We start from the raw sequence: 70751 nt of genomic DNA on the forward strand, positions 1-70751 counted from the left end.
GGCCCAATTTCCCCAAGATTAAGCTAATGGGATCACCTCCCATTTTCAACTTAATCATTAGTGCTAACTACGATAAATCCTAAGACAATTTATGCAGCTTGCTCCGGTGCGTCAATCGCTTCTTCCGACGAGTTTCCGGCGAACTTCCGTCGATCATCCGATGAACCCTCGGTGATGCTCCTGCAGACTTCTGGCAAACTCCTGGACTTGCGACGATCCACTTGGCAAGTTCCGACGAGCTTCTTTGGCAAGCTTCTGGACTTCTCGGATTTGTTCCCGCAGAACCTCCGACGACTGTCCGAACTTCCGTCGAGCTCTCGAACTCCCGACGTGATCATTGTCATGACTCCGACGCAACTCCTGCTGCATGTAAAGCTGTGAAGTAAGATTTTGATATCATTACATGATGCACACATTTCTTATATTTTAGCAAGTGTTGCATTTCTATATATGGCATCATTTCATATATCTCTTGATGATGCAGGCATGACATAATCATAGCATCAGTGTTTATAGCATCCAATCAATTCATATATTTCTCCCCCTTTGTCATCAACAAAAAGCATGGTAGATGTGATACCAGGAGAACAATATAAGCAAGTTATCAAGCATATAAAGGAAGGCATGATAAGTATAATGCTTTGAATACTTCTTCTCCTTATATGTTATAATTCTTTGTGCGTGAAGGAGGAAAGTCATTTTATCAAATCCATTTCGAAAAAAATATTTTTCATAAGAGTGTGTTTGATTTTTGTCATTCCAGCTGTTAAGCGAGTCTGAAAATGAGACGAATTCTTTCATGCATTCGGACAAGATTATGCTACAGTTTTTCAAAAATCAAAACATTTCAACACATGGCAATCAAGTGATTTAATCATTCAATAAAGTCCGAAAAGTAATTTTAACTAGTTTAAGTATTCGGACACATCAACATTCCTAATTCTCTTCTTATAAAATCAAATTGTTCTTCACTTAGAGGTTTTGTAAAAATATCAGCTAGTTGATATTTAGTATCAATGACAATGACTTATCAACTGCATTGGTATATCACTTTTTCAAACTATATTTATCATGGAAATCAAAGCACAAGGTTTTCAAAACTTTTAGTTTCAATATAAAATCTGAGATAACCATTTAGTTTATATTTACCACAAGGCATAGGGCATATATTTACCACGATAGATATTTATAACTCTACATATGCTCAAAATATATCAGGTAACTATATCAAGGATCAAGTCAAAGCACATCATGGTGAGTAACATAAGGAGTTTACTGTTGGGAAATCATAGGGGGGGCGACATCATATGCGCAGCGGAAGAACAAGAAAACAAAAATCCCCGATTCCCAAAAAGATGTTCATCGTCGTGCGAAGATTGTTGCGCAAAATCCGCAAAAACACAAAACTGCGTATAGAGATTGTGTTACCTAGGGAGATCGTATATCCCTGTTTCCTTGCAGATCCTTAGGAGAGGGTGAAGGAGGTCAAGCGACCTCCTCTCTAGCGGTGATCCACACAGCAGGGTTGCGACGACGCTCCTCAAAACTCCAGGCCTACTCTGAGGGGGAGAGGGAGAGGAGAATAGGAAGGGCAAGCAAAGACTCTAGCCTATGAGGCTGTGAATCCCTCCTATTTATAGAGATCCCGTGTCAAAACCCTAATGGGTCCTTTCCCTAGTGGGTATTGGATCTGCATCCAATAAGACAAGGGCTCCGTCGGATATCTCATATCCGAACCTCTACTCATCGCAATGCCTACCATATGTGTGTGACCCTCTAGGCCCAATATCGAGCTGGCCGTGAGTCATACCTGTCAGAACTCCTTCTAACTCAGTGAATTATTATCTCTGTAATAATTCACTCGACTCATCGACTACGGAAGTACTAGGCCACTACGCCGTAGTCCCCAGACGATACAGGGGAATCCAATCCATTGGACCTGTCTGTCCTCAGTTACCATGTACCTATAGTCCCTCATCCATCTAATATCCCAGAGACCGTATATCGAGCATGGTGTTGTCAGACCCATACGGTTTCTACTCGAGTCTCGCTCTAATCGGATTCTCCCGGAGAACTCTTTCTCTCTCAACCCGAATGACCCTGGCCAGGGATTTGTCTGAGCAAGAACACATGGGATATTCCTCTCATGATGCCGAGAGTGGATGATCCTCTGTCGACACTCAATAGCCCTCGTAAGGTCGACTACCACTCCCAATGACCAGCTGTACTAGATCTGGGAACAGCCAAACCTATAAGTCTGGTATCAAAGAGTGGAGCACTCATACAGGACATCCTTGGTGTCTCAAGTCTAAGGACCAGATACACCACTAGGACTACGGAATCGCTGTCTGACAATAAGGCATCATCAACCATCCAGCATTCCGTAAGCGGATCAATCAGTGAACTCATTCTCCAATGAGCACCTGTACTGTATCCCTAGTGTCCCTACACGAGCAGCTATGAGACCAGTTGCATCCATCATATGGACGGGTATACAGCACACCAGTCTATCCGGTTATCACGATGTCCCTCTCGAGTAACCTATGACCGGGATTATTTAGGATATGTGTTTAAAGGTGAATCGGTCTCATTATCGTGATCTCATCACGATCCGATTCCCATTGCACAAATCCAAGGACATCACAATATATATGCATTTATGCAATAGTTATAAAGTGATATACGCCAAAATATAATAAGCAAAAAAGATTCTGTATCAAGTCACACGTGCCATCACTCACGTGATTGGCTTGCTGGGCACTTATGACTAGCAATCTCCCACTTGACCTAAAGCCAATCACCTATGTGTCTGATCCCCATCAGACCCCTGTGACGCTCAAAGACAATCTGAGACAACGGCTTTGTCAGTGGATCTGCAATGTTATCTTCGGATGGAACTCTTTCCACTGCTACATCTCCTCGGGTTACGATCTCTCTTATAAGCTGGAACCTCCTCAGAACACTTCTGATGAGACCCGGGTTCCCTTATTTGAGTAATCACCCCATAGTTGTCGCAATATAAGGAAGTCGACTTGTCGCTATCTGTATCGACTCCCAAATCTGTGATGAACTTCTTCACCCAGACTCCCTCCTTTTGCTGCATCTGATGCGGCAATATACTTCGCCTTTGTGGTCGAGTCAGCAGTAGTATCTTGCTTGGAACTCTTCCAGCACACTGCTCCTCCATTCAAGGTGTACACATACCCTGAATTCGACTTGCTATCATCGACATCAGACTGAAAACATGAGTCAGTGAAGCCTTTAACCTTAAGGCTATTACCTCCATATACTAGTAAAAGATCCTTAGTCCTTCTCAAGTACTTAAGGATACACTTTACTGCTTTCCAGTGCTCCAAGCCTGGATCCGCCTGATACCTGCTCGTGACACTCAGAGCATGCGCTATATCAGGCCTAGTACATAGCATGACATACATGATAGACCCTATTGCTGAGGCATAAGGTATCATATTCATGTTTGCCCTTTGGAATTTTCCATGCCAAACCTTTTGACAATGGTTTCTATGTAACTGGACTGGGACAAGCCAAGCATCCTCTTGGATCTATCTCTATAGATTCTAATCCCCAAGATTTAGGAAGCTTCCCCTAAGTCCTTCATGGAGAAGTGTCTAGATAACCAAGCCTTTATTGTGGATAGCATTCCTATGTCATTCCCAATGATGAGGATGTCATCCACATATAACACCAAAAAGCTAATAGCACTCCCACTTACCTTTCTGTATACACAAGGCTCATCTTCGTTCTTAACGAAGTCATATGATCTGATTGCCTCATCAAATCTTATGTTCCAACTTCGGGAAGCTTGCTTTAGTCCATAAATGGATCTAAGCAACCTACACACCTTATCTGGGCAGTTCTTGGACATGAATCCCTCAGGTTGCATCATATACACCTCCTCCTCGAGGTTCCCGTTGAGGAATGCGGTTTTCACATCCATCTGCCAGATCTCATAATCATAGTGTGCTGCAATAACCAATAGAATTCTGATGGATTTTAGCATTGCTACGGGTGAGAAGGTTTCGTCGTAGTCAACACCTTGCCTTTGACGATACCCTTTAGCCACTAGCCTTGCTTTATAGGTCTCTACCTTTCCATCTACTCCGATCTTTTTCTTAAAGATCCACTTGCAACCGATGGGTACAATACCTTCGGGTGCATCAACTAGGTTCCAAACCTTATTGGAGTACATAGAATCCATCTCAGAATTCATGGCTTCTTTCCACTTCCCGGAGTCTATACTCATAATAGCCTCCTCGTAGGTCTGAGGATCAATATCCTCAGCATCCTCTCCTCTAATATGTCCCACATATCTCTCATGAGGATGAGATACTCTATCAGACCTGCGTAAAGTTGAAACTTGTGTATTAGATACCTGAACAGACTCGGGCTGTAGAGTGGTGCTTGAGCTTGGTTCTCCAACCTCGCTCAATTCTATCATTCTCCCACTGTCTCCGTCAAGAATGTGTTCCATCTCAAGGAACACTGCTCTCTTAGCTACAAAGACCTTTTGGTCCTCGAGATGATAGAAGTAATACCCACAAGTTTCCTTGGGGTATCCCACAAATTTACATCGCCCTGTCCTTGATTCTAACTTATCGGGGTTGTGTCTTTTAACATGGGCAGAGCAGCCCCAAATCTTAACAACCTTAAGATCAGGCTTCTTCCCTTTCCATATCTCATATGGTGTAGACACTACCGACTTAGTTGGAACTCTGTTCAGAAGGTAAGCTGCGGTTTCTAGGGCATATCCCCAGAATGAGATGGGTAGGTCAGCGAAACTCATCATGGACCGTACCATATCTAATAATGTACGATTTCTCCTTTCAGAGACACCATTGAGCTGAGGTGTATAAGGAGGTGTCCATTGGGATAATATCCCATGGTCCTTGAGGAAGTGAGTAAACTCTGTACTTAAGTACTTTTCTCCTCGATCTGATCGAAGAGTTTTGATACTCTTTCCAGTCTGGTTCTCCACCTCATTCTTATACTCTCTGAATTTCTCAAAGGCCTCGGACTTGTACTTCATTAAGTACACATATCCATACCTTGAGAAATCATCAGTAAATGTAATGAAGTAGGAGTAACCTCCAATGGCATGAGTTGACATGGGTCCACATACATCACTATGTATGAGTTCCAACAACTCAGTGGCTCTCTCTCCAGTTCCACTAAATGGAGAGTTGGTCAGTTTTCCACGAATGCAAGGCTCACAAGTTGCATATGACACATAGTCGAATGGATCTAGATATCCATCATTTAGCAACTTTTGAATCCTTCTTTCATGGATGTGACCTAGCCTACAATGCCACAGGTATGCACTGTTCACCTCATCTCGTTTCCTCTTAGACACTTACATTCATGATATGTGGAGTAGTGTCTTGCATAAACAAACCTTTATGCAATATTCCTCTCGTCAATCTCCCCTTAGCTTTGCTAGAATTTACAATAAATTGTAGATGTGATAAGCAATATTGGTATCCAATACCAATGCACTATCACAAAAATCTAACAATTGGAGATTGATCATGAATGTACTTGAAGCTTCACCAAGCTTCTTGTTTCGCCCTTTCTGCAAGGTACTCTTTGCAGTTCTTCTTCCAGTGCCCATCTTTACCACAGTGGAAGCACTGGCCTTTGTCCTTTGTTGGGTCTTTCTTAGCAACCTTTGCTTTACCTTGTTTGCCCATGCCCTTTCCCTTCTTAAGGGACCTTTCTGCTTTCCTTTTCTTTCTGGTCTCACCAGTGTAGAGAACTGGCTTCTCTTTCTTAATAGTACTCTCTGCCTCCCTCAACATATTGAGGAGCTTTGGGAGAGTCACCTCAAGCTTGTTCATATTAAAGTTCATTATGAACTGTGAAAAGGAATCTGGTAGGGACTGAAGCACAATGTCCACACACAAGTTATCCTCTAGGACCATTCCTAGACCTGTGAGTTTCTCTATCCACTCAATCATCTTTAGGACATGGTTCTGAACCGGTGTCCCCTCAGTCATCCTAGCGCGGAAAAGGCTCTTGGATATCTCATATCGTTGAGTCCTTCCCTGTTCCTCAAACAATTTACGGACATGTAGGAGAATGGATCTGGCATCCATCTTTTCATGTTGTCTCTGTAACTCTGGAGTCATAGAGCCCAACATATAGCACTGAGCAAGAGTGGAGTCATCAATGTACTTCACGTAGCGAGCGATCTCATCCTCGCTTGCCCCTTCTTCGGGCGTAGGCATCACTGTATCAAGGACGTACACGATTTTCTCCGCTGTGAGAACAATTCTCAAGTTACGGAGCCAATCCGTATAATTTGGACCAGTGAGGCGGTTGACATCAAGTATGCCACGTAAGGGATTTGAAAGCGACATTTTCTGAAAATAAAGATGTAGCAAAAAATGAATAACATGCAGATTTTGCAAGAAATAAACTATCAAGATATGGACTTCTATCTTAATATGCTCCCACTATTTTACTAACGAGTCACGCGACACCCTCAGCACGTGAAACGGAAGTCTCCGGCAGACTTCTAGTGGGGATCAGGATCCAATCAGCGTCTTAGTGTAACCTCGAGGGACTCGACCAATCACACTAAGCCTAAAAGGTAGACAACTCTTGCCGATCACAACTCCTTGTGATTCCCGTCCTGTTCGGCCTCCGAATCACCATGGCCTCGAGGGACTCGACCAACCATGATGCTCGGTTAAGTCAACACCTTCGTTATAAGATGAGTCTGATTTGATGATATACCCTCGAGGGACTCGACCAAGCATATCATGCCCTCAGGTCACCGGTGACATCTCTATGTCGTAAGCAAGATAGCGAATCGCGATATAGGTGAGTCTCGAGGGACTCGACCAACTCAACCTACACCGGGATTCGGTTCCTACTCATAACGATGGAAGGCCACGTGGGTCAATCTAATTGCCTCACGTTTACCGACTTAATTTTATCGAGAGATGTTTCTATGATTTGGTCTCCTAATATGACATGTCACACATATACATATTTAATATATATCTACATCGCATGCAAATATATATACATATCTACTCTTCTTCCTCTCCTCCCCTTCTTCCTTTCTCTTCTTCTTTCCCTGCCACAGCTGCAGCTGTCACAACCGCAGCCGCAGCTACTTTCTTCCCTTCTCCTCTTCCTTTTCCTTCCTTTCTTCTTCTTCTCTTCTTCTCCTTCCTCCCCTTCTTCTCCCCGACGTCACCCACACCCTCTCCTCTGTTTCCTTTGCAGGAAACAGAGGTATCACAACCTCTTCCCCTGCTTCCTCTTCCTCTTCTCTTCCTCTTCTTCTTCTTCTCCTCTTCGAACGCCCCACACCTCTCCTCTGTTTCCACCTGCAGGAAACAGAGGTGCTGCAGCCCTAGCTGCTGCCACCTCTCGCTCCTCTCCCTCTTCCCTCTCTTTTCCCTCTTCTTCTCCTCTTCCCTTTTCCTCCCCAACCCCACACACCTCCTCGCTGCAGCCTTGCCGCAGCTATCCTCTTCTCTTCTTCTTCTTCTTCTTCTTCTCTTCTCCCTCTTCTTCCTCTCTTCTTCTCCCCACGCCCCACAGCTTCTCGCTGCAGCCCTCGCTGCAGCCACCTCCTCTTCTTCTTCTTCTCCTTCTTCTTCTTCTCTACTCCCTCTTCTTCCTCCTCTCTTCTTTTCCCTCTTCTTCTTCTTCTTCTTCTTCTTCTTCTCTTCTCCCTCTTCTTCCTCTCTTCTTCTACCACTCTCCTTCTTCTCCTCATGCCCCACCGCTCTCTCTGTTTCTGGAAGAAACAGAGTGCGTGGGAGGCGGTGGGATAATACCGAATTTTCGGTTTTCCCTTTTTTTTTCTTTTTTTTTGCAACTTAGCAGTTTAGTCCTTGTAATTTCTATATTTACATATAGGTCCTCCAATTTACATATAAATCTTTATTAATAATTTTTAAAAGCGAGGGATATTACATCTAGAGTTAGAAAATGATTGAAGCATTTAATCTGATTGAAGAATGATTCATATTTAAAGTGTAGCATTTGTCAAATCTGAAATCATCAAGTATAACTTTAATATTTTCATTGCAACATTAAGCAAGGTTTCATTGAAGATAATTTTGAATGATTCTTATAAATGCCTAAAACTTCTTTAATTTATGATTGACTTTATAATAGCATGCTCAAATCTTTATTCTTATGTCAAAACCATACATTATATTTAATAAACAAAGACAATGAAAAATATCAAGCCTTCCAGACAAAAGCCATGTATCGTCATTGAAAAGCAATATGAAAATCATCAAAATATACATTCTTGCTTCTCAAGCACATAAGATTAATCTCACTAGGTGTAAAATCATTAGATTTCTATCTTGCATTAACATAAGACATGCAATTTTCATTATCATTTTCAAGATTACAAGCATGATCATATTTTTGCATTTTCATGGTTAAATTATTAAAAATATAATTTTCAACAAAATTTAAAGAAAAAGAAAAGTGCATCATGAAAAGCATCATGTAATTTCGAAGTAATTTAGGGGGATTTCGATTACCTCATCATTGTAGGCTGTTAAGGCGTAGTTTGCCGCCTTGCTTTTGTTGACTTTCTCTTCTTCGGAGGAGCTCGATTCATCCTAATTTTTGTTCTTCTTCTTGCGTTTAAAGCAAGTAGTTCCATTCTTTTTGCTTTTTAATTTTCGTTTCATTTTAAGTTCACCATCACTTGAGCTTATGCTCGAGTGGTCTTCAAATGTTCTATGTCCCAAATCCTTCCTGTTCTTTGGAAGGTTGGTTTGTTCATCATTGTCCTCATCACTTGAGTCATCGCTCAAGTGGCATTCATTTGTCCAGAGTTCCAAATCCTTCCTGTTCTTTGGAAGGTGGTTCTCAAGTTCTTCACGTGCATTGCACGTCATTTCATATGTGATCAATGAACCAATTAGTTCTTCAAGTGGAAAATGGTTCAAGTTTTTCGATTCTTGAATAGCAGTTACTTTTGAATCCCAAGTTTTAGAAAGTGAGCGCAAAACTTTGTTAACGAGTTCAAAATCCGAAAAGCTTTTACCAAGTGATTTTAAACCATTGACGACATCCGTAAAACGGGTGTACATGTCAACAACGGTTTCGCTTGGTTTCATATGAAAAAGCTCGAAATCAAGCAGTAGAATATTAACTTTCGAGTCTTTGACTCTACTAGTTCCCTCGTGCGTGATTTCAAGAGTGCGCCAAATATCGAAAGCCGTTTCACACGTAGAAATCCGATTGAACTCATTTTTGTCCAATGCGCAAAATAAGGCATTCATAGCCTTTGCGTTTAAAGAAAAATTCTTCTTCTCCAAAACCGACCATTCGTTCATCGGTTTGGAGGGAAGTTGAAAACCGTTTTCAATGATATTCCATAAATCCAGATTTAGAGAAATTAAGAAAACTCTCATTCGAGTTTTCCAATAAGTGTAGTCCAATCCGTTAAAGAACGGTGGACGAAAGACCGAACAGCCCTCTTGAAAAGTCATTTCTCTCGGGTGTAAATCCGAAATGAGAAATACCCCGCTCTGATACCAATTGTTAGGATCGAGAGCACTAAGAGGGGGGGGGGTGAATTAGTGCAGCGGAAATCTTACAGCGATTAAAAACCAAAGGCTGCGTTCGTTCAAAAACTGTTATGATGCAAAAGCAAATTCTCAGTTTGTATCTAAGTGCAGTTTGCGTCTAAGCGCAGATTGCGTCTAAGCGCAGTTTTGCATCTAAGCACAGTTTACGTCTAAACTCAGATTTACGTCTAAACGCTGTTTTACGTCTAAACGCAGATTTACGTCTAAACGCAGATTTACGTCTAAACGCAGTTTTACGTCTAAACGCAGATTTGCGTCTAAACTCAGATTTACGTCTTAAACTCAGATTTACGTCTAAACGCAGATTTACGTCTAAACGCAGTTTTACGTCTAGACGCAGATTTACGTCTAAACTTTGAAACTTGTTTGTATACTCGCAGAAGGCAGTATGCAGTTGAAATCAAGACGTAAACGTGAACTGAGATCTGATGATTGAGCGAGGAAAGCCGATTTACGTCTGAATGCAGTTTTACGTCTAAATGCTGAAACTCGTTCGTAAAATCGTAGAGGAAAGTTTGCAGTTATCAATAGGATCAAAATGTAAGTGTAAACTGCAAAGAAGCTCGTTCGTAAAAGCACGGAAGACAGTTCTGCAGAATCAAACGTAAACGTAAACAGTAATGTATGAAAATACGAATTTACGTCTGAATGCAGATTCGGAAGAACAGCACTTAGAACTTGTTCGTGGAAGCGCAGAGAGCAGTAGCAATGAAGGAGGTTTGCAGTAATGATAAAGTGCTCGAAAATAAACGCAAACCAGAGATTTAGAGTGGTTCGGTCAGCCTTGACCTACTCCACTTTTGGCTTCCTCCACCGACGAGGTTGCCGACGTCAACTAGGTGCCTTCCTTCAATGGGCGAAGGCTAACTGCCCTTTTACAGTTTCTCTCCTTTTGACAGGCTCAGGAGACAACCTTTACAGACCTTTCTCTCCTCACTTTACAACTGAAAACTTGAAGAACAGAAGGAGGAGACTTAAAGGATTTACAACACTTTTGAGCTCTTAGAATCACAGAAAAGATCAAGATTTCGGTGTAGGTCTGTATCTTTTCAGTGATGAATGGGTGGGGTATTTATAGGCCCCAACCCAATTCAAAATTCGAGCTCAAAACGATCAAATCGATCAAATCCCAGAATTCTGGGATCAGGCGGTTGCACTTCTCGACTGGAGAGGTGGCACCGCCTGGCAGAGCTCGAAGACTGAGCTCTGCCGATTGCTTCTCTCTGCCAGAGCTCGAAGACTGAGCTCGATGGTTGCATCACCTGGCAGAGCTCGAAGACTGAGCTTGGTGATTGCATCACCTGGCAGAGCTCGAAACTGAGCTCGGTGGTTGCATCACCTGGCAGAGCTCCAAGCTGAGCTCAGGCTGATCCACCTCTCTGCCAGAGCTCGAAGACTGAGCTCGGTGATTGCATCACCTGGCAGAGCTCGAGACTAAGCTCAGGCTGATGCACCTCTCTGCCAGAGCTCGAAGACTGAGCTCGGTGGTTGCATCGCCTGGCAGAGCTCGAAACTTGAGCTCTGGCGGTGCTACCTCTTGGCAGAGGAGGTTGCACCGCCCAGTCTAGCTCGAAGACTGAGCTCTGGGCGGTTGCACCTCTCGGCTGGGGCGGTTGCACCTCCCAGCCTCGCAGCCCTGGCGGTTGCACCTCCTGGCTGGGGCGGTTGCACCTCCCAACCCCACAGCCCAGGCGGTTGCACCTCCTGGCTGGGGCGGTTGCACCTCCTGGTGCAATCAGGGTCCGAATGGTTCACTCCATTCGGCCCACTTTGAATCTTTTCAGGGGCCAAATTGCCTCAAGATTAAGCTAATGGGATCACCTCCCATTTTCATGCTTAATCATCATGCTAACTACGATTAACTCTAAGACAACTTCTGCAGCTATGCTCCGATGCGTCAATCGCTTCTTCCGGCGAGTTTCCGGCCAACTTCCGTCGATCAACCGATAACCCTCGGTGATCCTTCTGCGGACATCCGGCATACTCCTGGACTTTGCGACGATCCACTTAGCGAGTTCCGACGAGCTTCGCTTGGCAAGCTTCTGGACTTCTCGGATCTGTTCTTTGCTGAACCTCCGACGACCGTCCGAACTTCCGTTGAACTCTCGAACTCCCAACGTGATCATGATCTTGACTCCGGCGCAACACCTGCTGCTTGTCTTACTCTCATCGTAGTTAATCCTGCACAACAAATCAAAACTTCGATCGAGACAAATAATCCTAAGCAATTAACCAAGTTGTCCGACATGTCATTGGTCCCTCGACGCTTCGTCCGATTCTTCGGCGCATCGTCCTCTCCTGCAGCCTATTGCCCAATCGGCCAGTTGACTCCGCAACTCCGATATCCTTGGCACAATACCCGCTCTTCTTGGCCCGATGCCCGAGTTCACGGCCCGAAGCCTTCTGTCGATACGTCGACCGATCCACCGGCCCGACGTCCAATCTTCTGACATGATCCTTCGGCACAACATGATTTTCCTGCTTTAATTGTCTCATCCTGATCGAAGCATCCTGCGTCACTCAAAACGCAGATTAAATCATAAACATATATCAAGTAGTTTCATCATCAAAATACGAGATTCAACAGATTTTTATTAATTATGCTAAATCTATCTACTTTTATTACTTCTTCTTCCGGTGGTATTAGAATATCGTAGGCTTTCATTATTCTAGTTATTATACCACCATATGGGAGCATCATGTCTTTCTTAGATAGTTCTAACATGTTTTGCTGGATAAGATAACCAAGACAGATGTCATGTCCTTTCATGATCAAATACATAGTTCCTAATTCTAATTGGCTTACTTCATCATGATGGTATTGTTTAGGGAGAATGATGCTAGTTAGGATATGATGAAGTACCTTAGTGTTTAGAGGCAGTAGATGTTCACAACTTTTAGGAACAAATGCTAAGTTGGGATTGGCAAAATTTGTTCCTAGGGCTTCAACGTATGTTGTTCCAACAGTTTCATCATCCCATGATCCTCTAAAGTAAAGTCCTCTACTTTTCATGGGAATGCCTATCATGTCGCAAATGAATCTATCCGTAATTGAGATGTGTTGTCCTAAAAGATAGGTGGACATTCTTTCTTCTTCATCTACTTGTATGTTGTTGTAAAACAATCTAACAAGTCTTGGATAGATGGGTTCATTAATTTGCAAAATTGGAAGTAGATCTAAGTTTGCAAACCATTGGATTGTCTCTAAGTCTTTTAGTTCATTTAAGTCTACGTATTTTCCCTTATTGACACTCCTAAGTTCGAAAAAGGAAAATTTTTCAGCATGGTATTTTGAATCGAAAAGGGTAAGATCAAAATCTTCTACTAATCTCCTCTTTCCTTTGTCCCTTGAGGATCTTCTAGATCTCATAACTACTGCTGTTTAGAACAATAGTGATGAGCAAGAGTAAATGAGTCAAAAAACAGAGTTTAAGGGCTTCTTAGAGAGTACCTTAGTGAGATCTTCAAGAAAGGGAAGGATTGTTGATGCTTTGCTTCGAAATGAGGGGTATTTGGGATGCTGAGATGGGAGAAATGGGGATGGAGGAGGCTTGGAAGAGCAGAGGAGGGAAGGGAGTGAGTTGGGGTCAGTTTCACCCCGGCCCTAGCTTAGGTTAAAAAGGGGCAGAGTTGCGGGCGGTTGCACCTCTGGCTGGAGCGGTGCAACCGCTTGCAACACGTGACAACTGGAGGTGCTACCTCCAACTGAGGCGGTGAGCACTTGTTCTGATCAGTGTGATCTGATTTGAGAGTTTTTCTGTCTTGAGGAGAATTTTCATTCAGAGCAATCAACTTTACTTACGTAATTACGAGTTCATGTTTGTGATAGTTTCTTCAAGTTGGTAAGTCTTGCAAGTTCATGACAGACTTAGTCACTTCATAATACAGAGTTAGATTCGAAGGTTATGAACGGATGAAATTGATGGGTACGAAAATCCAGGGGATATGTGAATTTCGAAATCATACGTTTCTAATTCTGAAAAGTCAAATAAGGTTGTATCTAAGTCGCATTTGTGATTTTAAATTTATAATCTCCGTCTGTAATTTAGGCTAGAGAGCATTGCGAGTTCCTTTTTGGGTTATGAATATTGAGAATCAAGGAGCAGAATATTATTTCTTGCTCTAGCCTAAAATTTTTATGTTTTTAATGTTTTTACAGGAAGGGATAATTTTTAGGTACCCATTTGCTTTTGGGTGTCTCACAAATAGATCTACATTGTCTATAATGTTGCATAGAATTTATCATTGTTCCTTTAGGGACCCAAATTAATTTATTCGGACTAATTTTCTTGAATGGACAATAATGCGTCTTGTGTCCAAGTTTGCAACAAAAGTTGTATTTGCTTTGGTGTCGAACATGTAAGATGGGGCCTTTTATGAAGGTGGTTGGATTTTGGTGAGAACTTCTCACAAATCAAATTCCACTCCTTTTTGGAACGTGACCCTTGTTTGCAAGGATCATGTTTAATGACTTGCTACCAACCTCGAATTTCGTCAAGGTGTCTTTAAGTAGCAAGTTTTCTTTTTGGAGAGTTTCTAGATCATGGCATTTGATGCATGGATCTAAACTATCATGATATTCAGTTTTTAACTTATCAAAATCACAAGTAAGACTATCATGCTCCATTTTTAGCAATTTATATTTTCCATTGATAATCTTGCATTCATCAAATAAGTCATGGAAGGCATTTAATAATTCATCGAAAGATAAATCTGCATCTAATAAATTTGTTACCTCCTCTCCGATGGCCATTAAGGCATAATGAGCAACTTGCTCGGTGTTGGACTCCTCTTCTTCGGACGCGCTCGAATCATCCCATGTTGCTTTGAGCGCCTTCTTCTTTGTTGTTCTCTTTTTGGCTTGGGGACAATCACTCTTGTAGTGTCCCGGCTTTTTGCACTCATAGCAAATAACTTGGTCCTTCTTGGGTTCAAGTTTATTTTTAGTGTCATTCTTAATCTTGTTTCTTTTAATGAATTTTTTAAATTTTCTTGTTAGAAGTGCCAAGTCATCGTCACAGTCCTCATCACTTGAGTTTTCTTTCAAGTGGTCTTCCAAAGTTCTAAGTGCCATATCCTTCCTGTTCTTTGGAAGGATGTCTTCTTGCTCTTCATGAGCTTTGCAAGTCATCTCGTAGGTCATTAATAACCCAATTAGTTCTTCAAGAGGGAAGTTGTTTAGATCTTTCGCCTCTTGAATAGCAGTGACTTTAGGATCCCAACTCTTAGGAAGGGATCGTAGAATCTTATTTATGAGCTCAAAATCCGAAAAACTTTTTTCGAGTCCTTTTAGACCGTTGACGACATCCGTGAAACGGGTAAACATGTCGCCAATAGTCTCACTCGGTTTCATCCGGAAAAGTTCGAAAGAGTGTAACAAACGATTGATTTTTGACTCTTTCACTCTACTTGTGCCTTCATGAGTCACTTCGAGTGTGTGCCAAATATCAAATGCGGTTTCAGAAATCGAAACACGATTAAACTCGTTTTTATCAAGTGCACAAAATAAGGCATTCATAGCCTTTGCATTAAGAGCGAAAGCCTTCTTCTCCAAATCATTCCAATCGATCATTGGAAGAGAAGACTTTGAAAAACTATTCTCGACAAGATTCCAAAGTTCAAAATCCATAGAAATAAGAAAGATCCTCATTCGGGTCTTCCAATAGGTGTAGTCCATCCCATTGAACATGGGTGGACGTGTAATAGAATGGCCCTCTTAGTTTCCGGCATAAGCCATCTCTCTTGGGTTTTAATCTGTTTGAGAGTTAACCGAGCTCTGATACCAATTGTTAGGATCAAGAGCACTAACAGGGGGGGTGAATTAGTGCAGCGGAAATTTTTCAGCGATTAAAACGAAAGCTGCGTTCGTTCGATAAAAATGATTTCGATGTGAAAGCCGATTCTAAGATTACTTTAACTTGAGATTAAGCGAGAAGACGTTAAAGTAGATCTACGAAGGCAGTTTGCAGTTTATGATGGAAAGCAGAATACAGGCACAAACTGAAATGCGATGTTCGTACGATAAAAGCTGATTTACGTCTAAATGCAGATTTGGAAAGTTCTGAACTTAGAAACTTGTTCGTAAGATCGCAGAAGGCAGTAAACAATTATGATTGAAATCAAAACGTAAACATAAACTGAAATATGATGATAGTACAGAAAAACAATTTACGTCTAAACGCAGATTCGGAAAGTTCTGAACTTAGAAACTTGTTCGTAAAATCGCAGAAGGCAGTAAGCTATTGAGAAGTTTGCACTGAAAGTAAAATGCTCAAAGGAAATGCAAACCGAGATTTAGAGTGGTTCGGTCAATCTTGACCTACTCCACTTTTGGCTTCCTCCACCGACGAGGTCACCGACGTCAACTAGAGGCCTTCCTTCAATAGGCGAAGGCCAACCACCCTTTTACAGATTCACTCCTTTTGATGGGCTCAGGAGACAACCCTTACAGAAGTTTTCTCTCCTCTCTTTACAACTCAAACTTTGAAGAACAGAAGGAGGAGAACTTTTGGTCTTTACAACAGTTTTGAGCTCTAAGAATCACAGAAAGATATCAAGATTTCGAGTGTAAGTTGCTACCTTTCAGTGCCGAATGGGTGGGGTATTTATAGGCCCCAACCCAGTTCAAATTTGGAGCTCAAAAGTATCAATTCCTGGAATTCCGGGATCAGGCGGTTGCACCTCCTGGCAGAGCTCGAAGACTGAGCCTCTGGGTGGTGCCACCTCTGTCAAGAGCGGTTGCACCTCTCTGCCAGAGCTCGAAGACCGAGCTCAGGCGGTTGCACCTCCTGACTAGGGCGGTTGCACCGCCCGGCAGAGCTCGAAACTTGAGCTCAGGCGGTGCCACCTCTTGTCAAGAGAGGTTGCACCGCCCAGTCTCGCTCAGAGACTGAGCCCAGGCGGTTGCACCTCCTGGCTGGGGCGGTTGCACCGCCTAGTCTCCTTGGGAGACTTAGCCCAGGCGGTGCTACCTCCTGGCTTGGGCGGTTGCACCTCCCACAGCAACTAGGGTCTGAATGGGTTGATCCATTCGGCCCAATTTGGGTTTTTCAGGGGCCCAATTGCCCCAAGATTAAGCTAATGGGATCACCTCCCATTTTCAACTTAATCATTAGTGCTAACTATGATAAATCCTAAGACAATTTCTACAGCTTACTCCGGTGCGTCAATCGCTTCTTCCGACGAGTTTCCGGCGAACTTCCGTCGATCATCCGATGAACCCTCGGTGATGCTCCTGCGGACTTCCGGCAAACTCCTGGACTTGCGACGATCCCTTGGCAAGTTCCGACGAGCTTCTTTGGCAAGCTTCTGGACTTCTCGGATTTGTTCCCGCAGAACCTCCGACGACTGTCCGAACTTCCGTCGAGCTCTCGAACTCCCAACGTGATCATTGTCATGACTCCGGCGCAACTCCTGCTGCATGTCTTACTTTCATCGTAGTTAATCCTGCACACTTATCTCAACACATAGATTAGACATCAAATGACAATTGACTTCATCATCAAAATCCGAGATTCAACAGCGGACTCATCTTGCATGGTGCCAAAGACGAAGGGAGCTTCTGGGCACATGCACCTTATCTCGGAGGAGCATTTGATGGAGGAACTAAGGTGACTCAATTTGCGGAGGCGAAGTTGAGTTCAGAAGGCCTTAGCACGAGACAAGAGGACGGAGAGGCAGGTACTCTTGAAGAATATGCCATAGTGTTGTCATTCAAGTTGCTATGAAGGAAGCGGTGCATAGCGAAGATTGTGCTGGTAGGGGCAGAGGCCCAGGATCCAGATAATGGTGCACTAATTGCAATGAAGTCGGGGGACTTCGGGAGCTACTAGGCGACGGACTGTCCTAGAGCGGTGCTTCATCTAGGTGTGACCCAAGAGTGGGTGGATGAAGGTCGATTGCCAAAAAGAGCAAACAAAATCGAAGGTGGAAGAGACCATGCGATGTATTGGCAGAGGCCACACATGAAGGGTTCACAATTCAAGTTCATCCCATAAGGATCAGAATGCAATAGAGATGTCACCATGAGGCGACATGGTGCAGCGGATCGTGGTAGAATAGTCCGCGGCAATGTGATACACACAACCTAGTCCCGTGAGGGACTAGATCATATAGAGGTATGATCGGGAGCTACTAGAAGCTCCACTTCGGTGAACAACACGACGACAAGAAGGGCTATGGATTCAAGGAGTGAAGGCCATGGTACCGTAGAGGTGGGTCTCCGTGCGTGCATCGAAGGTTGCATCGGATGAAAACCTTGGTCATCAGCATATGGGGGCTGGGTTCCACCAAGGGAAAAGTTCGAATGCAAGTACTAGTGAGTCCCATGGGAGGGACTTGATAATGCAAAGGTATGATCGAAGCAGCTGGAGAGTTGGACTGCTCTAGAGCTCATATTCGCTTAAGGGAGCCCGGCAAGTCAAAGGACAAGGTCGAGTAAGCGAACATTGCTACCAAGGAAGCTAAGGAGAATAGAATCGGTGCAAACCCTACAACGTGATGGCAGAGGCCATGCATGGGAGTTACAGTCTGTCTTTCCATCGACCAAAGGGAGCAGCTTGGAGAACATAGAGGTGTTGAAGCAGGGGTCAAAAGGGGCAAGGAAGCGACGACGAGTCCAGAGGGACTTAGCTACCCAAAATCAAGCATCAATTAGAATAGAGGTGGACTCGGAGGAGTGCCACAGAGGCATATCTACTGATTGTGAAGAAAAGGAATGCAGATGCGAGGTGACGGATAGTAGTGCCATGGGCATGGCAACGCCATGGTACCGCAGATGCGGGACTTCCATGAAAGTCATTGATCCCTTACTCTCATGGAGGGAGAGCGCTTGGTCGTGAAAGGGGCCGAGGAGGTGGAGCATGCAGAGGCAAACTCCAAGTACCATGACAAGGCTGAAGGGCAAAGGCCAAGGAACTTCGTAAGATCGGTGTCAATGAGTTTCTCATCAAGATAGCCGAAAGTGAAGGACTTCGGGTCATGCAAGAGTACACGACCAAGGAACAAAGCAGGCAGTACGTGGTGTTGTACCTTCGTAACTCAAGGGAGTAGGCGACAGGGTTGATGGAGAAGACGGTACAATCCCAGAGGCGACCAAACCTGTGAGAGAATCACTCTAAGTTGGGTGAAAACTTCCTACATTCCAGAAGTTCGATGGAATTGAGAAGGTGAATCACAGTAACTAACTCAACGCAAGGAGTGCAAATACTTCAAGTGCTTCAGAAGTGTGAGCAAAGAGCACGCGAAGGCTAGTAACCAGCTCGATGCATGGAGTACAACCTCGAGGAAGCGAGCGAAGTCAAGTAACCTTTGCCTTCTCAACTCTTAAGAGAATGGGCGAAACAGAGTACCCCAATTCTCTTATCTATCCAGCAAATGAGCTCTGCATATGTTCAAAGACCCTTCGAAGATAATGGAAGACAATAGTTGTCAAATCCTCACCAATGGTGATTAGTGTTACTGAGAGTAGATTGTCCGCTTCATTTCCCAATGAAATGCCAATCGAAAGCGAAAGTGAGGCGAACCTACTTGGATGTGACAACTAAGTGAAAGAAGAGTCATTGAGCAAATTTTGTGGAGGAATGACCCAAAACTTCAGAAGTTTGCGAGACGATGCTCGTTAAAGCTCCAACAAGCATCCACCCAGTTCAAGCAACATGAGGCATTTGAGAGACTGGCACAGTAAGAATGGTCTTTTCCTTCATCTGGAGAATCCATAGGAACCAACAGGGATCAACACAACTCAGCCAACCCCACACTAGAGTCAGAGTCATTGGCGAGTTGAAGCAGCATGGCGGATCAAAGGTTCGACTACTCAAAAATAGCAGCGGAGAGCAGCTGGGAGCCAAGAGGCACATTGCAGCTGGAGCAGAAGATTGAAGACTCAGCAAAGGCGAGAAGTTACAGTGTCGACAAAGACTTCAACGAGGACGTCGAAGGAATAAGTGGGGGAGAATGTCACGGACAAACTTCTAAATAGGATGTTTGATGTAATGCTTATGTATGTTTGTGTCTTTTGGTATGTTTATGCTTTGTACAGCATGTAGAGGGATGGTCGAAGGCTTAATAGTCCCATTTTAGTTAGGTTGGTGGCCGCTTTAGGCTTGTAAATAAAGGTTGTGTCATGTGGACACGTGTGAGAGATTTTTGGTCTATAGCGGATCATTTTACCCTTTGTTGTGCAACTGTTCAGAGCTTGTAAAGTCTATTTGTAATTTGCATTATCTATGAAGTGTTTTCGGAGATGTTTGCTTGTGGATCCTGAGTGAGGCATTTTCTCTATCCTGTTCTCTCTTTTGTGGGTCCTAAAGGACCATGAGAGGCTTCGGGGATGCTGACCTTTGCGAACGGACACGCAAGGGTGCCGCATGACTTAAGCAAAACCAGCTAAGTCTGTGACAATATTGAGGTGGAAGAGTGTTCAGAATATAGTGCACCAGGAAGGATTCTGACATATTAGCCTCGCATTTGCATTATATGCTCACGCACACCCTTTATGTTAGTGAGTCTAAGGGATGAGAATTTCATTATTAAGGTACTTGCTAGTGCCTTATCCGAAGTGACGAATTGCTCATTAATAGCTTGTAGCAAGTCTCGGACATTTTTATGTTAGTCAATAGAACCACATATGCCAACAATTATCTTAGTTTTGATAAACATCATGCTGAGTCGATTGGATCGCTCCCATCGCTCATATAATGCGATCTCAGTTGGAGTGCCGGTATTAGTGACTATAGGTGGTTCGTCTTTCCTAATAGCATAATCAATATCCATCCACCCTAAATGGAGGAGAACCCTCTCATTCCATATCTTATAGTTATCACCACTAAGTTCGGGAATATCACATCGAATATCAGAGAAATTAACAATTTGAGAAACTGCATAAAATCAAACATACTTGTGTCAAAATTTGAAGCTTAATAGACTAAATTATATATTTCAGCAATATGAAACATGTCAAAAAATATGAATCTCATGACATAAAAATTGCATGTGGGCTAAATTCTTAATTCAAATAGATTCAAATGGTCTTTATGATAAAACTATCAAATTATATTTAAATTCATAATCTCTGTGGGTAAATTACGAAAATAATCTGATATTTTATCTTGATTAATTATATTAAATATAATAAAAGATCCTGTGGGATAATAATTATTATATGAAATATAATCAGTCACAATATAATGTCTAATTACTTATGTGATCCTTATTTTAACTTTATATATAATTTTAATTAATTAAGGATGTTGTGACTAATTTTTAATTAATTAAGATTATATGGATCACTATACATTTTAAACATAAAAAATTGACTCATAAGCATAATTTTATATAACTAAATATGCATATGTAATATGAGCATTTTACCGACTAAAAATATTGAAAATGATATTTCCTAATGATTTTCAACAAAATATATCAAGAAGTTTTCCGAGATGAAACCAAAATCAAATCATTTTCATGGCATAAAAATGAAAACTCTTTCATATCAAGATAGAGGTCAATGGGTTCTGATACCAAATGTAAGAAATCATTGAAGCCAACTTGTATTTCTAAATCATTATAATGGAAACACAATAAAAACTGATGTAGAAACAAAATAGCGTACCTCCAACCATTGTTGTCAAGAATTTCTACAGAGGTTTCTTCTTGAACTTTGGCACTTCTCGGCTCAGAACTTTCACTTTAGATGGTGTAGGAAATCCTTTTTGCTTTAAAGAGATGATTGAGCCCAGGGACCAAAATCCTCATATATATATAGATGTTCTCCCATCAAGAATATTTATTTTCACCAACTCATAACGTTCAAGAATTAATTCAAATTTATAACATTTGGACCATAATAAATAACTTAATTATATTAAATATTTAATAATAATGATTACATTTAGAATGAAAAATCAAAATATTTAAAACATAATAAATGAAGAAATTGATTATAATGAATTATGAATCTTAATGAGAACGGTTACATTATTATTAAATATAATATTTAATAATAACGGTTACAAGATCGACTCAACGAGGTTTCTCACCGTATGCGTCCCTGAGATCCGCTTGATTACCGCACCAACACCTACCCCTCGAAGAAACCATGGAGCCATGATCGAGGCTCTAAGCGGAGACATCAGAGCTTACCAAACACTCTGGAGCTAGATCTCGGAGATCCTGAGGGCTTTGCTCGATAGGGATAGCAATAGCTCGAGGAAAGTGGAATAGGGGATAAGGAAGCCCTAGTCGAGGAGTAGTGCAAGAGAGAGAGAGGCACCGTTGAGGCGAAGCAGAGCGCCTGATGTTCGGTAGTTAAGTCGACGGGTGTAGTTCCATTATATTACAGTGTTGTCATTAACAGTCCTATACACGGAACATACGTCGTCGGATACGCTCGACGTATTGTAGCAACCGACAAGAATATACAATTCCTTAACGCACTTCAAATTGGCTTCGCGATTATGGAGTTCTCTCATATCAAATTTAATATTATATATACTCGAAATATTTAAATATTATTATTTGATAAACTCCAATCGCTAATAATAATAATATTTGATTATCATAAATTTTTAAATTTAGATAAATATTTTTATTAGATAATTTATAGAAAAAAACTTGTAGTATTGAACTTTTATCATATAGCACCCCTATAATTGATTTTTATGAAGGGGAATCACTTTTTAAAAATATCGATAATACCTTTAAATCGAGATTTTTTTAGCCACAAATCCATTGGTCTAATTTAAACATTATGATTTAGGTTAAATCAATTCAGATTATATATTATTTCAGATTGGGTCGGGTCTGATTGCAATAGGTGAAGTTGAACCTTCTTGAATATGCCAGGAAAGTGTAATCCAAGTGTAACATACAGTGTTTTCATCAAACCAATCCAATTTCTTTAAAACTACTCAACACATGATTATAAGATATTGATATTTTTTAATTTCCTATAATTTTAGGATGAATATATTTTTAAATAGAACATCTTTAGGTTAAATCATCGTGCAGCTCAGTTGAATTAAATTATCTAAACTTTTCTACAACTATCAAGGTGAGATAATAATATGTTTAATATTTGTTTATTTTTATATAAATTTATATTAATTAATTTTTATAATAAAATATTTTTTGATTGAATTTGTAATCGAGTGTAACTAACTCTTTGAATTTTCACCAAACTTATACAAATTTATGTAAAACTAATAAGGTAAGATGCTAATGTTTCATATCATTTTTTTCTATTTATATATGCATTTAGGGCGATTAATTTTTTGAAATATAATATTTTTATGTTAAATTTGTGATGAGTGTAACTTGAGTATAATTGGAGTTAATTTTTATCAAACCAATTTAAACTAACGTGAGACTAGAACCACATCACATCATTTTTTTTTCTAATTGCTTATGAGTTTAGTGTGATAAATTTTTAAATAAAATATTTTTAGGTTAAATATGTACTAAGTGTAACTTGAGTTTATTTTCAACAAACTAATTCAAACATTTTTAAAACTACTAATGTTATTATAAGATATCTAGTATCACCTTTCTATTTTTATGAATTTATAATTATTATTATTTTCAAATAGGGTATTCACCCTTGAGCGGTTTCACTATGAGTTTAGACGATACCATTGAATAGTACAATATTTGTATGGGTGATAGTACCATCCGTTTAAGGATTTAGTTTTGTTGAATATATGATCAAGTGTAACTCGAGTTAATTTTCATTAAATCAATTCAAATTTCTCTAGCACAATTAGAACATATTTCTAATTTATAATAAATTAATAATAATTTTATATAAAAATTAATATATTTTTAAGATTATTTTTTAAAAAAATAATAATAAATCTAGAATATTTTTTATATAAAAAAAATATATTCTTAATATATTTTATGAATGAGTGTAAATGAAGTGTAATAACTAATCCAAATAAATTGTAAAGAGAAGGGGCGGGAGAGAGAGAGGAAGGATAACGGAGAGAAAGAGGATGAGGAGGAGGATGTGAGGGAGATAGATGAGATTAGGGGGAAGAGGAAAAAGGGGGAGGGGAAGGAGATAATAAAAGTGGAAAAAAAAGAAAATGACGATGGAGGAGAGAGTGGAAGTGAAGGAGGTAAATGATAATTTAAGAGAATCAAGGGATAATCTAATGTTCAATTAAATCATAGTTGAACTAATTTGATCCCATTCATCTGAACAAAATTCATTTAATTCTAAAAACTCAAGTCAAATCTAGTCATTATATATATATATATATATATATATATATATATATTATAATATCTTTTTTTATAATTCTAAAAAGTCCCATTACTAGGGATTTTTTTTTTTGATAAGTTGCTCATATTCATTATCATCGAATTTCAAATTTTGATAAATGTTTTCTTTTTTATTATTATTTTAAAGAGAATATACGATTAAGATCGTATTATTCTTTTTATCTCAACTTATCTCTTCCAACTTCTCGTGCACAACATAAAGAGGCGGTGGAGGCGATTTCGACTCAACCATGGTCTCCCCTGCCCTCCCATCTCCGAAGACCTATGAGATGGAGAGAAGCGTGGCGGCGACGGACAACTCCTCTAGATATCTGCCGATGCTCGCTCCGGACAACGTGTTTTTCCCCTTCTTCTTCTTCCTCGGGACTTCTGCGTAGCCTTTTCTCCGCTGCTCTCTCTCTCTCTCTCTCTCATCTCCGGTGCTCTGTGGAGACGTGAGAGAAGGAGAGAAGTGGCATGGAAATGAGATAGACGGCTTCGGTGCACCATCTCCGGTGATGCTTTTTTCTTGCTCTCTGCTGCATTTAGTTATCGAAGAACCATCTTGTTGCTTGTTTTGAATTGAATGGCCGATGGATGTCAGATAGCAAGCTAATACACGTCGAAGAACTCCTGCACCCTGCAAAGATGCGGAGAGCTCTTTCTTTCGCCATTGTTGCTGCGATCGGTAACTTCCTTCAGGGATGGGATCAGGCCACCTTGTCAGGTAAATGCTTTCTCTGATCTCAAACGCAGCAAAACTTGAATCTATCGATCACACAAACGTTTGTCTCTCTTGGATTACTCGGCGTGCAGGTTCTCTTACTTACATAAGGCAGGAGTTTAGGCTGGAGGACGAGCCTATTATTGACAGTCTAATTAACACCATCCCTCTCATCGGCGCCGCCATCATCACGGTGTTCTCAGGAGCGCTCTCAGATCGGTTTGGCAGACGGCCGATGCTAATTATCTCCTCAGTTTTCTACATCGCTGGTGGCGTTTTGACGATATGGTGTCCCGACGTATACATACTGCTCTTGGCAAGGCTGGTATTCGGGTTTGGGATTGGTTTGGCCGTAGCTTTCGTCCCGGCTTACATAACTGAGGTATCTCCATCGGAGATGAGGGGCTTACTGAGCACCCTTCCACAGTTGACGGGCACGACGGGGACGACTGTGGCGTATGATGTGGATTTCGGGATGTCATTGCAGAGCCAACCTAGTTGGAGATTACTGTTTGGAGGCATCCTATTTCTTTCCATCGTGTACTTCGTGTTCACGGTGTTCTTTCTGCCGGAGGCACCAACATGGCTCGTCAGCAAAGGACGGATGGAGGAGGCCAAACACGCTTTGCAGAGACTACGCGGAAGAGAAGATGTGTCAGGTCTGTTCTGAGATACAACTTACGATTGCTTGACTAATAGCAGCAATCTATCATCGTCAGTGTGTGCTGATCTTTTTGTACCAGGAGAAATGGCTCTTTTGGCTGAAGGTGTGGGAGTTACTGCAACTGAGCTCCCCGTGGAGCAGGAGTCGACTGGTGTGAAGGACATGAACATGCCATATCGTCCAAAGAGAAGAATCGCTTGGGTTAGACGACCAGCAACGGAACGTAGTCTTCTTGGAAGTGTCCTTGATCCTGTTCGGATCAGATGGAAGCGGCGTGCAAGTAATGAGCAAGCCGATGTGGAGAAGAACCCTCCCAGGGAGGGCGAGTCCTATGCCTCTGATGATATGTACACTCCATTGCTCTCAGACCACGGAACAAATGGAGGAGGAGATCCCAAAAGGGTCATTTTGTGCATGGAAGCTGTGTCTGGATCACAGCAACATTGCGTGCTTGTCATTCCTGAAGGTGATGCCTCAGAAACAGATCAATGTGTCGAAGCCAAAGCATCGGTGAGCCAGCATCCAAGTCGGCCAGCTTTGGTTCCACCCTGCGGCGGACTCAAACATGTATTGTTTCTCTGTATTGGGATGCAAATTCTTCAGCAGGTAAAACAAAACGAGACACATAATCAGGTTTGATTCATCTTCAGTGATCTCTCAGTATATTTGATTCTTTGCTAGTTTTCTGGCATCAACGGCGTCCTCTATTACACTCCACAAATTCTTGAGCAAGCTGGAGTTGGGATTATTCTCTCAAAATTGGGACTCAGCTCTGTTTCAGCATCTCTGCTCATCAGCTCTGTTATATTTACGTTGCAGCTCCCATGCATACTTGTTGCCATGAGGCTCATGGATGTCAGCGGAAGAAGGTAAGAGGAAGAAGGCGATCTCTCCGTGTTGGTTCTTCATTTGGATTCCAGTTCTCATGTAGGTTTCTGCAGGAGTCTTCTGCTGGGTACGATCCCCCTGCTGATCGCGTCGCTTCTTCTTCTGGTTCTGGTGAACATGGTGGACTTGGGCGCAATCGCACATGCGGCGCTCTCCACCGTCAGCGTGGTGGTGTACATGTGCTGCTTCGTCATGGGGTTCGGACCCATCCCCAGCATCATCTGCTCGGAGATCTTCCCGACGCGCGTCCGCGGGAAGTGCATCGCCGCGTGCTCCGTCACCGCGTGGCTCTGCAGCATCGTCGTCGCCTTCACGCTGCCCCTCATGCAGCGCGCTGTGGGCCTCTCCGGCGTCTGTGGCGCGTACGCCTTCGACTGCCTCGTATCGTTGGGTTTCATCTTCTTCCTCGTTCCTGAAACGAAGGGCGCGGTGATGCCACCTTGAAGTCGTCGTCGTCGTCGTTTCGTAGTTGACTCTAGTTTTCGGTCATTATTGTTTCGGCTTTAATTTTTGCAACATTTTATGGGGTTTATTATTATTATTATTATTATTATTATTATTATTATTATTATTATTATATATAATATATATATATTATTTATTTATTTATTTGCAACCTACTTCATATGTTTTTGCAAGATTTCCTATTTTACACATGGATTATATTTCATGAGACAGCCTAACACCTGTTAAATACTTTTGCTAATAGAACACTTATCATTCAGTGAAACACTGAAAAAGAAACAGAAAATAATGAACAACAAAGAATGATTGTGGGAAAATTGCAAAATTCATGAAGCTTTTCTCGGAATTTATCATAGCAATTATTTACCGGGTAATCTGTTACAGTAGTTCATCTTTTCCCTGCTATCTACTTAGTAGAATACTATAGTAACCATTCTTGACGATTGCAGGTTCCCATTGGAAGTCACAACCCTCTGTTGAAACTTCGTTTCAGTATCGTAATAGCTACTGCTGAAGAAACAATTTCTGCTTGTGTGGTTGCAGGAATATGCAATTTTCTAATCCTCTTTCTACTTGTGCAAATGGGAAATCCACAAGAATATGGTTTGATGAACATATAAGAATTCATCATGGAAGCCTGAATATTAGGAGTAAACTGCAACAAATCAATAAGCACAAGATGACAGCAATCACCACCAACCCTCACTTTATTGTCATTTTGAGTAGTGTGGCAACAATCAAAGTTCCCATTTATGTTCTTGGAAGGGAGATGAAATGTTGCAGTTTGTTGGTTTGCAGATAAATAAGGATAGAGATCCAACATCCACAAGAAGCAGCACAAACGCCAATAAGCACAGCCAAATTATCTTGGATAAGCAGCAGCATAACTCACATAGCCTGAAAAGTAGGGGGAAAAAAAAGTCCGTTGTTAAAAGCAAACAAAATAGAAATTATTAATCAACAAATGGAAACAACAGGAGATCTCGGCCAAAAGGACCGGTCAGTAACTTTACGTTTCAAGAGTTTGCCTATGGCTGCATTGGGGCAGCCAAATGTATCAAGAATTTGCCTATAACAGCATCGGGCCACCAAGTCACTAGAAATAAAGATACTGTTCTAGTAATGGTCTTGATGGATGAATCATAAATGACAGCTGTTCAGAAACAGGATTCATGGATGAGAATTTAACTAGAAAATGTTGAAAGAGTTGTAGCAATCCTCAGGCATTTGCAACTGGGCTGAGAGGTCAACGAGTAACTAGTTCATAACTAGTATCCGATGACTTGTATAAAGGCTTTCATAAAAAAAGCAAGGACAGAGAAAAGAACACCATAACTTTGGAAAAAATATGAATGTTTTTGCCATTTTCTTTTGATCAAACATCCAAAAATCAGAGTTAAAAGTCACTGAAAATTGCATCTTTTTGCTATTTCACCAATATCTCATTAATTATAACTTGCAATAAAATGCTTTGCTAAATAATTGTTTTCCATCTATATATCCAGATGACATGCCATGAACTCATGTTAAAGTCTTTTGTTCCAACTGATGCTGCAAATACATGCAATTACTCCTGCTAATATAGATGACAGGTGGTGTTATGATAAATTATTTGACTATTACAGTGCTTTCCGGCAGAAAACGCACATGAGCTAGAAGACTCAAACAAAGAGTCAGAAATTTATTTAATGGTAGTATGTTGGAGAGTTTGATAAAAAAAAAAACCAAAAGGTGCCAAACTATTACTCTTAAAAGCATATACTTCCTTGCTTAACTAAACTAATCGTTTTTATTAGCTGGCCTGTTTGAACTCTTCAGCAATTTGCATGCCTAGCTGAAATCTTAAGATTTGAAAACTTCAAAACAGCATATTATCATTAAGTAAATGAACAATGCTGTACGGTGAAAAGGCCCATCACCTTCGGACTGATAAACCAAAGTCCAAAGGACTTATATTTGGTTGAGATAATGCTGCAGAGTCAATCTTAGGTTCAACTGTCAGAGTAGGCTTGAGCCAATAACTTAGGCTCAAAAACAAATGAACCTGGGTTTAGGTTTTTCTATCTTGTAAAACCTCTGTAGAATTTTGATCTACCCACTTATATTGACATGGCGAGTTCTATAATTTCTATATTCTGAATTATTATGAGCCTAATGGATGATCAATAACTATATGAATTTTAAGAGGATGAAGGAATGTAGAATTCCTAACCTAATTACAAACTAAGGGTTGGTCCATTGTATTTTTTAAGTGTACCCAGCTGAGGAAAATAGAAATTGTATATGAACTTCTATGACGAAGGTTATAATACCTGTCAAGGCAGGCTAGCCTTACCTGCCTCTTCTTGTCTACTACTTTCGTCTAAAATTCCCTCTTTTCTCCAAGTCTTCTTTAAAATCATTTCAGCATCATGCTCCAAATTCAAATCCTTATTGATATCAACGCTTGATTGTTCTGATGGACAAAAATGAGTGAAACCCTGCTATAGTAGCACAGCTAATCTTTGAGAACAAAAAAATCAGATGAACAGATCAAATTTTAGCATGGTTCTGATCTCTAACCCACTATTTATAATCCAGTTTAAGTATAGATTCATGATAACCATCTTGCACGATGCATACCATCCAGCAGTGAAAATGATACAATTTGTTTAACAGTTCCCTATCGATATTTTTTACTTAAACCACTTTGGTTGAGTTATGTGTACATGAGACTGTTATACTTAAATAACTATTGCTCAAAAACACATCAAACCTATTAAATGGAAAACAAAAACATGTTCCGCATGGTTTCATACTTGAACTAGTTGTATCCCGAATTTGCAGATTCAGAGAAAAACCAACACCCCTCAAAATTCAAATAAAAAACACAGGAAACAGTTAGATGATTTGAGAGTTAGTGATTTCATGGTTTAGTTAAATCAGGACGAATAAAGTCTGATTGGTTGCATCTGGATAATGTGACAGTAGCTTACAATAAACAGGCAACTAAATCATGAGAATGGACAGCAATCTGACAAGTGACAGAACCTCGTAACTAAAACAAAATCAATTGCTACAATTTGTTTGGAAGGAAGCCATAAAGACAAAGAAATAAAAAATGAATTTTACTTCAAGAGAAAACATTGAAGATGACAAAAGGTCACTCACGAAGCTCAGCAAACTTTAATTAGTATTATCTTTTCTCTCTTTTTAAGATGTCACTTCTGAGATATCTGGACACTAAAGAGGCCGCTACTCCTTAGAAACAAGATTCTGCATGTGAACCCTAACTTCAAGAAATAAAGCTAAGGTTGGCCAACAAGCATGAAGATCATAGATATTTACACGGTCAAAAGACCAAACAGTGGTATATATGTAGGTTATGTTATTGATAACAAGAAACAGCCTATATATTACTGATGACCAGGAGACATCCCTAGATCATATCACATCTGTAACATACTACATCAGCACATGCAGGAACAGCATAATCTAATTTCCTGCACGAGTTTGCCATGAGGCTTGATACTCGGCTGGATTTATGGTGGTATATGATTAGTTTGTAGCCTTTTTTACTAATGAAAATACCAAAACCACAATTAGAATATCTACTCTGTCCGATAATTAAACTACCATGAATCTAACCCTCATCTCTCCACTCAGTCTATCAGGTTCCAGCATAAGATGATCTGAAGCAGGGAGTGCAAACTTAAAGATGTGATCTTGAAACATGGGTTGAATATGATTTAAACATCAGTTAAATGCTGACTTAATGGAATGATGACAAATATGTGGATCACAGAAATAACGAAAAAAGAGTTACCTTTTGCACAGCACTGCTTCCAGTAACCCTTGCTCCAACTCTATCAAGCTTCGCCACCGTCACACTGGCCTTTAGATTGCCATCCCTCAAGAATGCCTCCACCATCCGAGACCCGATCTCTTTTCCTTTCTCCTCATCATCGGTGACTGCTACAGCAGTTGGGCCTGCACCGCTGATGGTGCACCCGAAGGCACCAGAATCAATGGCTGCCTTCTTCACACTCACCATCCCGGGGATCAGAGGCGCTCTCCTTGGCTCCACAATCCAATCGGCGGACATCGCCGACCCAAGAACCCTCACGTTCCCTTGCAGCACGGCCGCCACCAGTGCAGCGGCTTGGCTCGAGTTCCGCACATGGTCCTTCATCGGGATATCCGCCGGGAGAGCTTCCCTCATCTTCTTGGTCGGCGCCTCGAACTCGGGACCCACGAGAACGAAGTAGAGCTCCCGGTCGGCCGGGAACTCCAGGCGGATGATCTCGAAGGGATCGTAGCTTCGGATCAAGACGAAGCCTCCCAAGATGGAGGGCCCAACGTTGTCGGCGTGGTAGCCGCTGACCTTCTTCTCGGACTCGAGCCCGGCGAGGACGAGTTCGTCGGGGGAGAGACGACCGCCGAAGAGCTCGCTGACGGCGAGCGCCGCCGCCGCGGCAGAGGCGGCGCTGGACCCGAGACCGCTGCCCAGGGGGAGACCCTTGTGGAGGGAGAGGGAGAGGCCGACAGAGCGTACGCCGAGCATGCGCATGGCGGCGATGCCGGCGATGCCAGCACAGTTCCAGAGAGGGTTTCGGCTGAGCTTCGCGGCGGCGGCGCAGCCGGAAACGTCGGCGATAGAGAGGGTGCCTGGGGCGACGGCGGAGTCGACGGAGACGGTGACGGTGTCGCCGAGGCCGCCGCCAACGGCGCACCCGAGGAAGTCGAAGCCAGGGCCGAGGTTGGCTACAGTGGCGGGGGCGAAGGCAGCGACAGACCGAAACACCGGGGAGGGGTCAGCGGTGGCGGCAGCGGTGACGGCCGGGACTTTAGAAACAGAGGAGCATCGGATAGCCCGCAGGCGGGTAAGGGAGGGAAGGGGACGGTGGCGATGGGCGGGTCGCGATTGGGTTGGGGACGTGGCGCTGAAGGCGGCCGTCGCCATTACTGCTTACAGAGGGTGGTGAGGGTTGGGGCGAATGGGGCGTGGGTGCGCGTAGGGTTTAGGACCGATAAAGCTCCTTCTTTTCTCCTAGTGATGGCTTAGAAGGAACCCAACACAAACACAACAAAAACAATAAGACTATAATTTAGACTCAATTTGTAGTATTTTAATATAAATAATTTTGTCGATTCGATTACTTTTATTTTCTTAGCTTTTTTTTTTCTTTTAACTTTTCTTACGTTTTTAAGATTGTAAATTTCAAAATAAGGTATTTCAGTTTAGTTGATAAAGATTTTGATAGAATATTATAAAATTTTGACTCAAAAATATTATATATGTATATACTATTAATTATTTTGAATTAGAAAAGATCTCTCCTTCAAATTATATTTTTTGATAAATTAGACTTATTTAATATTAAATATATTAAATTTAAATAATATTAATTATATTAATAATTATTATTTCTAATTATTAGGTTGATATATTAATATAATGACTTATTATTATGACTTATTATTATGGTTGATATATTAATATAATTATTATATATTTTTTATATTATATATATTATACTAACTATCTAATAATATTTTAATATTTGTAAATCTAATAATATGTTGATAAAATTTATATCTATCTATATTCTCCTGTATTTGATGTAACAGTTATATTTATATTTACAATTTTTTTTATTGAGAGGAATTTGGATTTCCCAACAATTTATTCCAATAGGAATCAAATGAGGTGCAGACTTGTATATATATATATATTATTGTGGCAATGCATACATAACGGCAGGAGGACAGCTTCAGACTCTTAGAACAGCAATCAAGGCAGCATCAGATGGCAGCTTACCCACCCACTTATTACATCACATACCAACATAGCACTCAATGTGGCTCATTTTATGCACTCAGGAATTTTCATAGCCACCCTTTATTTTAGTTATTTATCAGTATCATATATGTATTATTTTCCTTTGTGATGATGGCCTTTAGGCCACTGCAGCTTCCTTCTTCTGCTTCATCAGCTCCTTCTTCTTCTTCTTCTTCTTCTGTTTCTCAGACTGCATAAAAAGCAGAAGAACACCTTTCAGTCTTGTGTGATACATGCAGCACCACACTGATGAATTCAATATCACGAAGCACAGGTGTGAAGGATTTTGTAGTGTGTGCGACATCACCTGGTGCCAGGGACGGGGTCCGCCGACGGAGGAGGAGGAGGAGGAGTCTGAGATCTTGTGCTTGCGATGCTTCTTCGCCACCTCCTTCTTGACCATGCCAATTTTCTTCTGCTTCAGATTCCTGTTCTTTTGCTTCTCTGCTTTCAGTTGAGGGACCTCACCTCCCTTGAAGGCAGAGCAAAAGAAGAAGGCATTGCTTGTCAGAGATCGCTCGAGTACGAGTAGGTTTGTGAGAATTCCTTCACCTGTCAAGCTTACCTTGCTGCAGCTGGAGTGACTAGATTTAGAGTCAGATGAGCTGGAGCTTGAGCTTGAGCTTGAACTTGATCTCAAACTCCTCCTCTGCTTGACAATTCCCGAATTCTTCTTCTTGTGCTTCCTTCCTTTTAATTTTCTTACCGATCCAGAATCAATTCCCTTGAAGACAGCACAGAATTGTGAGAGAGAGAGAGAGAGTGTGTGTGTCTGTGTGCGCGCGGAGTCACAGCCATCTTTATGTATCAATCTTACCTCGCTATTGCTGGAGTCAGATGAACTTGAGCTTGAGCTTGAACTTGAGCTTGAGCTTGAACTTGAGCTTGAGCTTGAGCTTGAGCTTGAACTTGAGCTTGAGCTTTTACTGAGCTTTCCAACTGCCAATTTCTTCTTCTTTTGCTTGCTTCCTTTTGATTTCTTCTTTTCAGGGTACTCTTTATCAAAATCATCTCCCTTCTAGACAAAACAATGCGATTATTTGTGGATTACTACATTCCAGTACGTGCACTGCACTTGATCGAAGCTTGAGAGAGGCAAAGGAGTTGCAAGTCACCTTGTTGCGTCTGGAGAGACCAGATGTGGAGTCAGAGCTGCTGGAGTCGGAATCGGAGCTCGAGTTGGATGAATCAGAGCTGGAGGAACTCTTCCTGAGCTTGCGGATAGCCAAGCCCAGAGACGTTGCCATCTTGGTTTTCTTCTTCTTCTGTTTCTCTGACAAGGCTTTCCTGATCGCCGTCTTTATTCCCTTCACCTCCTTCTTGAGCCTGTCGATCTTCTTCTTCAGAGCGTCCACCTGCTTCTTGTTCTTCTCCGATCCGCCGGTTGACTGCGCAAGAGAGGAGAGCAGATGCGTTAGCTGCGAAAGATGACAGTGCTGCAAGCGATTCGAACCGAACTTTATTGAGTGGAGTGTCCTTGTTCTTGGAAGCTTCCCCTGCGTCGGTGACCTGCAAGCTGCCTCCCTCGTTCACCACGTCGATCGCCTCCTCCTCGTGGCTGGCGACGATGCTGAGGCTCTCCTTCTGCTGCTGCTCTTCCGCCATGGATGTGCTGTGCTTGATGTGTTGCTGGAACTCGGGATGCATGCTGTGATCCAGCCATGGCCACTTCTTATAGGTGGTTGGGATCTTGGATTCGGCGAAAGGTGAGCTTGCATGAGGAAGGTGCCGGCAATGGATGGATCAATCATGAAGAGAAGGGACAAAGTGCAGAGAGAATGATCATGGAGGACGAGGACAGAGGAGGAAGCAGGCGAGAGGCCGCGCTGGCGTTGGATGCCATGCCCACCAAGGGCATAAGATGCCACGGTTGGAGAAGAAAGATCATATGTTCATGCCATGACCAAGGAAGGCGTAAATGTTTTGTTTATTTAAGGTTAAAGGACAATCAAACGTGGTCAAAATTTAATTGATCAGTCCATCTCTTTCTTATCAAATAAGCTATACTTAAGTGTTTCAAACAGGAGAGCTTAAAGTAATTGGATAAGATTTTATTATATTTTGTAATCTTTTATAATTAGATAAGATATATATAATTTATATTTGGATAAGATATATATAATATAACTAATTAGATTCCGATGAAATATATTGACCAATAAAAAAGAAGTCCACTTAAAATAGGATGAGAGGAATTTTCTTAATTATTTATCCTAGTCTCTCTACTCTCGTCTATAAATACATAGAACTAACTGAACAATAAATAGAAATAGTATCATTTTGATAATATTGATAAGTTATTATTTATCTCTATTGAGCTCACGAACAATTATCTTCTTTGGAAAGAGAGTGAGGAACCCTTAAAAAGTTAGAGAAAGATTACTTCATCTACTTAAATCTCAATCGATGTAATAAAACTATATATATATATATATATATATATATATATATATATATCTTGGAGAAAATGCCTCTCTTGGTTGAATACTTAAAGATTATGTCATAGATTCATAGTAAAAAATATTGCAACTCACTGTAAAGATGGTTGAATTCAATACAAATCTTGGATCCCTTTTTCTTTGTTTAATTTTAGTACATATCTTAGCCTCTTCTTCTTCCCAGAAGAACAAAATCTGGTGATCTGTTCAGATGTCAGATTTGTAGGGCACTCACAAGTTGAACATGACCTACAAACCTTGGAACTGGCCATGGATGTTCTCACATCTTTCGCTACAGTACCCAGCAGATTGACTTCACCAAAGATGATGATGATGATATCTTACATTATTAGTGCAGATTAATTTGGCACAGTCATGAAGGGATTATGTGGCATCTGACATTTCATGCCCTTTTCTACTGCAAATGACAGCTTGAAGCACAAAATGATGCAAGAGTCAAAGATGAATCTGAACTCTTTAAAGTGTGGCTGGCAGTCTCCTTCCATCTTAGCCAAAGTCCAAACAATATGACAACAGTTGGTTAGCTGAATCTTTGACTAACTACATATAGAACCTCCTCAAAACCATGTTATGATAGTTCCAACTTTGATTGCCTTCACAACCTAATTGATTCAATGATGAACTTTGAGTCCATGTATAAGCTCACGCAATTAGCACATCATGGATGGTCATCTCCCTTTTCTCAGAGAATCCAAATGCTGCTACATTCTTAGAGCTTCATGAACCAGTTGGGTGGAAAAAGGCACTTTGTGTCACACACACACACACACTCTCTCTCTCTCTGAACAATGGATGGAGCTTAGAGAGCATAAATATGGCGTCATGTAACCAAAGAGTAAGAGAAGGAAGCTAAGGACTGCACATCGAACTATTACTTTGAGGTATCTTACAAGTCCACATTGTCCATGTCTCAAGTGATCAAGATCTTCATGAACAATCGTCTTAGTAACACACATTCATCTTGACACCTGCATCAATCGATTCTTCCATCATTCACAGCAGATGCTTCCTACTCGAGAAAGAATTGATGGCTTGGTTAAGGCCTGTGTGAAGGTCTCGGTGACGACGGAAGCAAGAAGAACTCATCAGACATTTGCAAGCGGCCACCGAACCCATTCATCTATAGACACTTCCCACCATAACCTGCATTCCTCAAGAGCGCTTGCTTGATGTCCTCGGCGCCGACGACCGCCCACCGATCTATGCCCTGCAGTTGACGGCAGACCACCGTGAACAACAGCTCATGGCCGGAGCGAAACGGGTCCGGTGTAGATACCTACCTCAGAGCAAGAAGCCTGCAATCCGAAGTCACTGAAGCAACTCACGACACATTGTTGGATCTCAAGCCCCAAGGCCTCCAGTGTGTTCACCGTCGACAGCAGCAGGCCTGGCTTTGCCGCGCAGCAGATCTCGATCCGTGTGTCGCTATCTCTTCTCTCCACGTCGAACTGCATACAGGATTGATTGTTCTTAATCTGTCGATGGCATTCAGCTTGAACCGAGCACAAGGCCCTCTCTGTATTTTACCTTGGGGGACTTCCTCGCTAAGATCTCGTCGGTGCTCAGTAGATTCGGCTGTTCTGGGCCGACGTCCATCTCCTGCTGCAGCCGTTTGACCCTCTCCATGAGCTCCTTCATGTAGTCGATGGTGTCGCCCAGAATGGATGTTCTGTCCATCTGTTGGATCCAGATTTCTATCAGTCCATCTCGCAGCAGAATCTATGAGGTTCTGAGGTACTTCACCTTGCTAATCTTAGGGACGACGGACCGCAGCATGGAGAGCCGGTCGTTGAGTCTCTTCCTTCTCCGCCGCTCCGCCATTAAGTTCTTGGAAGGCATCCCCTCGAGCTTCTTCTTCTTCTTCTTTTTCCTCTCCACACAGCCATCCAACCGAAACATCGCCGGCTCCACCTTGCGAGCGAGGCCAAGCTCGCCGTCATCTAGCGAGGAAGACTGGATCTCCGGTGCCGGCGCCGAGTACGGGCCGGCGATCGGACAGCATACGTCACTCAAACCGTCGAAATTAGGCTCCACGGTCACGTCGAAAGCCGGCGGAAAGCTCAGGGGAGCCAACGCGTGTGGGCTGATCTGCTGGAAGCAGTCCAAGCCGCCGTCGCAGGGGAAGAAGAACTCGCCCATTCCAGCTGGAAACGAGTCAGAGTCCCAATCGTCTCTTCTCAGGGCGAGCAGCTCCTCCAGGAAGCCATGCTCATCGAGCTCCATTCCTTGCCTGCCCTACGGCGAGGAACACTGTATCTGCAACCTTAAAGAACAATTATTCTCCGCACTAAATGCAATATAGTATGCAGTAATGTACGGTGGCATTGCACCACCATCAATCGGAATGGAATCTGCTTCCACTACCTCTCTATCTCTCTCTCTCTCTCTATGTGGTCGCTTTCACGGAAATCTGCAATCGTAGAGGGGGTGATATAATAATGGGAAGGCCTGCGAGGGGTTGGCCCGCAAGCGTGACGGAAACGAAAAGGAGGGGGAGAGGAGGGAGCAGAGGCCGTGTCAGGTTCGCAGCACACGTACGACCGATCGCGACAATATCGCTGGGTGGACACGCACCACCGTAACAGGTAACGGCAAGACGACGGGGTCGGGGGTGGTTGGCTTGGGAGGGAAGCGGGTGGGTGAGCGACTTGGCAGGACGTCGGCCTGGCGCAGGGGTGCAAGTTGGCGGTGTGGCCGCCTTGGTGGTGGTCGCTCCTCTGGGCTACTCTTGGGATGCCTCTTTGTCTCCATCTCCATGTGAACACATCCCTTGTTTTGCTACTCAGACAAAGCCCATCTCATTTATCTCATCTTAGTAGTTCGATATCCCAATTGAGTCTCACATCTGGTGTTCTTCCTCCTGCAGCATTTTGTGTCGAGTTAAGTGTCTGTCTATTTTATGATGCCTTGATTCCATTATTGTGCATCAGCAACTCGATTCCGTCCGTGACGCTTCCATGATCAGTACATGGGGTACCGGCTTGCATGACTGACGGTCAATCGTTGAGGAAGGAAACACTAGTCAACAACTGTTTTGTTTAAAGGAACAAGTAATCAATCAACTTGAATCCCCTTCCTTCCCAGTAATAGATAATGCGTGGGGGGATGTGGTAGCTGCTCGATGGCCTCATCCCAGCACATAGGGTCCACTGGGTGGTGCAGAAAACCACGGCGGGGCAACTCCGGCAGCCCACAATATTGTGCACACCAACCCTTCAATACCACCCGACGCCCGGCTTCTTGGTTTTGTCTTTGTTTGAATGCTTGGGTAGGTGGGAGATGGGAGACATGGGACGTGGGAAGGTTAGGGAGTGGTACAGACCACAGTAGGAACCATTTCTTTGCTTTTTGATAGATGCAATCAGACGGGGAAACAGATGGGGACTTCCGGATTTCCGAGAGAGAGAGAGAGAGAGAGGAAATGATTGAAAGGGATAAAACAAGAATAGCAGCAATTTTTTTTTTCTTTTATGATAAAGGAATAGAAATAGAAAAAAAAAGGAAGAAGAAACTAATTACATATGATAAAAAAAAAATTGAAGTATCCAATGTTTTTAATCTCCATTACAATGTTTAAAAAAAAAAATTAAATTAAATAATTTTAATTTTAATTAAAAAATAATAATGTTCTTGAGTAATAAATTTTTAATTTTATATAAATCAAAATTAATAACGTTTAATCACGCTTGAATTTGTTTTTTTATTTTTTATTTTTTTGCTTTTACATTCATTCGCTCGTTTGAGCCTCGAATATATACTGACACTTATAAATTGATTATATATTCATGTAGTGACAAATAAGTTGATCCCGCATCACTTGCATCACATCAAGTGCATGTCTCAAGAAGAAACACACGCACAAACTCTACATATAACCAGAACACCACCATAATTAAAAAAAGGACCAACTTGTTCAACATCTACTCTGGATGCTTACTAGAGACACACACTGTAACTGCAAAGCTATCAATTGACGATCTGGTTTGATGGAGGGGGATAAAATGACCAAAAATCTACCTACCATAGCCATTTGGGCGACGCCCATAGCCTGCAGCTCTCTCTGGGCTTCTGTATGCATAATAAGGTGACCTGGATTGTTCTCTTCTGGACCTACCACCATATGGTGACCTCCGTGGGGAGCCACCGCCCCAGTAAGGAGAGTGTTTTGGAGATCTGCGATAGCCGCCACCACCACCACCACCACCATAGTCATCGCGGCTGTAGCCTCCATAGTATCTTCCGCGATCGCTTCGATAACCTGCACAGGGGGCAACTCATGAGCAAATCACCTATAAATGGTTGGTACATCAGTTACATGGGAGAGGTAGGGAACTCACTGTCTCGTGTGCTGACCACACCAAGGTACTTTCCCGGCGTAGGTGTTCGTGGGCGTCCCCTCCTTGACTGAAAAGAAACAAGACATGTGGTATATCTTCAAATTTCCCCTCTCCCGAACAGAGCACATCATCATAAACAGAAAGAGACCAGTACAACTTATGCTGCTAAGAACCACAGAACAGAAAAAGACAAGTATGGAAGCCTCATTGCCAAATGGAAAAAATCTACTGAAACATTTAAGACTAAGAGACCACAAATACAAAAGCATGACAAGCAGCCTTAGTTGAATGCTACAAATAAGATACCATTACGTCCGACTATGAGTTGGTAATGTCCGTTGATTAGTTGTGCGAGTTGAAGATGATTCGGATGTTGTTTAGTTGGAAATTTGTGATTTGTTAAGTTGATCTGATGCATGGAAAACTGTTAGGCTGGCCATTCATCAAGCTGTATTGAGTTAAGTTGATATTGATGAACTCATCATCTTTGATTGCTGCCAACATATCTGACCGCAATGTCTTCTGAAGGTAACCAAAAACCTCAAAGTTAAATAGAGACAAAGCAAACATGCCAAAGTTTAAAGAACATAGAGGCAGCATTGCCAAAATATGCACAATGGTCAATATATCTATGAGGCAATCATACCTTCTCCACCGTTATACATCTTCCTTCCAGGATTGACTGATTGAGATACTTGATACAACGGTCTGCATCTTCCGTGGTGTCCATGGTCACAAATGCAAAACCACGAGAGGCACGTGTGCGAGGTTCAACAACTAGGTGACATCCAACAACCTAACAAACAAAAATTGATTAAGACAACTATACACCTACAAAAAGAATGTACAGCACAAACCAACCTTTCCTTCCCTGGAGAAGTGATCCTCCAAGTCCCTTTCTGTAACCCTGGATGAAAGTCCTGTTACATAAAGAGTATTTCCATGATTCGCCGTTTCATTCCTGCCATTACAAAATGAAAAGAAAATTAGAACATCAAACATCATATTTAACAAATTACCAGAATTAGCAAATCAAAAGGGAGAGAAAAAGGACCTGTCATGACTTCTGGACCGTGACCTTGCGTGGTTTCTAGGCCGAGGAGACTGAGATCTGGAGTGGGTCAAACCCATGGACCTAGACCTTGTTTTAGAGCCACCCTTGTATGGAGATGGGGACCGTGAGTACCTGAAAAGGTATCAGATAAGCAAAACTTCACCATTGTATCAACTGAAAAAAGCTAAAAACATTTCAATATCCACATACTTTAAAGGAATGTTTGCTCTGTTAGTAGTTGATATGCGACACACGAAAAGGTATTAAAACTGCGAAAGGGTAACCACAAAGCATCATGTCCAATTTCAGTCAAAGAGTCTGATGCAGCAAGGCATCAGGTCCCAGCCACCTGGCTCAGCTAGTTGAATGGTCTAGATGACTATCACAATGAAGGCTTCTAAATGTTCATTATATCAAAACCCATAACTAAGAATAGACAGAGGACAGTTGATAGCTGAGCCAAAAGGCATAGCTAGCGGAAATATTCATTCCCCGAAAGGTAAGATAAATAAGTCAACTATGATGCATATCAAGTAATTTGATAGCTAAAACTAATAAAATAAATAAGCCAACATTATGCAGTATCAACTATCAAATAAGAAGCCATGTTTAATAATTGCAGGTAATAGACATAGACGTGAAGTGTACTAGTCACTTTAATGTTAGTTTCGGTGTGTGATTACCAATCTTTATTCTTCATTCACAAGAATGACTGATATAATTGATTTCTTTTTTGCTGAGGTGGAGTAGCATCTCATGGCAACATAATGCGAGGCATTATGTTCTTCATGAACTCATGTTCATCAAACCAGGGACCAATCAATACAACGGTCAAAACGGGCCAGACCAAGATGAACAAGTTGGAAGCAGTAACAACACATACAATACCAAATATTGGTTATCAAAGATGCCAGAAATGTCTCTCTAATGTTCACATGTGGATCATAATCACTTCTATAGCCTTTCGTTTCTTTTCAACAGAACTTTACACAGACCAACTCTGAAATTTTCAAAAACCATAGAGGCTCAATTGTTTTAGTAAAATAACATGGATTGAAACCACAAATCCACATGTTGCCGGGCTATTTATGTGTTAGTCTTTCGTTTGTCTAAACCCCATGTGGCATGCAGGACCTATTCACATCATGAAATGATGAAGAATATCCTGGCCAAGGATCAGCTTCCAAGAGATGAATGATCATTCAGCGTTAGCCACTTACTAGACGTTATACCATAAGCAAGTCAAATCATCTACAGGAAGGAATCATATACAAGAATCAAAACAGTGAAGTATGATGGCTATAGAAGTCATGGTGATGCAATGCTCATTGGCAGAGTTTAGAACAGATAATCCAGCTGAAATCGCAAACCCTTGACAATTGGTATAAAGTTTAAGATACAGAATGACTGGTGATGGAATCTAATTGCGCAGTCGTATGAATCTACCTCATGCTTCACAAATAAAGCCCACAAAGCTCAACTCCAAGGTAACAATAGTCTGAGAATCAAATTAATCAAAAAAGTCTGCAACCCACTAAACTATCATAACTTCTCAGCAAGATAACATTAGAACTTTAAAAATGCTACTCTAAAAACTTATACCTATCAAATTAAACGAACTAAATGTAGGCATTTGACAACTTATAGGATAAAGTATCAACTTTGACGCGTTTGAGTCAGAATGATATAAGATCTGGCTTTTCAAATGCTTCCAATAATAATCTCTCAATAGATGAACTTTGTATGTAAAAAAAATTAATATTTGGTGCCTACAATTGTAGGGGGAAGTAAAAGGTCTTTAACCAAATGTAACGAGAATAATGACACAATACCGCAAAGTAATTTCTAATAGAAAAGGGCATTAAAATAAACAAAATAGGGCATCAGAAAAGGAAAATTATTCGTGGGAAAGGTTGATCTCGGCAGATGGACTTACCTCCTGCGTCGAGAATCCGCCTGCAAATGAACAAAATCATAGAGGGGAAACGATAAGCAAAGGGAAAAGCCCAGAGAGAGAGAGAGAGAGAGAGAGAGAGAGAGAGCGCACCATGTCGCGGGTCGGAAGCGACGAACGGGGGAAGCCCTTGTGAGCCGGCTAGGGTTTTCTGGCTTGTTTCTGAGAGGAGGCCGAGGGTGGGACGTTTATATAGAACGGACTATTGCAAGGCTGGTTTCCACTTTAACGTGCATCGGATCCAAATCCATGACAAAATAGGATCCGAGTCCGAGTCCGAGTCCGAGTCCGAGTCCTGTCCGAGTTGTTTAGCCCGATTAAATCGATCGTATCACAACTGGCAAATATTGACGTGTACAAATCTTCGTTCGGGTCCCACAAAACGTGGAAGCCACGTGACCTCGTAAACAATCAGGGGTGACTGAGTTTGCTGCTGCTTTCTTAACCCCAATAAAAGACAAACTCGTTGATTCCGCTTTGGATGTCTCTGTCGAACGGTGACCGACGCGGCATCGGCAGCGATCCACTCATCGACGATCCCCCCGTCGTTCCCTGGTCGGAAGGGAACACCCCCTCGACTCGCACTAAGAGTAAGAACAAACTTCTTCGTCGTCTTCATTTTCGATCTCCTACTCTTCAGATGGAGAAGATGAGGCCGACTAGTTCTTTGGATGTGCTAACTGGTGATTCGTTGGTAGGAAACCCGACATTGGAGTTCTTTTATGATATTGTATTATACTTATCAACGCAGTAAAAAGTTGATATATTAATTATAATAATCTATTATTGATTGTAGATAAAAAATTTAATAGATATAAATACTATAAAGATTCAATATATGGATCCATAGTAAAACTATCATCATAAAAATTGAGTGATTTAGTGAAAAAAAAATGGGGTGATAATTTTTATGATATTTTTATATGTTCATCTTTCATAATATACATAATAGATTTCAAATGTTTTTTTTATGTATAAAAAATCTAGAAGATATGAATGTTGCTTCTATTCCTAAAAAATAGCTTCATATTCTTAAATCTTTGATAAAAAAATAATTTATTAATTATTTAAAAAATTATTTGATCTTTATAAAATTTTTATCTATAATGATAATATCAACCATATAAATTAGTATATATAGTTCGTCTTCTTTGTTATTGTAGGAATAAAGACTATTGGATATAGAGTTGATAAAGTCAATTGACAATAAAAAATAATCCAAGTATAGTAGGCTCTTTGAGCTTGGCAAAATCAATAAATAGTTAAGGGATTGATGCATAAAGATATATATTTAGTTAATGTCTTTTTTTAAAAAAATATTGTTAATATCTTATTGGCATATATACCAACTTTGAGTGATAGTCATACTATAGATAAATCAAATTATCATTGGTTTAACGATTAGACAGAAGGTATTTGTAAAATCAATACCTAGTCGTTGGTGAAATCCTTCGGTCATTATATGTGCTTTATTTCTAGTAATATATTCATTTGGTTTCTCTTAATTCGAAAGATCTATTTACACTTGATGATATTTTGTGTGATGTAAGATAATATAAAAGTTCATATGATATTGTAGAGTATAATATTTTATTCCTTACATATGTTTTTGCACTGATATAAAGATTTTTGAGTCTGAGTAATACTTATGGGTTCAAAAGGGTTAGGCAAAGAATTTATAACAATGTGAAGATCAAAGATTTGACGTAATTTGAATATGTTATTTTTTTATTATATTATCGTATGATGTTTAAACTTAGTAGTATGATTAGGTTGTGTTGATAGTATGTAAATTGATGAAGAGTTAGCGACGTGTACCTATGTTGGGAAAAATTATTATAGTAAAATAATTCTTTTCCCTTTTTGTATTTTAAAATGAGTTCCTAATCAAAATACCAACTTGTTATCAAAAACAAATATTAACTAGAGTAGCATAAATAATAAAATAATAAATTAATCACAAAGTGAGACATTAAAATTTTTACGTAAAAAACCTAATACAGGAAAAACCATGGGACCATAGTCCACTTCAAACTTTCACTATCACTAATAATGATAACAGGTTTATAGTAACTCCTCTAGAATAATCAAAGAATCACAATAATATCAAGAACACATATCTTGGTTCAACATTAACGTATCATCACCACTAAAGATAAATTTAATGAAAAGAAAATCTTAGGTATCACAAAATTGGTATAATATGAAAGTACTTTAGAAAGGATAAACTATAGATCGATACCGTTAAGATTATAGAGCTTACTACAAGGATTCTTCACATAAAATTTGAACCGAAACCAACAAAGTTTAGCTGCTTGATCATCAACCAAAAGTCCTAAAACTTTAATTTTTTTTTTCTTTTTCTCTATGTTCCGCGTCAATCACTATTCGTTGCATGCATGCCTTCACTGCCCTCCTTAAGTTATGCACACCACTTCCTTTTTTTATTTTTTTAATAAATCAAATTTGGGCTCAATGCCTAAATTATCTAGTCCAAGCTCACATATGGGCTGGACCCAACAATTCTCCTCCTTCAACTCATATAGTGGGTTGTACTAAACCCGTTCTTCATATACATACTTCAAGCTTCTCAGGTAAAGACTGTTAATATATCTAATCCATTCTCATTGGTATGTACATTTTCCAAGTACAATTCTTTCATCTCAAATACATTACGAATCCAGTGATATCTAACATCAATATTCTAAGATCTAGAATGATATGTTGAATTCTTGGAGAGGTGAATGACACTCTAACTATTACAATAAACAGTATATCCTTTTTGTTTCAAGCTCAATTCCTATAGAAACTTTTTCATCTACAAAGCTTCCTTATAGGCTTTAATAAATGCTATATATTCTGCTTCTGTGGTTGATAGAGCAACACAATTTAATAACTTAGACTACCAAGAGACTGCTCCCCCTGCAAATGTCATTAAGAATCCCAAAGTAAACTTCCTAGAATCAGTATCACCTACCATATCTGTATCTATGTACCCCTCTAGCTTAAGTTCATCACTGCCAAAATATAAACACAACCTAGAAGTACCTCTTAGATATCTTAATATCCATTTCACTACTGCTTAATATTTCTTACCAGGATTAGAGAAAAATCGACTGACAACTCTAATTACATGAGCTATGTCTGCCATAGTACAAACTATAGCATACATCAAAATACCTACTGCAGATGAGTAAGACACTCTGGATATTTTTTCTTTTTCTTTCTCACTTGTGAGACATTGTTTTGAACTAATCTTGAAATGACCTACAAGTGAAGAACAAACTGCTTTGACTTTACTCATATTAAATCTTTCAAGAACCTTTTTAATGTAGGTCTCCTGAGATAGCCAAATCTTTCCTTTCTTCCTATCACGAAGAATCTTAATGCCAAGTTTTTATTTCATCGATCCCAAGTCTTTCATGGCAAAAAACTTACTTAGCTCACTTTTAAGCTTCTCAATTTTACTAGCATCATGGCCAATAATCAGCATATCATCAACATATAGCAGAAGAATAATTAAATCATTATCTGAAAATTTCTTTGTAAACATATAATGATCAAATGTGGTTCTATTATACCCTTGGCTCATTATAAAGAAATCAAACTTCTTATACCACTGTCTTGGTGCTTATTTGAATTCATATAAGCTTTTTCTAATCCTGCATACTAGATTTTCTTTTCCCTTGACTTTGAAACCTTATGGCTGCTCTATGTAAATTTCTTCTTCTAAGTCACCATGAAGAAATACAGTTTTCACATTAAGTTGCTTAACTTCTAAATTCAAGAAGGCAGCTAAACCAAGAACAACTCGAATAGAGGACATTTTCACCACAAGAGAAAATATTTTCTTCAAAGTTAATACCTTTCTCCTGATTGAATCATTTCACAACTAGTTGTGCCTTGTATCTTTGTTGTGAACTATTATTTTCAGTCTTTAATTTATAAACTCATTTATTCTTGAGAACTTTCTTCTTTTTATGCAACTTTACTAAAGTCATAGGTATGGTTCTTAAGTAAGGATCTCATTTTTTCTTGCATGGCTTTAACCCACTCATTCTTATGCTCAAGTAGAATAGCTTCTTGGTAAGTTTATGACTCTCTCCCATCAGTAAGCATAACATACTCACATAGAGGATATCTGGTAGATAGTTGTCGCTCTCTTGTGGAACTTCTCAATGGAATCTCAACTGGTGGTGTATGTGCTTATTCAGTTAGTTCGACATCATCAACTATAGGAGTATCATTATTAACATTCTCACAGCAATCTTCTTGTTCATCTCCCCCATGATCATCATGAACTACAAGTAAAAGAACTGAACCCAAACTCCAAGAAATATAAACAGAAGTTTTTAGCTTCTCAACATTATCACCATCATCAAATAATTGGTTTTCAATAAATACAATATCTTTGCTTCTAATAATCTTCTTGTTCACTAGATCTCATAATTTGTACCCAAACTCTTCATGATCATACCCTAAGAATATATGCTTTTGCTTTATTATCAAGCTTGGACCTCTTATCTTTGAGAATATGAACAGATACTTTACACCCAAAGACTCTCAAGGGATTGTAAGATATTATCTTTTCTATTCCATACTCTCTTTGGAATATCACCTTTCAGATAAACTAATGGAGAAATATTTATTAGGTCAACTGTAGTTCTCATAGTCTCCCCCCAAAATGACTTAGGTAACTTGGCATGAGAAAGCATATACCTAATCCTTTCTTCAGTGGTTTTGTTTATCCTTTCTATCATTCCATTTTACTAAGGAGTTTTAGGAACTGTTTTATCAAGTCTGATACCATGGAACTTGTAATAATTCTCAAAAGGGCCCTTGTACTCGCCACTATATCTGCTCGAACACACTTTAGCTTTCTATAAATTTTTCTTTCAATACTGACATGAAACTCTTTGAAAATATCGAGTACCTAGTCTTTAGATTTCAAAATAAAACCCCAAACTTTTCTAGAATGATCATCAATGAAAGTAACAAAACAAAAGAGCACCTCAAAGAGTTTTAGTTTGTATAGTACAAACATCAATATAAATCAAATCAATAATATTTGATCTTCTAGATGATGGATATGTATGAAAGGCAACTCTGTATGTTTTTCCAACTAAGAAATGATCATAAGATTTAAGAGATGTACATTGCTACTCTAATAAGAACCGCTTTCTAGCAAGAGTTTGAAGTCCCTTCTCACTGATATGACCAAGCCTCTTATGCCAAAGATCTATACTTTCACCTTTCTGAATTGCATTAATCTCTCCTTTGTGTAGCTTAGCTTCCATGATATAAAAAAAAATTTAGCTTATTTTCTCTCGTCATAATTAGAGAACCTTCAGTGAGTTTCCATTTGCTTTCACTAAAATAGCATGTAAGTCCCTCATCATCAAGTTTGCTTGTAGATATCAAGTTAAGACGAATATCTGAAATGTAACTAACATCTTTGAGTATCAAGTTGCTCCCAATACTGATCTCCAAGCAAATATCTCCAATACCCATAATCTTAGATGTACCATTGTTTCCTATTCTGACAATTACCAAAATCACTAGAAGTGTAAGATCTGAAAAAATCACTATGATAAGTATCATGAAATGAAGCATCATAGTCAATTACTTAGTTACTGTCCTGAGCTACAAGATTGACACAATCGTCATCATAGACAATAATAATATCATCTTCAGCAGCAACTGTATTTACCTCTTTCTTATTTTTCTTCCTTTCATTATGTTCTCGCTTCCAAAACGTACACTCTTTCTTCGTGTGACCTGGTTTGTTACGGTGTAAACATTTTATATCTCTTATAGACTTGGATTTTCCATTATAATCATATGAATTTTTACTATAACTTCTTTTATATCTTTCTTATTTTTCAGTAACAAATGCACTAGAAGAAGATTATCCCTGTTCTTTTCTTTTGATATCTTAATTTAGCAAACTGTCTTTAACCATATCTATAGTTAGAGTCCCCTTTAGCGTGAAGTTACAAATTGTCGCCACATAAGTTTCCAAACTTTCCAATAAAGAGCTAAGAAGTAATAATCCTTGCATCTCATCATCTATATTTATTTTCATAGTAACCAATTTATTTGTAAGACTCTAAAACAGGCTTATATGCTTGATAATATTATCACCATCTTTATACTTCAAACTTATAAGCCTTTTGAGGAGAGAAATTCTATTTCCCACTATATTTTTCGTAAAAAGATTTTTTAACATTTTTCAAACAACATCAGCTTTAGTTTTATCAGAAATATATTCATACAAATTTATATCTATCCATCTTCTAATATAGACAATAGCTTTTCTATGTTGAACATCTTATTCCTCATCTTCCATAGTAGAAGGTTTATCTTTAATCTTAATGGGTTTGTATAAATCTTTGTAATAGAGCAAATCTTTCATCATACGTGAATAATTTGATGAGTTAAATTTAATCATACTATCTGACTATTCCATTTCAATCACACAAGAAAAAAACTAGCACTAAACAACTTATTGCTCTGATATCATTTATTAGGAAAAACTATTATAGCGGAATAAATTTTTTTCCTCTTTGTATCAAAATGAGTTTCTCATAAAAATATGAACTTGTTATCAAAAGCAAATATTAACTAGAGAAGCATAAACAGTAGAATAATAAATTAATCAAAAAGTGAGACACTAAAATTTTTACATGGAAAACCCAATATAGGAAAAATCACAGGACCGTAGTCCACTTCAAACTTTCACTATCACTAATAATGATAATATATTTATAGTAACTCTTCTCCAGAATAACCAAAGGATCATAGTAATATCAAAAACATGAATCTTGGTTCAGTATTAATTTATCATCACCAAAGATGGATTTCATGAAAAAAAATTTTAGGTCTCACAAAGTAGGTATAAAAGGAAAGTATCTTAGAAAGGATAAACTACAGATCGATACCATTAAAATTGTAGAGCTTATTGCAAGAATTTTTTACATAAAATTTGAGCCAAAACCAATAAAGTTTAGCTGCTCGATCATCTAGCAAAAGCCCTAAAATCTTAACTTTTTATCCTTTTCTCTCTCTCCACGCCACCACTATTCGTTGCATACACGCCTTCGCTGCCCTCCTCATGTCACGCACACCACTTCATTTTATTTTTATTTTTTTAATAAATCAAGTTTGGGCTCAAATAATCAGTCTAAGCCCACATATGGGCTGAACCCAACAACCTAATCAAACTAATACACTTTGGTATCACTTGGTTGAAGAGAGGGTAAAGGATATTATTTATAGTGCCAAAGGTATTGTATCATTGGGTATTGCAAAATGAATTGATGGAGAGGTGGATGGAGAAGTTGTAGAAGAGATAAGGTGTTATTGAACTAAGGTAATAAGAGAGTACAAATTTAGAGGTGTTGGGTCCAGCCCATATGTGGGCTTGGACAATTGGGCTTTATTGAACCCAAATATTAATTAAAAGGAAAAAGGTGAGGGCAGCAAATTAGAGATTAGAGCGTACACAGCGAACACGCATAGTGAACTATGGCGGCGCAAAGAGAGAGAAAAAGGAGAGAGGGCAATGAGCAGCGAGCAGCGAGCGTGCGACTGAGCAGTAGAGAGAGAAAAGGAGAGAGAAAGATTAGGATCTTGAGTTTTCTACAGTTTACCCTCTTTGAGGTACTTTCCTACTATACCTACTTTGTGAGACTTAGAATTCCTTTTTGATGTGATCCATCCTATATGATAATAATATGTTATTATTAAGGTAAGATCTATGTTCTTGATTTTATTATGATCCTTTGGTTATTCTAGAGAAGATTTACTGTAAATATGTTATCATTACTATTAAAAGTGGAAGTTTGAGGTGGACTACGGTCCCATGGTTTTTTCTCACATTGCGTTTTCCATGTTAAAAGATTTAGTCTCACTATGTGATTGATTTATTACTCTATTGTTTATGCTATTCTAGTTGATATTTGCATTTTGATATCAAGTTGATATTTTGATGAGGAACTCATTTTTATACATAAAGAGAGAAAAGAATTATTTCGTTTTAACATGTTTTTCCCAACAAGTTGTATCAGAGCAATAGGTTATTTGGTGCTAGCTTTTTCTGGTGTGATTTAAATGGAGCAGTCAGATAGTATGATTAAATTAAACTCATCAAATTATTCGACTTGGAGACGTATGATGGAAGATTTGCTTTATTGCAAAGATTTGTATAAGCCTATCAAGGTTAAAGATAAACCTTTTACTATGAACGATGAAGAATGAGAAGTTCAACATAGAAAAGCTATTACCTATATTAGATGATGTATGTATATAAATCTGCATGAGCATATTTCTGATGAAACCAGAGCTGATGTTATTTGGCAAAGGTTAGAAAATCTCTTTGCGAAAAAGATAGTGGGAAATAGAATTTCTCTCCTCAGAAGGCTTGTAAATTTGAAATATAAAGATGGTGGTAATATTGTTGAGCACATAAGCCTATTTCAGAGTCTTGCAAAAAGTTAGTTGCTATGAAAATGAATATAAATGATGAGATGTAAGGATTATTTCTTCTCAGCTCTTTATCAGAAAGTTAAGAAATGTATATGGTGATAATTTGTAACTCCACGCTAAAGAAGACTCTAACTATAGATATGGTTAAAGACAGTTTGCTAAATGAATATGCTAGAAAGAAAGAACAGGGTGAATCTTCTTGTGGTGCATTTGTTACTGAAAAACAAGAAAGACGTGGAAGAAGTCATAGCAGAAATCCACATGGATATAGAGAAAGATCTAAGTCTAGAAGAGATATCTATTGAATCTCGTATTTTGATGATGAAACTACTTGATATATGTTTATGATTTAATCTGCGTTTTGAGTGACGCAGGATGCTTCGATCAGGATGAGACAATTAAAGCAGGAAAATCATATTGTGCCGAAGGAACATGTCAGAAGATTGGACGTCGGGCCAGTGGATCGGTCGACGTATCGACAGAAGGCTTCGGGCCGTGGACTCGGGCATCGGGCCAAGAAGAGCGGGTATTGTGCCAAGGATATCGGAGTTGCGGAGTCAACTGGCCGATTGGGCAATAGGCTGCACGAGAGGACGATGCGCCGAAGAATCGGACGAAGCGTCGAGGGACCAATGACATGTCGGACAACTTGGTTAATTGCTTAGGATTAATTGTCTCGATTGAAGTTTTGTTTTAATTGTGCAGGATTAACTATGATAACGATGAAGACATAAAGCGAAACAAAGTGTCGGAGTCAAGCGCGAAGGATTTGTTGCGAGTTCGAGAGTTCGACGGAAGTCCGAAGATTCGTTGGGAGTTCGCGGAGCTCGCCGAGAAAGATCGGAGCTTGCCGAAGAAGCTCGTTGGAACTCGCTAAGAACAAATCGTGAAGTCTAGGAGCTTGCCGGGAGTCCGCAGAATGGTTTCCGAGAGTTCATCGGAAGACCGCCGGAAGTTTGCCGGAAGCTCGCTAGAAGAAGTCTTGACTTGCGGACTTTGTAATAGCTTAGAAAATGTCTTTAAATTCATAGTTAGCACGTTAATTAGGGTTAGGATTAGGTGTTAATCCTATAACCCAAGTAGGGGCCAATTAGGCCCAAGTTCGGACTGGTTTGGACCAAGTTTGGAGCCAAACCAAGTGAGCTGGAATAGTGAAGAGGTGCCACCTCTCCAGCCTGGAGGTGCAACCGCCTGGGCTGTGGGGTTGGGAGGTGCAACCGCCCCAGCCGAGAGGTGCAACCGCCCAGAGCTCAGTCTTCGAGCTAGACTGGGCGGTGCAACCTCCTCTGCCAAGAGGTAGCACCGCCAGAGCTCAAGTTTCGAGCTCTGCCAGACGATGCAACCACCGAGCTCAGTCTTCGAGCTCTGGCAGAGAGGTGCATCAGCCTGAGCTCAGTCTCGAGCTCTGCCAGGTGATGAAATCACCGAGCTCAGTCTTCGAGCTCTGGCAGAGAGGTGGATCAGCCTGAGCTCAGCTTGCAGCTCTGCCAGGTGATGCAACCACCGAGCTCAGTTTCGAGCTCTGCCAGGTGATGCAATCACCAAGCTCAGTCTTCGAGCTCTGCCAGGTGATGCAACCATCGAGCTCAGTCTTCGAGCTCTGGCAGAGAGAAGCAATCGGCAGAGCTCAGTCTTCGAGCTCTGCCAGGCGGTGCCACCTCTCCAGTCGAGAGGTGCAACCGCCTGATCCCAGAATTCTGGGATTTGATCGATTTGATCGTTTTGAGCTCGAATTTTGAATTGGGTTGGGGCCTATAAATACCCCACCCATTCAGCACTGAAAAGATACAGACCTACACCGAAATCTTGATCTTTTCTGTGATTCTAAGAGCTCAAAAGTGTTGTAAATCCTTTAAGTCTCCTCCTTCTGTTCTTCAAGTTTTCAGTTGTAAAGTGAGGAGAGAAAGGTCTGTAAAGGTTGTCTCCTGAGCCTGTCAAAAGGAGAGAAACTGTAAAAGGGCAGTTAGCCTTCGCCCATTGAAGGAAGGCACCTAGTTGACGTCGGCAACCTCGTCGGTGGAGGGAGCCAAAAGTGGAGTAGGTCAAGGCTGACCGAACCACTCTAAATCTCTGGTTTGCGTTTATTTTCGAGCACTTTATCATTACTGCAAACCTCCTCCATTGCCACTGCTCTCTGCGCTTTCACGAACAAGTTCTAAGTGCTGTTCTTCCGAATCTGCATTCAGACGTAAATTCGTATTTTCATACATTACTGTTTACGTTTACGTTTGATTCTGCAGAACTGTCTTCCGTGCTTTTACGAACGAGCTTCTTTGCAGTTTACACTTACATTTTGATCCTATTAATAACTGCAAACTTTCCTCTACGATTTTACGAACGAGTTTCAACATTTAGACGTAAAACTGCATTCAGACGTAAATCGGCTTTCCTCGCTCAATCATCAGATTTCAGTTCACGTTTACGTCTTGATTTCAACTGCATACTGCCTTCTGCGAGTATACAAACAAGTTTCAAAGTTTAGACGTAAATCTGCGTCTAGACGTAAAACTGCGTTTAGACGTAAATCTACGTTTAGACGTAAATCTGAGTTTAAGACGTAAATCTGAGTTTAGACGTAAATCTGCGTTTAGACGTAAAACTGCGTTTAGACGTAAATCTGCGTTTAGACGTAAATCTGCGTTTAGACGTAAATCTGCGTTTAGACGTAAATCTGCGTTTAGACGTAAATCTGAGTTTAGACGTAAATCTGCGTTTAGACGTAAATCTGCGTTTAGACGTAAATCTGCGTTTAGACGTAAAACTGCGTTTAGACGTAAATCTGAGTTTAGACGTAAACTGCGCTTAGACGCAAAACTGCGCTTAGACGCAATCTGCGCTTAGACGCAAACTGCACTTAGATACAAACTGAGAATTTGCTTTTGCATCATAATAGTTTTTGAACGAACGCAGCTTTTGGTTTTTAATCGCTGTAAGATTTCCGCTGCACTAATTCACCCCCCCCCCCCTCTTAGTGCTCTCGATCCTAACACTTGGTATCAGAGCGGGGTATTTCTCATTTCGGATTTACACCCGAGAGAAATGACTTTTCAAGAGGGCTGTTCGGTCTTTCGTCCACCGTTCTTTAACGGATTGGACTACACTTATTGGAAAACTCGAATGAGAGTTTTCTTAATTTCTCTAAATCTGGATTTATGGAATATCATTGAAAACGGTTTTCAACTTCCCTCCAAACCGATGAACGAATGGTCGGTTTTGGAGAAGAAGAATTTTTCTTTAAACGCAAAGGCTATGAATGCCTTATTTTGCGCATTGGACAAAAATGAGTTCAATCGGATTTCTACGTGTGAAACGGCTTTCGATATTTGGTGCACTCTTGAAATCACGCACGAGGGAACTAGTAGAGTCAAAGACTCGAAAGTTAATATTCTACTGCTTGATTTCGAGCTTTTTCATATGAAACCAAGCGAAACCGTTGTTGACATGTACACCCGTTTTACGGATGTCGTCAATGGTTTAAAATCACTTGGTAAAAGCTTTTCGGATTTTGAACTCGTTAACAAAGTTTTGCGCTCACTTTCTAAAATTTGAGATTCAAAAGTAACTGCTATTCAAGAATCGAAAAACTTGAACCATTTTCCACTTGAAGAACTAATTGGTTCATTGATCACATATGAAATGACGTGCAATGCACGTGAAGAACTTGAGAACCACCTTCCAAAGAACAGGAAGGATTTGGAACTCTGGACAAATGAATGCCACTTGAGCGATGACTCAAGTGATGAGGACAATGATGAACAAACCAACCTTCCAAAGAACAGGAAGGATTTGGGACATAGAACATTTGAAGACCACTCGAGCATAAGCTCAAGTGATGGTGAACTTAAAATGAAACGAAAATTAAAAAGCAAAAAGAATGGAACTACTTGCTTTAAACGCAAGAAGAAGAACAAAAATTGGGATGAATCGAGCTCCTCCGAAGAAGAGAAAGTCAACAAAAGCAAGGCGGCAAACTACGCCTTAACAGCCTACAATGATGAGGTAATCGAAATCCCCCTAAATTACTTCGAAATTACATGATGCTTTTCATGATGCACTTTTCTTTTTCTTTAAATTTTGTTGAAAATTATATTTTTAATAATTTAACCATGAAAATGCAAAAATATGATCATGCTTGTAATCTTGAAAATGATAATGAAAATTGCATGTCTTATGTTAATGCAAGATAGAAATCTAATGATTTTACACCTAGTGAGATTAATCTTATGTGCTTGAGAAGCAAGAATGTATATTTTGATGATTTTCATATTGCTTTTCAATGACGATACATGGCTTTTGTCTGGAAGGCTTGATATTTTTCATTGTCTTTGTTTATTAAATATAATGTATGGTTTTGACATAAGAATAAAGATTTGAGCATGCTATTATAAAGTCAATCATAAATTAAAGAAGTTTTAGGCATTTATAAGAATCATTCAAAATTATCTTCAATGAAAACTTGCTTAATGTTGCAATGAAAATATTAAAGTTATACTTGATGATTTCAGATTTGACAAATGCTACACTTTAAATATGAATCATTCTTCAATCAGATTAAATGCTTCAATCATTTTCTAACTCTAGATGTAATATCCCTCGCTTTTAAAAATTATTAATAAAGATTTATATGTAAATTGGAGGACCTATATGTAAATATAGAAATTACAAGGACTAAACTGCTAAGTTGCAAAAAAAAAGAAAAAAAAAGGGAAAACCGAAAATTCGGTATTATCCCACCGCCTCCCACGCACTCTGTTTCTTCTAGAAACAGAGAGAGCGGTGGGGCGTGAGGAGAAGAAGGAGAGTGGTAGAAGAAGAGAGGAAGAAGAGGGAGAAGAGAAGAAGAAGAAGAAGAAGAAGAAGAAGAAGAAGAAGAGGGAAAAGAAGAGAGGAGGAAGAAGAGGGAGTAGAGAAGAAGAAGAAGGAGAAGAAGAAGAAGAGGAGGTGGCTGCAGCGAGGGCTGCAGCGAGAAGCTGTGGGGCGTGGGGAGAAGAAGAGAGGAAGAAGAGGGAGAAGAGAAGAAGAAGAAGAAGAAGAAGAGAAGAGGATAGCTGCGGCAAGGCTGCAGCGAGGAGGTGTGTGGGGTTGGGGAGGAAAAGGGAAGAGGAGAAGAAGAGGGAAAAGAGAGGGAAGAGGGAGAGGAGCGAGAGGTGGCAGCAGCTAGGGCTGCAGCACCTCTGTTTCCTGCAGGTGGAAACAGAGGAGAGGTGTGGGGCGTTCGAAGAGGAGAAGAAGAAGAAGAGGAAGAGAAGAGGAAGAGGAAGCAGGGGAAGAGGTTGTGATACCTCTGTTTCCTGCAGAGGAAACAGAGGAGAGGGTGTGGGTGACGTCGGGGAGAAGAAGGGGAGGAAGGAGAAGAAGAGAAGAAGAAGAAAGGAAGGAAAAGGAAGAGGAGAAGGGAAGAAAGTAGCTGCGGCTGCGGTTGTGGCAGCTGCAGCTGTGGCAGGGAAAGAAGAAGAGAAAGGAAGAAGGGGAGGAGAGGAAGAAGAGTAGGGGCTGCGGCTGCGGCGATGGCAGCTGCAGTTGGAAGAGAAGAAGGAGAGGAAGATGAGCAGGGGAGGAAGAAAAGGCTGTGGCCGTGGCTGAGGCTGCGACTGCAGCATGCAGCTGGGAAAGAAGAGAAGGAAAGGAAGAAGAAGAGAAAGGAAGAAGGGAAGGAGAGGAAGAAGAGAAGGGGCTGCGGCTGCGGCGATGGCAGCTGCAGTTGGAAGAGAAGAAGGAGAGGAAGATGAGCAGGGGAGGAAGAAAAGGCTGTGGCCGTGGCTGAGGCTGCGACTGCAGCATGTAGCTGGGAAAGAAGAGAAGGAAAGGAAGAAGAAGAGAAAGGAAGAAGGGAAGGAGAGGAAGAAGAGAAGGGGCTACGGCTGCGGCGATGGCAGCTGCAGTTGGAAGAGAAGAAGGAGAGGAAGATGAGCAGGGGAGGAAGAAGAGGCTGCGAGTGTGGTGGCTGCGGCCGTGGCTGCGACTCCGGCTGCGGCTGCAACGTTGGCTGCGGTAGCTGCGGCAGCGGTGGTGGCTGCAGTAGCTGCTTTTGGGAAAGAGAAAGAGTAGGAACGAGAGAAGGGAAGAAGGAAATAGTGCAGTGGAAGGGGGCTGCGGTTGTGACCGCAGTTGCGGTTGTGGCTGCGATTGTGGCAGCGACAGCGGCGACGGCTGTGGCAGCTGCGTTTGGGAAAGAAAAAAGAAGGAATGAGAGTAAGAGAGAGCAGGTGACTGTGCCTCGATGTTCGACACGTGATGTAGTTGCGAAGAAAGGAAGAAAACGGGAGCACAAAACGAAACAGAGAGAGGACACGGAGAAAAAGTAGAAGGATTTGGGCTGGCACCTTCTTTGGATCTTCGGATCGAAATCTTTGAAAGGCAAGTTCCCTGATCGTTTCTCCTATAATTGCTTTGATATTTCTTATTGCAAGTTTCCCGCTTGTTTCAATCCTTTCTATTGCAAGTTCCCTGTTCGTTTCTCCTATAATTGCTCTGATATGCCTTATTGCAAGTTCCCTGATCGTTTTTCCTATAATTGCTCTTATATGTCTTATTGCAAGTATCCTGATCTTTCCCCACTGTCATTTTTATCTCTACATTTGCTTTGATTATGAGGAACTTTGAATTGTACTAGCCTTGCATTTGTTATATCTCCTGTTTACATGTAACGATTCGAATCTGTGCAACTTTTGAGATTCTGATCTTTTGATACCGAGCTGCCTATAAGACTTTGTGGAAACTCTGATTTGTTCAAAACTGATTTCATTGGAAACTAGACTCGTAGACCTTTCTTTGATATATGGATTGAAAGATCTGAAATCCAAACACCTGCCCAGTTATCTGTTGAATCTGACATTATGAATTCTGCCAACAGAGATTTTGTTCTATGACTCTTGCTTACCAAATTATTTGTAACTCTCTCTGTTGGACAGTTCAATTCATATGAAGCCTGTCTTATCTGAAAGTATTATCCAATGATTATTTCTGAGTAAATTGGAGCACGATTGATAGTTTGAATCATTTGTTCAATGTGCCTCTTGTATTCTGCCAGAAATCGAGCTTTGGTCGATTTCTCATATTCTGGTTTCATTCCTTTGGAAATTGATATCCTTTAGCCTTCTTATTCAATTGAGCTTTATATTACTACTTTGAATTCTTGTATGCTCTTGTCCTTAAAATTATTGCATTCTTGAAAACTATTGTGTAACGTTTATGCTATATCGTATTGACTCATATAGGCACATGTATATCCTATTGTTCCGCATTTGCTTTCGATATGTGCCTATTCTAGTTTCATTCCTTTGGACATTGAATTCATCAAATCTTCTTATTGAATTGAGTTATTTGTGATTGCTTGGATTCCATATGTGCCCTTGCTTTCAATTCCCTTCAAATCTGAATATACTTGTGAAAGATTATTGCTTACTTCGGATTGACTCGTAAAGGCACATGTACGTTTGTTGTTCCGCGTGTGCTTCCGATATATGCTACTTATTGTTGAAACTATCCTTTTGTACTCTGGTGTGTGGGATTGTCTGGACCTTTGCCAGAAATGGTAAAAGGTATGCGCTGATTTGCCCGCTTTGTGGGGTCCCGCTTTGTGGGATATTCTGGTATGCGCTATTTGCCCGCTTTGTGGGGTCCCGCTTTGTGGGATATTCTGGTATGCGCTTATTTGCCCGCTTTGTGGGGTCCCGTTATGTGGGATATTGTAGACTTTTGTCAGGTGGTCATTCAGAAATGGATGAATCACATTCTGACTGAGATCCCACTACACCTTCTGTATGTTTGATATGATATCCAGAGCTTTGGTTATGTGTTTCTGTACATGCTTTGGATAAGATTGATATGTTTGCAACGTCAAAGACGACGTTTGAGCTTCTGTACGATATTTGTTTTCGATATGCTCTGAAATGCTTCATTCACTGATGATATGCTTCGAAATGTTCCATATGCCGTTGATATGCTCCGGAACATTTCATATGCCATTGATATGCTCCAATTACTCTGTGCTCCATTTGCTATGAACTGATATGTTCTGAAATGTCCTATCTGCCATTGATATGTTCCAATTACTCTGTGCTCCATTTGTTATGAACAGATATGTTCTGAAATGTCCTATCTGCCATTGATATGTTCCAATTACTCTATGCCCCATTCGTTATGGATCAAATATGTTTTTGAATGACATGATACGTATGATTTGGTATCTATTGAGATGGTATCCTTGAGAATTCTTGTATTCTGCCTTGCATTATGATACCTTACTCGTTTGAAACCGTTCCTTTTGTTCTGAATATGCTTTGTCACTTGCTGAGCCGTTTTTGGCTCACTCTGTTGTTATATAAATCTTTCAGGTCAGCTTGTCACTCTTCGAGATGTTTGATTTGGGCTGAGGCAGTGGATAGCTATTCAGAATAATGGGCAAGTCTGGTTGGTTATTACGATATTGTTGTATAAGTATGTCTTGTATGTAATGAAATGTTGTCGATGAACCGAAATGGATATACTGTGTCAAAGTGTTAGGAGATCTCTCTTATTTGGAATTTCAGAATGTTAAGTCTAATTTATGGTGATATGAACTTGTGGTGAATAGTTGGAGTTCTGATTGTATAATTTATTTAGCTTGTGGATTTATAAATGTTGTTCATGTTTGTCAAGTTGGCTTGGGTTGCCATAAATGTGAATTATCGAGTGATGTGATATATGATTATAAACTGCACAGGTTTTATGGATGTGAATATGAATAAAATGTTTTCAGTGTCCTCAAACGTTAGTTTGGATCCTGGATTGGTCTGCGGTGAAGATTTTAAAAATCATGGATATTTTGAGGGGCGTGACACTAGAGTTCTCGATTTTGGTGAAATACAAGTGATAAATTCATTTATGATATCTTGTAAATCACTTGAATTATGAATGAGTTTTTCTTTTTCATGATGTGTTAAAAGAATCACTTAAAAAGAAAATGTTTTTCCCATTTTATCGAGATTAATGATTTCATGATATTATGTGAATCTCGAAACTAATTTTGATGAAATAGTAATAACGTTATTCATGTTATGAATCTTAAAAATGATAATATGCTTCATGTGATAATATGAATACATGAAACACTTATGATATTCTGTGTATTCATAAAATATTTATCTCATCATCCAATAACTCTTCTTGATATTCCTTATGAGATGAAATGAAATAATGCATGAAATACAAATGAGGAGTTAATGATCATGCATAATAGGATGTAATGAATTCTAGATACCATCATTTGAATATCTATGATCATGCTGCCAAAATGATATATCACGAATGCTTGAATATCATGTTTGATATGCTCATGATGATTGATTTTTCGGTATCATGCATAAATTTTTTGAAATGTAATGTTAATGAATTTGTGCATTGAAACTATAATGATGCACAAATAAGAATGATTACTTACCTTTGTCATGATTTAGAAATTGATGTAAAGGGTTTTTCCCTTGTTGACAATGACAAAGGGGGAGATAGCTAGCTTGTACAAGTCAAGAAGATGAAAAAACTTGATTGCTAGCTTGCCTATCTCAAGAGGCAAAAATGCTAACTTGCACATCTAGCAAAACTTGACAAATTTGCATATATCAAGAAGCAAGAGTTGCTTTCTTGAACATCTCAAAATTGCTAGCTTGCGGGCCTTAAAATGTAGAAATTTTTTGCTAGCTTGTATATGGTAAACCTGCTATCATACTATCATGATGATGAGTATGTCTTATCTTTATGACTGTATTTGAAAAACTATGGCAAAAATACGTCCTAATGATTGAACGTGTTAAAATTATTTTTCGAACCTTCTTGATTGAATGATCGAATCACTTGATTGGCATAATGATTTTACACAATTACATGTTGAAAATTATGTGCTTGAATACAAAACTTCCATGATAACAAGCATGATTTACCTTCATGATTGTAATTGAATATCTATAGCAAAACCTTGTCCGAATGGAAGAAAGAGTCAAATTTCATTTTCGGATTCTCTTGAATCTAACATATCAAGTTCACTCTCTTCCAAACTTAACAAGCATATGTCATATCAAGTTTAGTTCATATCATTGATTTTTGACATATGTAATTAACTAGCAAATACATTTCTCATACACACATCATGTGAAAAATATTTTTTGAGAAATGGATTTGATGAATATGGATGAAAGTGTTTTTACTTGCAAGGATTTATTTCACATACATAACAACAAGCACTTATGCTTAAAATTTGCTTATATCGTTCTCCGTTTTGTTGATGACAAAGGGGGAGAAATATATGAATTGATGCTATGAACACTGATGCTAGGCTTGCATCATCAAGAGATATATGAATTGATATGATTGTCATATTTGCAATGCTTGCATCATTAAGAGATATATGAATTGATGCTATGATTGCCAAACTTGTATTATGCCATGTTTTCATCATGCGTTAAGATATCAAGAACTTGTATCGTAATTTTACGCGTTGATATCTTACCATGTGATGAACTGCTATAATTGATAAACACTTGAAATGTTTGCATTATGATATCAAAAGCTTACATCGTAATTTTTTTCATGTTGATATTTGATATTAGCAAACTTGCATGATGATAAAACTTGATAGTATGATTTTCATGCAATGAGTTGAACCAATATCACACACACTTGTTTGTAGTACTTCTCCTTTTTGTTGATGACAAAGGGGGAGAAGTATGTTGATGACATGACATGTGATGCATAAGTTTATGCATAAGTTCATGTTGACGTGTTGCAAGTATTCATGATGAATATTGCAATGACTTGAATTCAGTTTGAATTCAAGGTTCTATCAATATGGCATATTGATAGGGGGAGTTTGTTTAAACTCCGGGAGTTAAGTTTAACTCCGTCATCAAGTGGTTGTCATCATCAAAAAGGGGGAGATTGTTGAATCTCGTATTTTGATGATGAAACTACTTGATATATGTTTATGATTTAATCTGCGTTTTGAGTGACGCAGGATGCTTCGATCAGGATGAGACAATTAAAGCAGGAAAATCATATTGTGCTGAAGGAACATGTCAGAAGATTGGACGTCGGGCCAGTGGATCGGTCGACGTATCGACAGAAGGCTTCGGGCCGTGGACTCGGGCATCGGGCCAAGAAGAGCGGGTATTGTGCCAAGGATATCGGAGTTGCGGAGTCAACTGGCCGATTGGGCAATAGGCTGCACGAGAGGACGATGCGCCGAAGAATCGGACGAAGCGTCGAGGGACCAATGACATGTCGGACAACTTGGTTAATTGCTTAGGATTAATTGTCTCGATTAAAGTTTTGTTTTAATTGTGCAGGATTAACTATGATAACGATGAAGACATAAAGCGAAACAAAGTGTCGGAGTCAAGCGCGAAGGATTTGTTGCGAGTTCGAGAGTTCGACGGAAGTCCGAAGATTCGTTGGGAGTTCGCGGAGCTCGCCGAGAAAGATCGGAGCTTGCCGAAGAAGCTCGTTGGAACTCGCTAAGAACAAATCGTGAAGTCTAGGAGCTTGCCGGGAGTCCGCAGAATGGTTTCCGAGAGTTCATCGGAAGACCGCCGGAAGTTTGCCGGAAGCTCGCTAGAAGAAGTCTTGACTTGCGGACTTTGTAATAGCTTAGAAAATGTCTTTAAATTCATAGTTAGCACGTTAATTAGGGTTAGGATTAGGTGTTAATCCTATAACCCAAGTAGGGGCCAATTAGGCCCAAGTTCGGACTGGTTTGGACCAAGTTTGGAGCCAAACCAAGTGAGCTGGAATAGTGAAGAGGTGCCACCTCTCCAGCCTGGAGGTGCAACCGCCTGGGCTGTGAGGTTGGGAGGTGCAACCGCCCCAGCCGAGAGGTGCAACCGCCCAGAGCTCAGTCTTCGAGCTAGACTGGGCGGTGCAACCTCCTCTGCCAAGAGGTAGCACCGCCAGAGCTCAAGTTTCGAGCTCTGCCAGACGATGCAACCACCGAGCTCAGTCTTCGAGCTCTGGCAGAGAGGTGCATCAGCCTGAGCTCAGTCTCGAGCTCTGCCAGGTGATGAAATCACCGAGCTCAGTCTTCGAGCTCTGGCAGAGAGGTGGATCAGCCTGAGCTCAGCTTGCAGCTCTGCTAGGTGATGCAACCACCGAGCTCAGTTTCGAGCTCTGCCAGGTGATGCAATCACCAAGCTCAGTCTTCGAGCTCTGCCAGGTGATGCAACCATCGAGCTCAGTCTTCGAGCTCTGGCAGAGAGAAGCAATCGGCAGAGCTCAGTCTTCGAGCTCTGCCAGGCGGTGCCACCTCTCCAGTCGAGAGGTGCAACCGCCTGATCCCAGAATTCTGGGATTTGATCGATTTGATCGTTTTGAGCTCGAATTTTGAATTGGGTTGGGGCCTATAAATACCCCACCCATTCAGCACTGAAAAGATACAGACCTACACCGAAATCTTGATCTTTTCTGTGATTCTAAGAGCTCAAAAGTGTTGTAAATCCTTTAAGTCTCCTCCTTCTGTTCTTCAAGTTTTTAGTTGTAAAGTGAGGAGAGAAAGGTCTGTAAAGGTTGTCTCCTGAGCCTGTCAAAAGGAGAGAAACTGTAAAAGGGCAGTTAGCCTTCGCCCATTGAAGGAAGGCACCTAGTTGACGTCGGCAACCTCGTCGGTGGAGGGAGCCAAAAGTGGAGTAGGTCAAGGCTGACCGAACCACTCTAAATCTCTGGTTTGCGTTTATTTTCGAGCACTTTATCATTACTGCAAACCTCCTCCATTGCCACTGCTCTCTGCGCTTTCACGAACAAGTTCTAAGTGCTGTTCTTCCGAATCTGCATTCAGACGTAAATTCGTATTTTCATACATTACTGTTTACGTTTACGTTTGATTCTGCAGAACTGTCTTCCGTGCTTTTACGAACGAGCTTCTTTGCAGTTTACACTTACATTTTGATCCTATTGATAACTGCAAACTTTCCTCTACGATTTTACGAACGAGTTTCAACATTTAGACGTAAAACTGCATTCAGACGTAAATCGGCTTTCCTCGCTCAATCATCAGATTTCAGTTCACGTTTACGTCTTGATTTCAACTGCATACTGCCTTCTGCGAGTATACAAACAAGTTTCAAAGTTTAGACGTAAATCTGCGTCTAGACGTAAAACTGCGTTTAGACGTAAATCTGCGTTTAGACGTAAATCTGAGTTTAAGACGTAAATCTGAGTTTAGACGTAAATCTGCGTTTAGACGTAAAACTGCGTTTAGACGTAAATCTACGTTTAGATGTAAATCTGCGTTTAGATGTAAATCTGCGTTTAGACGTAAATCTGCGTTTAGACGTAAATCTGAGTTTAGACGTAAATCTGCGTTTAGACGTAAATCTGCGTTTAGACGTAAATCTACGTTTAGACGTAAAACTGCGTTTAGACGTAAATCTGAGTTTAGACGTAAACTGCGCTTAGACGCAAAACTGCGCTTAGACGCAATCTGCGCTTAGACGCAAACTGCACTTAGATACAAACTGAGAATTTGCTTTTGCATCATAATAGTTTTTGAACGAACGCAGCTTTTGGTTTTTAATCGCTGTAAGATTTCCGCTGCACTAATTCACCCCCCCCCCTCTTAGTGCTCTCGATCCTAACAATATCAAATGTTTTCATTGTAACAGATCAGGTCACATGAAGAAAAAGTGTAGGTTTTGAAAGCGAGAACAGAATAAAAGAAGAAAAATGAGAAAGAGACCAATACAGTTGCTGCTGAAGGTAATATCATTATTGTTTGTGATGACGGTTGTATCAGTCTTATAGCTCAGGATAATAATTGGGTAATTGACTCTAGTGCTTCATTTCATGTTATTTCTCATAGTGATTTCTTTAGATCTTATATTGTTGGTAATTTTGGTAATATCAGAATAGAAAATAGCGATACATCTAAGATTGTGGGTATTGAAGATATTTGCTTGGAGACTAGTATTGGGAGCAAATTGATACTCAAAGATGTAAGGCATGTTCCAGATATTCGTCTTAACTTGATATCTAAAGGTAGACTTGATGATGAGGGCTTTGCACATTATTTTGGTAAAAGCAAATGGAAACTCACTAAAGGTTCTCTAATTGTGGCAAGAGGAAAGAAGTTAACTCTTTTTATGTCATGGAAGCTAAGCTACACAAAGGAGAGATTAATGCAATTCAGAAGGGTGAAAGTATAGATCTTTGGCATAAGAGGCTTGATCATATCAGCGAGAAGAGACTTCAAACTCTTGCTAGAAAGTAGTTCTTACTAGAGTTGCAAGGTACATCTCTTAAATCTTGTGATCATTGCTTAGCTAGAAAAATATATAGAGTTGTATTTCATACATATCCATCATCTAGAAGATAAAATGTTATTGATTTAGTTCATACTGATGTTTGTACTATGTAAACTAGAACTCTTGGAGGTGCTCTTTATTTTGTTACTTTTATTGATGACCATTCTAGAAAAGTGTAGGCTTTTGCTTTGAAATCTAAATACCAGGTACTTGATGTTTTCAAGGAGTTTTATGTTAGTGTTGAAAGAGAAACCGATAGAAAGCTAAAATGTGTTCGATCAGATAATGGTGGCAAGTACAGGGGTCATTTTTAGAATTATTGCAGGTTCTATGGAATCAGGCTTGAGAAAACAGTTCTTAAAACTTCTCAACAGAACGGTGTGGTAGAAATGATAAACAGAATCATTGAAGAAAAGATTAGGTGTATGCTTTCTCATGCCAAGTTACCGAAGTCATTTTGGGGGGAAGCTATGAGAACTATAGTTGACCTTATAATTTTTTCTCCATCAGTTCCTCTGAAAGGCGATGTTCTAGAGAGAGTATGGAAAAGAAAAGATATATCTTATAATCATTTGAGAGTCTTTGGGTATAAAACATTTATTCATATTCCCAAAGATTAAAGGTCCAAGCTTGATAGTAAGGCAAAAGTATATATCTTCTTGGGATATGGTCATGAAGAGTTTGGTTATAGATTATGGGATTCAGTGAACAAGAAGATTATTAGAAGCAGAGATGTTGTATTTCTTGAAGACCAATTGTTTGATTATGGTGATAATGTTGAGAAGCCAGAAACCTCGGTTTATATTCCTTGGAGTTTGGGTCCAGTTCCTTCACTTGTAGTTCATGATGATCATGGGGGAGATGAACAAGAAGATTGTGGTGAGAATGTAAGTGATAATACTTCTACAGTTGATGATGCTGAACCAACTGAACAAGCACCTCCACCACTAGTTAAGATTCCATTGAAAAGATCCACTAGAGAGCGACAACTATCTACCAAATATCCTTCACATGAGTATGTTATGCTTACTGACGAGGGAGAGCCAGAAACTTACCAAGAAGCTATTCTACATGAGCATAAGAATGAGTGGGTTAAAGCCATGCAAGAAGAGATGAGATCCTTACTTGAGAACCACACCTATGACTTAGTAAAGTTACCTAAAGAGAAGAAAGCTCTCAAGAATAAGTATGTTTACAAATTGAAGACTAAAAATAATAGCTCACAACAAAGATACAAGGCACAACTAGTTGTGAAAGGATTCAGTCATAAGAAAGGTATTGACTTTGAAGAAATATTTTCTCCAATTGTAAAAATGTCATCTATCTGAGTTGTTCTTAGTTTGGTTGCCCACTTGAATTTAGAAGTTGAGTAACTTGATGTGAAAACAACATTTCTTCATGGTGACTTAAAAGAAGAAATTTACATGGAGCAACAAGAAGGTTTCATAGTCAAGGGAAAAAAAAATCTGGTGTGTAAGCTTAAGAAAAACTTATATTGACTCAAACAGGCACCTAGACAGTGGTACAAGAAGTTTGATTCCTTTATGATGAGCCAAGGGTACGATAGAACCACATCCGATCATTGTGTGTTTATGAAGAAATTTTCAGATGATTATTTTATTATTCTACTACTATATGTGGATGATATACGGATTGTTGGTCATGATGCTAGTAAAATTGAAAAGCTTCAAAGAGAGCTAAGTAAGTCTTTTGCCATGAAAGACTTGGGATCGATGAAATAAATACTTGGCATGAAGATTCTTTGTGATAGGAAGAGAAGGAAGATTTGGCTATCTTAGGAGACTTACATTAAAAAGGTTCTTGAAAGATTCAACATGAGTAAAGCCAAAGCAGTTTGTTTTTCACTTACAGGTCGCTTAGTTCGAAATAATGTCCTACAAGTGAGAAAGAAAAAGAAGAAATGTCTAGAGTGTCTTACTCATCTGCAATAGGCAGTTTGATATATGCTATGGTTTGTACTAGGCTAGATATAGCTCATGCAATTGGAGTTGTCAGCCGATTTCTCTCTAATTCTGGAAAGGAACATTGGACAGTAGTGAAATGGATATTAAGATATCTAAGAGGTACTTCCAGGTTATGTTTATGTTTTGGCAATGATAAACCTATGTTAGAATGCTATACAGATGCAGACATGGCAGGTGATACTGATTCCAGGAAGTTCACTTCGGGGTTCTTGATGACATTTGCAGGGGGAGCAGTCTCTTGGCAATCAAAGTTACAGAATTGTGTTGCTCTATCAACCACAGAAGCAAAATACATAGCAATTACTGAAGCCTGCAAAGAAGCTTTATGGATGAAAAAATTTCTACAGGAATTGGGCTTGAAACATAAGGATATACTGTTTATTGTGTTAGTCAGAGCGTCATTCACCTCTCCAAGAATTCAACATATCATTCTAGATCCAAGCATATTGATGTGAGATATCACTGGATTCGTGATATGCTTGAGATGAAAGAATTACAGTTGAAAAAAAGTGCATACCAATGAGAATGGTTCAGATATGTTGATAAAGTCTTTGCCTTAGGAGAAGCTTGAAACATGTAGACAAAGAGCGGGCTTGGTACAACCCACCATATGAGTTGGAGGGGAAGAATTGTTGGGTCCAGCCCATATGTGGGCTTGGACAATTGGGCTTTTTTGAGCCCAAATGTTAATTAAAATGCAAAAGGTGAGGGCAACGAATTAGAGATTAAAGCGTGCGTAGCAAACGCGCGCAACGAACTGTGGCGACGTAGAGAGAGAGAAAAAAAGGAGAGAGGGCAGCGAACAGCGACGCACAGAGAGAGAGAGAGAAAAGGAGAGAGAAATATTAGAATCTTGAGTTTTTTGTAATTTACCCTCTCTAAGGTACTTTCCTGTTATACCCACTTTGTGAGACCTAGAATTTCTTTTTGATGTGATCCATCCTATGCGATGATGATATGCTCTTCTTGAGCTAAGATCTATGTTCTTGATGTTTTTATGATCCTCTGGTTATTCTATAGAAGATTTACTGTAAACCTGTTATCATTACTATTGATAGTAAAAGTTTGAGATGGACTATGGTCCCGTGGTTTTTTCCAACATTGAGTTTTCCATATTAAAAATTTGGTCTCACTGTATGATTGATTTATTGCTATATTATTTATGCTATTCTAGTTTATATTTGTATTTTGATATCAAGTTGGTATTTTGATGAAGAACCTATTTTGATACACAAAGAGGAAAAAAATTATTTTGCTTTAACATATTTTTCCCAACAAGAGAACCATTAGTTGATATGGTTTGAGGTATGCTTGATGTGGTTTGAGGTATACTTATATAAACCAACTGATGGATGATTATCATAGTGGCTCACATTACTAATGAAATAAGATTTTAGAAGGAATATATAGTCTTAACAAAAAGAACATGACATGATTTAAAGGCCTTGTGAGTTTGAAGATCAAAGTATTGAAAAGCATTATGCTCAAGGGATTACTTGATGAAAACACATGACTTGAATCGTGGTATTAACTTATGTGAAGAATAAAAACATAGCCAATGATGACATAAATAATCAAATATTTTAAGTTTTCGAAGGTTTGAGATTTTATAAAATAGTCTTTCAAATAGTGACTAGTATCATAAGATTGGAGTGAACACATAGATAATGAGGTAGACCATAATTTGAATAGTTACTAAATAAAAGGCTAGTGATATAGAAGCTTAGTATATAAGAGTATAAATAATTTCAATTGTGTTGATGTTTTCACTCAACAGAGCCAATTAATTTAGGTGTGTGCGGTGATAACTTAAGATGTTGTATACTACATAAGGTGAGTTAAGTTATTAGAGCTTAGTATTTACCTCCTTCATCAAAGTAAACTATTTTAATGATAGATTAAATGAAGCTCTTGACCACATTTCTAAAATAAGTAAAGATTATGGTGACTTTAAATTTATGTTTGAAATGATAGAGTCATATATATTTAGTGAAGAGTCTATTAGGAACGAGTAAGCACTAAGAGAGAGGGGTGAATTAGTGCAGCGGTAAAATCGTCGGTTTAATAAAAACTCTTCATATGATTAAAACCGATTTCAGAAATATGCTTAAATTGAAAGCGTATTCGTAAACGTATTGAAAGCAGTTTGCAGTTAATGTAAATTGTAAGAAGTAAATGCAAACCAGATTTTATAGTGGTTCGGTCGTCGTGACCTACATCCACTCTACCGATTCCTCTTCCATCGAGGCCACTAGCATCCACTATTGGTCTTCCTTCAATAGGCGAAGACTAACCACCTTTTACAACTCGATTATCCTTTTACTGAGTTTAGGAGATAACCCTTATACCCCCACTTACTCCTCTCTCAAACTATTCTAACACTTATAACTTTGAGAGGAGTTCACACAAGATTACAGCAGCGTTTCTTTCTTTTTCACTCTCAAGTCTTGTGTGTGTTAACCAGGGATGAGAGGGGGTATTTATTGGCCTCAAGTTGATTTAAACTTGGAGCCTAAAAATATCTCATCCCGAGTTTCCTAAGTATATGCGGTACCATCGCCTATGTTGGGCGGTACCACTGTTAGTGTCAATCTGACACTGACACTGCACTAGGCGGTACCACTACCTGACATTGGGTAGTACCATCGTCTAGACTGGCGACACCACTACCTGACAGCCTCTCGGAGATTGTGTCATGACGGTGCCACCCCTTTGTCACGGACTTAGCTGGTTTTGCCTAAGTCGTGCGGCACCCTTGTGTGTCCGTCCGTAAATGTCAACCTCTCCGAAGCCTTCCATGGTCCTTTAGGACCCACAAAAGAGAAAACGGGTTAGAGAAAATGCCTCACTCAGGATCCATAAGCAAACATCTCCGAAAACACTTCATAGACAATGCAAATTATAAACAGATTTTATAAGCTCTGAACAGTTACACAACAAAGGATCAAAATGGTCCATTACAGACCGAAAATCTCTCACAAGTGTCCACATGACACAACCTTTATTTACAAGCCTAAAACGACCACCAAACCTAACTAAAATGGGACTATTAAGCCTTCGAATATCCCTCTACATGCTAGGCAAAGTATGAATATACCAAAAGATATGGACATGCATAAGTATTATATCAAATATCCTGTTTAGAAGTTTGTCCGTGGCATTCTCTCCCACTTATTCCTTAACATCCTCATGGAAGCCTTTGCCGACACTGCAACTCTTCGCCTTTGCTGAGTCTTCAATCTTCTACTCCAGCTGCAATGTGCCTTTTAGCTCCTAACTACTCTCCGCTATTATTTTTGAGTAGTCGAACCTTTGATCCACCATGCTGCTTCAACTAGCCAATGACTCTGACTCTAGTGTGGGGTTGGCTGAGTTGTATTGATCCCTGTTGGTTCCTACGGATCCTTCAGATGAAGGAAAATACCATTCTTACTGTGCCAGTCTCTCAAATGCCTCATGTTGCTTGAACTAGGTGGATGCTTGTTGGAGCTTTAACGAGCATCGTCTCATAAACTTCTGAAGTTTTGGGTCCTTCCTCCACAAAATTTGCCCATTGACTCTTCTTTCACTTAGTTGTCACTTCCAAGTAGGTTTGCATCACTTCCGCTTTTGATTGACATTTCGTTGGGAAATGAAGCAGACAATCTACTTTCAGTAGCACTGATCATCGTTGGTGAGGATTTGACAACTATTGTCTTCCATTATCTTCGAAGGGTCTTTGAACCTGTGCATAGCTCCTCTGCTGGATAGATAAGATAATTAAGATACTCGGTTTTGCCTATTCTCTTAAGTAT

General features: G+C 40.1%; 5 protein-coding genes and 1 long non-coding RNA gene across 12 annotated transcripts; 2 read left to right on the plus strand and 4 right to left on the minus strand.

Annotated features, from left to right (window-relative positions):
- Positions 1-24503: 24503 nt before the first annotated feature.
- LOC103974272 (monosaccharide-sensing protein 2-like) lies at positions 24504-26609 on the plus strand. Its single transcript, XM_065148058.1, has 5 exons — positions 24504-24582; positions 24672-25238; positions 25323-25876; positions 25925-26112; positions 26185-26609. Exons 1-5 carry the CDS (start codon positions 24504-24506, stop codon positions 26573-26575), a joined length of 1779 nt encoding a protein of 592 aa, XP_065004130.1. The 3' UTR covers positions 26576-26609.
- Positions 26610-27276: 667 nt separating this feature from the next.
- On the minus strand, positions 27277-31640 carry LOC135637367 (homoserine kinase-like). Of its 6 annotated transcripts, none has more exons than XR_010496232.1 (3): positions 30402-31639; positions 28932-29051; positions 27277-27493 (listed from the first exon to the last, which is right to left on the minus strand). XR_010496232.1 is itself a non-coding variant. In XM_065150081.1 (3 exons), exons 1-3 carry the CDS (start codon positions 31536-31538, stop codon positions 27459-27461), a joined length of 1317 nt encoding a protein of 438 aa, XP_065006153.1. In that variant the 5' UTR covers positions 31539-31640; the 3' UTR covers positions 27277-27458. The 6 variants fall into 6 exon arrangements, 4 of the variants coding, with proteins under 4 accessions (XP_065006153.1, XP_065006152.1, XP_065006154.1 ...); XR_010496231.1 differs by having other exon boundaries at positions 28909-29051; XM_065150081.1 differs by having other exon boundaries at positions 28932-29076; positions 30402-31640.
- Positions 31641-32281: 641 nt separating this feature from the next.
- On the minus strand, positions 32282-34066 carry LOC135635727 (uncharacterized). 2 transcript variants are annotated; one of them, XM_065147013.1, is made up of 6 exons: positions 33876-34066; positions 33533-33805; positions 33235-33432; positions 32983-33141; positions 32725-32889; positions 32282-32607 (listed from the first exon to the last, which is right to left on the minus strand). In XM_065147013.1, exons 1-6 carry the CDS (start codon positions 34062-34064, stop codon positions 32536-32538), a joined length of 1056 nt encoding a protein of 351 aa, XP_065003085.1. In that variant the 5' UTR covers positions 34065-34066; the 3' UTR covers positions 32282-32535. The 2 variants fall into 2 exon arrangements, with proteins under 2 accessions (XP_065003085.1, XP_065003084.1); XM_065147012.1 differs by having other exon boundaries at positions 33235-33435.
- Positions 34067-35180: 1114 nt separating this feature from the next.
- On the minus strand, positions 35181-37251 carry LOC135637276 (transcription factor BHLH3-like). The gene is made up of 4 exons (XM_065149897.1): positions 36620-37251; positions 36404-36553; positions 36157-36324; positions 35181-36083 (listed from the first exon to the last, which is right to left on the minus strand). The coding sequence occupies exons 1-4, from the start codon at positions 37097-37099 to the stop codon at positions 35997-35999; spliced, it is 885 nt and encodes a 294-aa protein (XP_065005969.1). The 5' UTR covers positions 37100-37251; the 3' UTR covers positions 35181-35996.
- Positions 37252-38748: 1497 nt separating this feature from the next.
- On the minus strand, positions 38749-42400 carry LOC135582077 (serine/arginine-rich splicing factor SR45a-like). Its single transcript, XM_065149898.1, has 7 exons — positions 42315-42400; positions 42204-42223; positions 40268-40399; positions 40075-40174; positions 39860-40009; positions 39214-39280; positions 38749-39134 (listed from the first exon to the last, which is right to left on the minus strand). Exons 1-7 carry the CDS (start codon positions 42315-42317, stop codon positions 38890-38892), a joined length of 717 nt encoding a protein of 238 aa, XP_065005970.1. The 5' UTR covers positions 42318-42400; the 3' UTR covers positions 38749-38889.
- Positions 42401-56024: 13624 nt separating this feature from the next.
- LOC135635996 (uncharacterized) lies at positions 56025-59347 on the plus strand. Its single transcript, XR_010495777.1, has 2 exons — positions 56025-57065; positions 59045-59347. It is a non-coding gene; the product is annotated as an uncharacterized LOC135635996 (long non-coding RNA).
- The last annotated feature ends 11404 nt before the right edge of the window (positions 59348-70751 follow it).

Source organism: Musa acuminata, chromosome BXJ3-4, assembly GCF_036884655.1.
Source record: "Musa acuminata AAA Group cultivar baxijiao chromosome BXJ3-4, Cavendish_Baxijiao_AAA, whole genome shotgun sequence".
Lineage (NCBI taxonomy): Eukaryota > Viridiplantae > Streptophyta > Magnoliopsida > Zingiberales > Musaceae > Musa > Musa acuminata.

Bases quoted from the DNA above. Each gene is read 5' to 3' on its own strand.
- LOC103974272 (XM_065148058.1), top strand. From the start codon at position 24,504: ATGCGGAGAGCTCTTTCTTTCGCCATTGTTGCTGCGATCGGTAACTTC. The intron at 24,583-24,671 runs GTAAATGCTTTC...CTCGGCGTGCAG, and splicing joins GGATCAGGCCACCTTGTCAG to GTTCTCTTACTTACATAAGG. The intron at 26,113-26,184 runs GTAAGAGGAAGA...AGGTTTCTGCAG, and splicing joins ATGGATGTCAGCGGAAGAAG to GAGTCTTCTGCTGGGTACGA.
- LOC135637367 (XM_065150080.1), bottom strand. From the start codon at position 31,538: ATGGCGACGGCCGCCTTCAGCGCCACGTCCCCAACCCAATCGCGACCC. The intron at 29,080-30,401 runs GTAACTCTTTTT...GTGCTACTATAG, and splicing joins GAAGCAGTGCTGTGCAAAAG to CAGGGTTTCACTCATTTTTG. The intron at 27,494-28,931 runs GTAAGGCTAGCC...CCTACTTTTCAG, and splicing joins TAGTAGACAAGAAGAGGCAG to GCTATGTGAGTTATGCTGCT.
- LOC135635727 (XM_065147012.1), bottom strand. From the start codon at position 34,064: ATGCATCCCGAGTTCCAGCAACACATCAAGCACAGCACATCCATGGCG. The intron at 33,436-33,532 runs GTGACTTGCAAC...TGTTTTGTCTAG, and splicing joins GTCTCTCCAGACGCAACAAG to AAGGGAGATGATTTTGATAA. The intron at 32,608-32,724 runs GTGATGTCGCAC...CTTTTTATGCAG, and splicing joins GACCCCGTCCCTGGCACCAG to TCTGAGAAACAGAAGAAGAA.
- LOC135637276 (XM_065149897.1), bottom strand. From the start codon at position 37,099: ATGGAGCTCGATGAGCATGGCTTCCTGGAGGAGCTGCTCGCCCTGAGA. The intron at 36,554-36,619 runs GTGAAGTACCTC...TGGATCCAACAG, and splicing joins TCGTCCCTAAGATTAGCAAG to ATGGACAGAACATCCATTCT. The intron at 36,084-36,156 runs GTAGGTATCTAC...CGTCAACTGCAG, and splicing joins TGCAGGCTTCTTGCTCTGAG to GGCATAGATCGGTGGGCGGT.
- LOC135582077 (XM_065149898.1), bottom strand. The intron at 40,175-40,267 runs GTCCTTTTTCTC...TTGTAATGGCAG, and splicing joins CGGTCCAGAAGTCATGACAG to GAATGAAACGGCGAATCATG. The intron at 39,135-39,213 runs GTGAGTTCCCTA...CCCCCTGTGCAG, and splicing joins TGTGGTCAGCACACGAGACA to GTTATCGAAGCGATCGCGGA.